We start from the raw sequence: 60,948 nt of genomic DNA, 5'->3' as shown, positions 1-60,948 counted from the left end.
CTCAAAGGACACACAAGAGAAGCCTGAAGAGGCAGGCGATCGGGGCTGTCTGGTTCCTCTAGCCAGGCAGTCCCTTAGCCCTCTCTTTCACTGCGAACCTGCGTAAGGGTAATCATTCACCTGTTGCTCAGGGTCTGCTGGGCAGCCCCGGCAAGGCTCTCTTCTGAGCCTCAGTTTCTCTGTCTTCGAGATGTGCTCCAGAATAAGTGAGGTCGTGGACACAGCACCCTGCTCACTCCTCTACCCCCTTGGGAGCTGAGCTAGTGTCCCCTCTGCTCCCAATCTCACAGCCATCCCAGGTCAGGCCAGAGCCTTCGAAGAACTCACAGCCAGCCCCGCTGGCATGGCTCGGCGGTAGAATGTGGATCTATGATCCGGGAGGTCACGGTTCGATGCCTGGTCAGGGCACAGGCTTGAGCTGTGGGCTCGATCCCCAGTGTGGGTGGTGCGGGAGACAGCCGATCAATGATCCTCTCTCATCAGTTATGTTTCTATCTCTCTCCCTCTCCCTTCCTCTCTGAAATCAATAAAAATGTTTTAAAAAAAACACCCCACAACCAAAATACAAAGAGCTCACAGCCAGAAGAGATGTGAGCAGCAGAGGCACATTCAGGTTGCTATGGAAACATGCAGGCTGCGGGCTGGGGCTGGGCCCCAGGTCTCCGCTGAGGTGTTGAAAGCAGATCAGGGGGAAGAGGCGTCGCGGGGACGTGTGCTCTGAATGATGACGAAGCGGCTGGGATACTGCAGAGGGGGCGCCCGGTGCACTCAGGTGCAGACGGCTCTGTAGGAACCTCTCGCAGAACCAACAGCAGGCCTCACGGTGGTCTCCCTGGCGTGGTGTGTGCAGAGGCCCCGCGAATGCCAATTCCTCCGCCGTAAGCACGTGCTCCCACCCCGCGCTCTTGTGACGCTCCAGGCAGACACAGGCCGGTGTGGGCATCCCCGACTGTCAACTAGGCCAGGTGCCAGGGTCCCTCCGGTGGGCACATGAGTTCCCTGCTCGGTCTGCACTCAAGGTCCCCTAATCGAAGTCCCTCCCTGCTCTTCCCAAACGGCAGGTCCCTGGGGAGGGCTCTTTCCTGGCTACAGCTCCGAACTGTGTCCCGAAGCGCCTGGCCTCAGCCTGGCCCTTGGCAAGTGCTGGGAGCAGGTGGCTGTCCTGCCGGGGGGTGGGCACCAATAGAGCTGCGATTGGAACAGGGAGTCGCAGGCGACCACAGGGCCTCAGCCCTGCACAGAGCCCCTCCCGGGAGCGCCTGGGGGTGGAGCCAGCGGCAGCACCGGTTTGGTGCGGGCTGTATGCTGTGGCCCCTCTTTGGAGAGGCAGGCACCGGGCACCTGGTCTGAGGGAGCAGCAGGGAGGGTCCCTTTGTTCTCAGGCTCACTTAGGCAGCCGGTGCTGGCCGGATGTTTGTCCTCTGGGTGCTGCCTCGGACCTCCCCGTTTTCTTCCTTCTCTTTCTGACCCACGCTGGCCATCATTTCTCCCTCCTGCCTGCAAGTGCACGGGGTCCTGGGAGGGCGGGGTTGATATGTGGGGCCTGTGAGCTTGGCCTCCCTGGTGCCCACTTACAGGCCTCTATCCATCCATTACCCCCAGTCATCCAGCCCCCCCCCCCCATACACATTTTCTCTTTAAACACATGTGCACAGCCACTGCTAAGAGCCAGGCACTCTGTGAAAAACCCTCATGAACTCACATTTCTGGGGGGGGGTAGGGGGGGTGGGGGGGAGGGAGAGGCCCCTGGGAGACATGCAGTATGATGCCTGAGGTGAAGAGTCCTAGGGAGGGAGAGGAAAGGTGGTGATGGAGCAGAAGTGAGGGGGCTGGAGAAAACACATCTGGAAAGCTGTTATGAGGGAGCCCACTCTTTGCCTGTGTCCCCCCTCAGGGTATTTGGGTTTTAAAGGCTGTGGCTGACCCAGGGAAGAAATGGCAGTGCCATCGGTGGGCCGAAGGTTTGGGCGGGGCGGGAGGGACCGCCTGCCCTGTAGCTGAGGCCTGGGTGGAAGGTGAAAGGACATCACAGAAGCCCCCCTGGTCCTGGTGCTGCTGGCCTCTCTGCTCCCTCCCAGGCCACCTCCCGTGGGCCCCACGCGCTTCCCCCACACTATGACCGGGCGCCCAGCCAAAGCTCCCACCTCTAATTCAAATCCCTGTTTATGTCAGAGCTGTTACCATGGAAATGTCCTTGGGCCAGGGAGAGGGTAGAGGGCAGCAGCAGGGGAGTCCTTCCTGCAGACACTGTCCACTGCAGAGGGGCCAGCATCTGCTGGGGTGCCCGGGGAGGGGTCTTGGAGGTGCTAGCTCCCAGCGCCCTCCCACGGTCACCCTCCCAGGGAGGACATGTCCTGCCACACAGGCCGGAGGCTGGGGGCGGAGGTGCCCACGCCCCAGAGTTGGTCTCACGTGTCTGTGAGCCAGGGCTTCCTGTGCACGCTCTGGCCCAGGGCGGTCCAGCACCCACCCTTGGGCCCCATCGGCGCTAAGTCTGAGGGTTCCGGCGTCAGAGCTGCCTGAAAGTAGTTGTCATAAGTGACAGGTTTAGAGAAAACAGTCCAGGCTGAATAGTCTCTGCAGGTGAGGGCCAGAACCTGGAACTTCAGCAAACTCCCAGGCACCTGGCCAAGTAAGTGTCCATGCTCCCTGGAGCTGCGCTCCCTGTGCCCCTTCCTGCAGAGCCGGGCCCAGCTCGCTATGCACTGCCTCCGCCTGCCTCCAGCCTAAGCCTCCAGGGAGCACGGTGCTGACAGGCCTGCGGGACAAGCTGACACAGGCACAGGGGTGTCCTCACCTCATGGGACCACGAGACAAGCCCCACCGCGCCTCGCCTCCCAGGGCTGCCAGCAGCGATGCCTCTGCCTCACAGGCACCTGACATGCTGGAGCGTGGTTGGCTCTCCCACCAATAAGACTGGGAAGCCACCGTAACCGGTGTGGCTCAGTGGATAGAGCATCGGCCTGTGGACTGAAGGGTCCCAGGTTCGGTTCCGGTCAAGGGCATGTACCTTGGTTGCGAGCACATCCCCAGTAGGGGATGTGCAGGAGGCAGCTGATTGATGTTTCTCTTTCATCAATGTTTCTAACTCTCTATCCTTCTCCCTTACTTTCTGTAAAAAATCAACAGAATATATATATTTTTTTTAAAGTTTGAGAAATTGGCTCTGCAAACTGTCCCATCCAACACTGTCCCTTCGGCTTGTGCTGGGAGAGTGTAGAGGAGGGGACTTCTCCTCAAGACGGAAAAACAAAGGGGCTGTGCACGCGCCCCACTCGGGAGTCACTAGCACCCGCCACCCTCCCTGGTCCACCCCTGGTGTCTGCTGCCATGAGGGGGCGGGAGTGGTCCCGGGCCCTCCTCCTCTCCCCTCCCTAGCACCCAGTCAGGGCCTGTTCACCAGCTCCTGGTCAGTCCAACTCTCTAAGCAGCTTGGAGAACATTCCAGTTCCGGCACAGAGCTGGCTCATGAGGGCGAAGAGATGCCAGAGGAATTCAGGTCTGGCCGTGCAGGGCGGGCCCGGGGCTGAAGAGGAGGAGGACGCTCTATCCACTGAGCCAAACCGGTTAGGGAGGCTGGCCAGCTGCCAGCCGCAGAGGCCAGGGGCAGAGCTGCCTGTGGGGTGGGCAGGTGCCAGGTCAAGTTGCGGGGCTGTGTGGATTGTGCACCCGATGGGGCAGTACCTGCCCTCAAGCTGGTTCAGGAGCCCCCATTACCTTCAGGTCTGGAATGAGGGCTTTGGGGGAATCTTGGACAGGGCTGAGGGGTGTTTATTTTCCAGGTTAGGGGCCACAAGGGTTACTAGGGGGATCCAGCCTTGGAGTGGCTGCTGCTCTGGAGGCCTGGGCTCGGGGTTCCGTCCTGTGGGTGATGGGCACACCGCCTGGGTTGGGGTCCTGAGGCCTTGGTGTGTGGGCTCTGCCCGGCCTGGCAAGGAGGGGCCTCTGAGAGCTACAGATATCCCCAGATGCCCACCCTGCCCTGCCAGGACTGTAACTTAGTAAGGGCTGTGGGGGCCTGGGCCAGGCTACCTGCCTGTGAAATAGGATGAGCACGGCATTACCAACTTGGGCAATGTTTGGGAGGTGGAGAGGCTATGGGGAAGGCAGAAAGGGCCAGCTGGGGCCCCGTTAGCAGGGAGACCCCGTCAGCATGCCCTGTCCTTAGCCATCCTTCTGCCCTCACCATCCTGCCCTCACCGGCCCCCATGGTCCCTGCAGAGTGCCCTTGGCCGGGGCACAGCCAGAGGCAACCCCAGAAGTCTAGGGCTCTTAAACCTGCTAAGGCTGGCGAACAGTTCAAAGTGGTGGCTGGTGGAGGTAGCTGCTGGCTGCCACTCAAGGTTCCGGCCGCACTGCGGCCTGGCCTGCCAGCTCCTTGGGGCTCCCACTCCCCACACCGCCCATCTCCCCATTTTGTCCAGGAGAGTCTGAGGCCAGAGGGAGGAGCACACTAGCTCCGAGACGCCAGGCCACGGCAGCACCAGGCGGGGGGGAGGGGGGGAGGCGGCTCCCGGCTCTTCGCGGCTCTAGGGCTGGCTGAGGCCACGCCTGTGCCCGCACAGGTGCTGAGGGGCGTCTTTGTGGAGGCCTGGCCACGTGGTGGGTGGGAGGGCCTCCTCTGCCTTCCCCCTGGGCTCATGCACTTGCTGCCCGCCTGTGTTGGCCGCAGTGTTCACGTGTGTGAGCTCAGGCCTGCAGAGGACCAGGGACGGTGCTGTCCAGGCCCGGGCTGGCGCTGCATGCTTGGGCTGGGCAGGCAGCTGGAGGGAGGCGGCTGTCACCTGGAAGGTCCTGGGGGTCGGGGATGGGGCCTCCCAGGGGCAGGCCGTCCACCCGGAGGGGAGGGCAGGATTGGCAGCCAGTGGCTCCTGGCTCTGCTTAGGTCACACATACTCCTCACATCCTTTTCTGGGGGGGTCAGCCGAGTGGCCTGTCCCAGGTGGACCTGCAGGAGAGCAGGACCAAGGGCAATGCCTGGGGACATGGTCTCTTCTCCCCAAACCGGCCGACTGGGGCTTGTCCCCTGGAGGAGCAGAGGGAGCACCTAGGCCCGTGCCTTTGGGACACGAGCCGCCCTGACCGCAGTCTGGGCAGTGATGGGCCCAGTGCCCACCAAGGGGCGTTTAGAGGCGGCAGGAGGGCAGGAGCCTGCTCACCTGGGCCCCACAGCAGAGGGGCTGCCCAGCTGTGAAAGCAGTGCATGTTGTCTGGGTGCCCCCTTCCCCACCCCCACCCCCAGCTGGGGTGCCCCCTTCCCCACCCCCACCCCCAGCTGGGGTGCCCCCTTCCCCACCCCCACCCCCAGCTGGGGTGCCCCCTTCCCGACCCCCACCTCCAGCTGGGGTGCCCCCTTCCCCACCCCCACCCCCAGCTGGGGTTCCACCTTCCCCACTCCACCCCCAGCTGGGGTGCCCCCTTCCCCACCCCCACCCCCAGCTGGGGTTCCACCTTCCCCACTCCACCCACAGCTGGGGTGCCCCCTTCCCCACACCCACCCACCCGGGTGGGCCAGCGTCAGCTGCCTATACAGTTGGCCAACCCTTGTCCTCACTTTCCTTCTGGAAAGGTTTGGGGCCCTGTCCCATCTCCCTGAGTGCCTCTGGGCCTCCCCTCCGGCTCGGCTCCTCCGGAGAGAGGCGCTCCTGGCCCGCGCAGCCGGCCTGGCTGTGGGAGCGCGCAGAGCCAGGGAGCCACGGCTGCTGCTGCACCGCCACTTCTCCCTCGTTTCTGCCCCAGGACGAGAAGAACCAGATGATGACGACGAATATGTGGGTGAAGCAGGTGAGTGGGGTGGGGGCGCCACAGCCACTGCCCCATCCCTGCCCGCCCTCTCTGCTGCGTTCTCCCGCACGCAGGAGTGGCAGGACTATAGCTGTGCTGGGAGCCCGGGGACTATGAGAATGTGACTTCCATCCGCATCCCCTCCGAGCTCATCTGGAGCCGGACAGCGTGCTCTACAACCAGGGAGGGGGCTGGGCCAGCCAGAGGCGCGTGTCTGGACCCACCCACAGCAGCTGGGAGAGCGGGGCCTGGGGCCACCTCCTGGCTCCACCTCGGTCTCTCTCGCCAGGAGCAGGGCAAAGGGGCTGGCCGCCATGACTACAGGCCCCAGAGCTTCCCCCAGCCAATCTGGAGTCGTGTTCAGATCCCCTCTCCCCCCGCCCCACACGCTGCTCTTCCTTCCCGAAGTCTAGACGTGCAGGCTTCTCTCCAGGGCCTGCCGGTCCGGCTCTCGGGCCTGGTCCCCCCTTTCCTCTCCGCAGCCCAGGCCCAGGCCCAGGCCGCTCCTCACACTCCCACACGAACAGCCCAGCAAAATCTGGCAAGTGGACGTGTCCTGTGCTGGCGCCAGGGGTCCCAGGCACAGCGGAGGCAGGCACTGGGCTCAGACTGGTCCTCTCCCGGACCTCACCAGGTCCCTGTCCCGGGCAGCCTGCCATCCTCCCACGTCCCCGGCCTCTGCTGTGTCATCGCTGGATCCACGCCTGCAGCCAGGCTCGACAGTGGCTCTCCCGGTCCTGGTGCCACGGCCCTTTAGCACAGCTCCTCGTGTGGTGGTGGCCCCAGCCATCCGTTATTCCACTGCTCTTCAGAACCGGCACTTCGCTTCTGTTATGAATAGCAATGTAAATATCTGTGTTTTCAGAAGGTCTTAGGCTCCACAGCAGCGGTTCTCAACCTGTGGGTTGCACCGCTAGCAGGGTCACCTAAGACCATCGGAAAACACAGGTTTACAGTGCTATTCATAACAGAAGCAAAGTTACGGTTATGAAGTAGCAATGAGAACCACTGGTCTAAGACAAGCACTGAGTTCCCCCTCCCGCTCCCGTGTCCGTTCCTCCCCCCGCTGCCCATCTGAACTGAACCACAGCCCTGCCTCCCCACAGCCCTGCCGCAGCCTCCTGGCGCCGGGCCTGACCTACAAAGGGTCACTCTTTCACTAAGAACGTCACCGCTTGCAGAGACGGCCTGTGGGGCGGCTGGGAGAGGGTTTCGGGATTCATTAGTGAGGTTGGGGAGCGGAGTGGGCGGGCAAGCTCTCTGCTCTCCACAAGCCACTGGTCTGAACCATGATCCGGAGTCCTCCAGCCACCTGGGGTCCATGTTCAACTCCCCAAGACAGCCCCCCCACCCCCAGCCCTCTGATCCCGAGAATACACATCAGCTCAGCGTCCTGGGACCCAGGAGAGTGTCCTAGGACCCAGGAGAGTGTCCTAGGACTCAGGAGAGCATCCTGGGACCCTAGAAACCTCCATGTGCTCTGGGGTCTGTGCACGCCCCCCCAGGCTGCAGCCCAGGAGAGGGGGCTGCCACCCAAACCTTCCCCCCTGTGCTCCCTGCCGGGACCTGAGGGAGGCAGCGGGTGGACACCAGCTTCTCTGTGGGGCTGTGGTCAGTGCTGACTCTGGACATGGCCTGGAGCAAGGAGGGTGAGGAGCTGGTGGGCATGGCCTGGAGCAGGGAGGGTGAGGAGCTGGTGGGCATGGCCTGGAGCAGGAAGGGTGAGGAGCTGGTGGCTGTGGGCAGACGTGCCCGAGCACGGCTGCCTGTCCAGGCTGAGCTGACAGGTGAGGGAGGGCGCCTGTAGGAAGGGGGCACCCAGATGACACGCATTTCTGATGGCGGCGGTGCGTCCCCGGTTTGGAAGCCACGCGGTGAGGCTGCTGTCCACCCGAGGCTTTTCCACAGGGTCCCTTTGGGGCAGAGGCTGTCACGGTCCTGGGGCATCTCGGGGCCCGGAGCAGGAACCTGGACCCGCCAGGACCCCACATAGAAGGGCTTCGGCTGACGGCCGACCCAGTGCCACACCCTGCGGGCTGCGGGTGTGGGAGGGACACACTGCCGGCCGTGCTCACCTCTGCCAGGCACAGAGGAGCCAGCGGGGAGGTACCGGCCTGGCTGCGCGGTCACAGCCTTGCTCCTGCTGCCCTGCGAGGTGGCCCCATGTGCAGGGCGGGACCATGCAGTGCGGGGCTCACCTGCGCTGAGAGCAGCAGAGGCGTGCGGGGTGCATGGGGCCGAGGAGAGAGTTCCTGTGAGCGTTTCCGAGCCGAAGGCGGCAGGTCTGCCGAGGGGCTTGTGGAATGGCTGCAGCCACCTCCTGTCAGTGGGCCGGAATGCTGTGGTCAGAGTGGACAGCCGGGCCTCGTGGAGAAACTGAGGCTGAGAGAGTGGCTCAGGCCCGGGCCTAGACTCACGACCAGGTGTGTGCGTGGTGGGTGCCCTGGGGGGCAGGCGCCAGGGCCCCGTTCCCGGCTCTCACCCCTCTCTTCCTGCCAGCGCGGACGGGGCCTTCTGTCACCCACCTGACGAAGGCCCACCTGCTCCAAGACGGGCGGTGCCGCGGCCGCGGCCGCCGTCTACAGGCGCTCCTGCAGCATCGACGCCACCTCCTCCCCTTGGACCAGCAGAACGGCACCATGAAGTTCGAGTCCTGGACCCACGACAAGGCCAAGGTGGACCTGGTGAGCATGCACGGCCACGTGGACGGACTGGGCTTCCGGGAGAGCGGCGAGTGGGTCATCGTGGACGCCGTGGGCACCTACAGCACCAGGACGTACGAGGGCCGCGCCGAGGCGTACCCCGACACACCTACGCCTTCGTCACCCGGCGCCTGCGCTCCTCCACAGGGTCAGCCTGCTCGTCTCCGGCCTGCTGCTCTCCCGCCTCGTCCTCCTGGTCTTCGGCCTGCCCGCCCAGGGCGGCAGGAAGGTCACGCTCTGCATCTCCGTGCTGCTGGCGCTCACCGTCTTCCTGCTGCTCCTCACCGAGACCGTCCGTCCACCTCGCTGGTCGTCCCGCTCACCGGCGAGTACCTGCTCTTCGCCATGATCTTCGCCACGCTCTCCGTCGTCGTCACCGTCCTCGTGCTCAACGTGCACCACCGCTCCCCGCGCCCACGCCGTGCCCGCCCGGCGCGCCGCGTCTTCCTGGACCCGGTGCCGCGGCTGCTCTTCATGGAGCGGCCGCCCGCGGTCAGGGGCAGCTGCCGGCGGCTCGTCGAGTCCATGCACGACATGGCCGGTGCCCCTCGCTTCTGGCTGGAGCCTGAGGAGGAGCCCAGCTTTGTGAGCAGAGTCCAGAGCCAGGGCTCCCCGCCCACCTTGTCCTTCTGTGCCCCCCTGGACACGCCAGGCAAGCCCCAGCCGGCCTGCACGGGCCCTCAGACTGGGCGCCCGGTCTGCAGCCAGCAGAGGCCGAGAAAGCCAGCCCCTGCCCGTCGCCCAGCCCCTGCCGCCCCACCACCCGGGGGCTCGCCAAAGCCAGTCTCTGAGCGCCCACCTGCGTCCAGCCCCAGCAAGGCCCCGGAGGGCGGCGTCCGGTGCCGGTCTCGAAGCATCCAGTGCTGCGTCCCTCAGGCTCGGCCGCCTCCCAGCCGGTGGCCCGTGGCCAGCTCCCTTCACTCCTTGGCTTCCTGGGCTGAGCGCCCACCCCCAGAGCAGGCCTCTCCCTGCAGATGTAGGTGCAGGCAGCCGTCCAGGGGGTCCTCCAGCACAGCGCTCAGGGCCTCAGGGCCCCAGCGCCGAAGCGCCGCCCCGCGGCCGCCCCTGCCGCGGGCGCTGACCCGGGCCGCTGTGGGAGTCCGCACATCGCGGACCACCTGAGGGCAGTAAGCCCTGCCCTGGCCCAGCGGGATGCTGACGGAGAGAGTGGCTGGTGACAAAATCGAGAAACTGGACCCAACCCGGGCTGCCAGCTTTGGGCAAGCCCCACCCTGGCCTGCCCCCTCTTCCTGAGCCCCCGGACGCCAGGTCCCTGGGGTGGAGCTGGGCAGGCGGCCCAAGCAGCTTTGGAGCAGATCCTGGGACACCCCTCTAGGCTTTGAGACTGAGGCGCCGACGGGAGCACAGGGTGGCGCTGCGGTCCGTGCAGGCGGCTCATCCTCAGGATGGCCCCAGCGGAGAGGCAGGGAGCAGCGTGCCTCGCCACAGCGGCCCGCGGCCTTCCCGTTTGTAAGTGACCCTGCACGCAGGTGCCCGCGGAACAAACAGCCGGTTTAGGTTCGGTGCAAAACCGTCAGTCCACCTGATCATTTTAAAAATCAGAGAAAATGGCCATGAAGAGCCCATTTTTCCTCGACGCTCCACACGGGAGCTGAGCCCTGCCCTCGCCGGCCTGTCTCACCCACGAGGGCCCGATGCCGTGTCCTTCCCAGTCCCTCAGGCGCCGGGGCCTGCTGGGAGGCGAAGCCAGAGGTGGTTAGGCCGGGACCTCAGGGCGGCCGCTCCCCGCACAGCCACTCTGCCTCCGTGTCCCCGTCTGCAGACAAGACGGCGCCGCCCCTTCCCACCGGCCGCTCACGCAGTGCTGTGCTTGGCGTACTTGGCGCTGCTTCCGTGGCAGCCCGCCGGCTCTGCGTTCGGGATTCCCCCTGAGCCCTGGCCCCTCCCTCCTCCTGTGCTCACAGCACGGCTCTGCCCCACCCCGCAGCTTAAGGAACAGCCGAGGGGCCTCGGGCCCCCTGAACAGCTGACTCCTGAGCACCCGCCCAGGAGGGGAGGGCGGTCAGGCCTCAGCTGTCACTCAGACACAGGGCCCCTGTCAGGCCTTGTCCCTCAGGGTGCTCCTGGCCCTTGTCCTGCGGCCAGGGGGTGAAAGTCGCTCTTTCTGGGCTCGATTGGTCCATTAGGAAAATGGGGGTGCGCAGGATGGCCTCCAAGGCACCCCTCAGCTTAGCAAACCTGGAGCAAATTCCACTGTGAGGCAGCCTGGTGCTCCCCCACCCGGCCTCGGGCCCAGGCACCGTCTCCCACAGCAGCTGTGATGTGCCGCTGTGAGGGTGCTGCTCCCTCCGAACCCGGCTGCAGGGGCACGTGGCTCTTCAGCTCCCTCCGCGGCCGCACCCGGCGGCCTCGGGCTGTCAGCAGAGCGCCGGGTTCTGGGGGGTCCTTGCCGCCTGTGAGATGCGTGTCTGCGTTGCAGGGAAGGAGGACTGGCCGTGGTCACCGACCGCATCTTCCTCTGGCTGTTCGTCTTCGTCTGCCTGCTGGGCACCGCCGGCCTCTTCCTGCCGCCCGGCTGGCCGGCACCATCTGGGGCCCCTGCACCCGAGGCCCTCCGCACTGTACCGGGCCACGCACCCACAGACTGTCCCCTTCTGCCTGCTGCCTCCCGGGGAGGCTCAGGCTGGGACTTGCCCAGGAGGCAGCGGCCGGGAAGGCTTGTTCTCACTGACGGTGGCGGCGCTGCCTGAGCCGCAGCCAGGGCCGCTCGCCTCCCAGGTCCCAGCCGCCCAACCCCGGGCCACGCCCTTGGCCTTCTCAGCGCTGCCTCCTCCCTGCGGGATCCCGAGGCCCCTGCTGTCCCCCGGGTGTGGGGACACCACCTGCCCTTGGTCCTTGGGCCTCTCTTTGACCCCACAGAGGCCAGCCACAGCCATGAGAGTCTCTCTTGCCAGGTGGGCCTAAGCAGGGGTTTTATTATCTTATTTTAAAATATATTTATATTGATTTCAGAGAGGAAGGTAGAGGGAGAGAGAGATAGAAACATCAGTGATGAGAGAGAATCATTAACTGCCTGCCTCCTGAACACTCGCATTGGGGATCAAACCTGCAAGCCAGGCATGTGCCCTTGACTGGGATTGAGCCTGGGACCCTTTAGTACGCAGGCCGATGCTTTATCCACTGAGCCACACCAGCTAGGATTCTTTTTATTTAAAAAGAAAAATATGTTTTATTGACTTTTTTACAGAGAGAAAGAGAGAGGGATAGAGAGTTAGAAGCATCAATGAGAGAGAATCATCGATCAGCTGCCTCTTGCACACCCACTACTGGGGATGTGCCCACAACCCAGGTACATGCCCTTGACCGGAATCAAACCTGAGACCTTTCAGTCCACAGGCCGATGCTCTATCCACTGAGTCAAACAGGTTTTGGCTTGACTTGTTTTGATGAATTCATGGAAACCTAAGTTTTGTGCCCAGGGGCCTTGGGAAGTGGAGCTGTTAGACCTGGTCCTGCTTGGAGGAGATTGGGGGGCAGGACCCCAGAGGGAGAGACTTCGGACTTGGCGAGTTCAGATGTTTGCCTTCCCAGGGTCCCGGGGGATCCCGGGCAAGCTCTTTGCAGGGGTCATCGGTCCCCATGGCACTGGAGTTTGTGAGGACCTCAGAGTGTGGCCCAGGGGAACCTCCACAGGCCTCCTGCCCTGCACTCCTCTCTCCAACAGCGGGAGGCCAGCTCCGCCAAAGGGCCTCTCTCCCAGTGCAGAGCCCTCTGGCCAGAGGCGGAGGGGCTGCCCCAGAAGGAAGGTCCTGGGCGCCTAGTCTCACCCCAGGGCAGAGTGCTGGGTGCCACCCCGTGTCCTCCTGACCCTGGCACCAGGGGCTGGGTGCTGTGATGATTTGGAATCCTCAGTCTCCAAGTAGAGGTGGCAAGAACACCGTGCCCCCTCCTGGGTAGCGGCAGGAGGAGGCAGCTGTCCCTGCTGTCCATGGTCCAGTCCCTTCTGCAGGGCAGCCACGGGCAGGGCAGCGGCACCCCGCCTGGCCAGGGCCTGGGTCGCCAGGGCCTTGGGAGCAGTGAGTGAACAATTCAGTGAAGTTTGGAGCCGAGTGGGCCTCGTTGTGGCAGAGGCCAGATTCCCTGGCGGCAGCTGGAGGGGCTGCACCCTCACCCGGCACTGAGACAGGGACCTGACTTGGGCCAGGGGTCCTCTTCCTGAGAGGGGTGCAGACCCCAGAGTCTAAGTCCCGGTGCTCTCTCCTCCCGGCCCTGGGCCCTGCAGGCCCTGCTGCCCGGCTCTGCTCTGCACCTGCTTCCTGGGGCGCCGAGCATCATCCCAGGACCCTGGTCCAGTTCACCCAGCACAAGTGGGCCTGCGCGGCGGGGACACCAGGCCCGGGGCATCAGGGGGTGGATTCAGGTGTGAGCACCTCCGTCTTCACATGAGCAGACTCGGCCGCCAGATGCACGGGCCCAGCACCGCCCTGGCGCCGGGCCCCCTGAAGATGTGCTTTTCTGGGTCTCCAGGGAGACCTCGTACAAAGCTGCTGGAACTGGACAAAGGTGTCAGGAATAATCGAGCGGCATAGTCTCACCACAGCAAACTGGCCAGCCCCGATCTGCCTCGGCGTGTTTCTGTCATGTAGGCTTACACAGGGAAGTGCATGAGCTAAGCCCTCGAGTGGGTGAGTTTTCCTAAAATTTGACACCGAGGACCTAGGGCACCATTCCACACGCAGGACGCCCCCCTCCCCCTGCCCCCCAGCAGTGCCCTCCTGCCCCCAACCTGGGCTTCTTCGCCAGCAAGTTTCTGCTCCTGAACTTGGGTAGGGGCCCTCCTTGCTGCTTCCCTCCTCGTGCTGAGACTCACCTGGCCCTGTCTCGTCCTCAGACAGTCCTGTTCCAGCTGTGAGCAGAGTTCTTCCCCTGAATACACGAACCGCCGTCCGGTCTCCGCTGTCAGACTCGCGCGCTGTCGTCTTCGTGGATTTCCTCTCGGCATCACCATGTTTTTGTGATGTTCTGGCATCTTGGGGCCTTACGGAGCCAGGAGTGGTGGACACTGCCCCATCCAGGGCCCTGCTCCCCCGCCCCTCCCCTCATCTCACTCACACACCAGGCCAGCATTTCCCATCCTTGATCACAGGGATGACAAGGAGGGACGGCCCAGGGCCCGGAGGCCCGCTGGGACTGTCCTAGCTTGTCACTCCTGAGCTGTGTGCCTGGCTGCCTGGCCCTCCCCCCGCCTCCGACCAAGGCCCGAGCTCCCCCACACAGTGCGGCACACCCCTGCTCTCTGGAAATTAAGTAACGGGTTCTCTTCTCACGGCACTGGCCCCTTCGGGACATCCCTCACCACCTTTGGGAGACACGATGGCCCGGCCTGTGTAGCTCAGGTGTTAGAGCGTTGGCCCGCACACCCAAGGTTAGCCGGTTTGGTCTGGTCAAGGGCATGTGCCTCAGCTGCAGGTTCAATCCCTGGCTCCAGTCAGGGTGCATGTGGGAGGCACCCAGTTCATGCGTTTCTCTCACATCCGTGTTTCTCTCTCTCCCCTTCCCTCCCTCCTTCCACTCTCTAAAATCCAAGGAAGAAAAAAGAGAGAGAAGTCGTGATGGGACCCAGAGCACTCACAGGTACACACCTGGGGGTCCCTAGGTCACGGGGTGCGGAGGCCTCCCCAGAAGCGGCTGCCGCTTCGTGGCGGCTGGCAGTTGGCTCGTTGTTCGCGTGTGGCTTTAGCGGGTGTAAGTCCCCTGTGTGCTCTGGGCCCAAGGCCTGTGTGTGTCCCCCGGGGGCGCCTCTCCCTCTGCGTGAGGATATTTTCACCGACTGTGTCTCCAAGGGAAGCTTTAATTCTGAGGGGGCACTGTCATTCTGAGGGGGCACTGTGGCTGTCTTGGGGTGCACCTGCCCTGCCTTCCAGCATCGGGACGTTTACAGCTGTCCCATGTCGTTAGGGTGACCATGCTTTTCTTTTTTCGTTGATCCTCACCCCAAAGATTTTTTTAGAAGAGGGTGGGAGGGCGGGGAGGAGAAGAGAGAGCAATGATGTGAGAGAGACACGTTGATTGGTTGCCTTCCACATGCACCCCGACTGGGGCTAGGGATCAAACCTGCGGCCCAGGTGCATGCCCTTGATTGGGAATCGAACCTGAGACCCTTGCAGGGGGTGCTCTAACCACTGAGCACGCTAGCCAGGGCTCCCATTTTTCTAATTAAGTTTTGTGCCTGGTGTAGACAAGGGCAGGGCCTCAATGTTTCTGGTTCGAACCTCTAGCAGTTTCGAACCATTTGTTGAAAACACGGTCCTTCCCCAGTAAGATGCCTGGCCACGTGACCCCTGATCTGCTTCCTGGTTTCTCGCGTGTTGGGTCCTCTGGCCCGTGGGAGCAGAAGTGCCCCGGTTTCTGACACATTGGAGACACCCTCCCCCCGGTCAGCCGTGCCGGGGCCTCACGCTGCCTGTCCCTCGGCCCTCCCTCGGGCCCAGGCCGCTCCGGGCCTGAGGCGGTGCCTCTGCTGATAGGAGACCCCAACAAGGCCGGTGTGCTGCCGCTCGGCGTGCTGTGGCCCGGAACAATCTAGAATTTCGGGCTGCTGCGGCGCCGGTCTTCGGAGGGCTGGGCTCTTCGGAGCAGCTGTGCTTCCTGCGTGTCGGGTCCCGTGTGACTCCGTCCATCCTTCCTTCCTGCGGAACGCCCCTCGGGCCCCTCCTTGGACTGGGCCTCGTCACGCAGGGAGGGTTTTACGGGGCAAAGTCAGTGCTTTCCTTCAACCCCTCTGCCTCTGCCGTCCGGGGCTGTCATTGTGTGGGGTTTAAAGTCTGTTCCTCTGGCCTACGTCTTGTGTGAATGAATCTACATTTAAAAAACCAACCCCGTTTGGCCTTTTGATCTGAGATCATAAACTTCCTCTAATTCTCAAATCTTAAAAATCTTAAAAAAAAAAAAAAAAAAAAAAAAAAGGACCTTTTCAGCACTCCCACTGGCCTGCGGGCCACCGTCTGGGCTGTGCTCCGTGCTCCGTCTCCGGGCGGCCCTGCTGACCGACAGCCCCCGCTGTGCCTGGTCACTCGGCCACCGGCTGGCTGTTCTCCCGATTTGTGTTCTGCACCTCATTTCCCGGTCTTCATGCCATTGATGCCACCTCGCAGGAGGTCGGGCTGTGAGGACTGTCCTCTCCCGCCCCGCTGTGCTCGCGGTGTTACCCCTTCCCCGGGGACTCCTCTCCCAGGCCTCAGGAGCACTTCGCACCAGGAGGCGTGTGAGAGCATGTGCACACATGTGCGTGTTAGCAGTGGCAGGGTGCATGGGAGGGTGTGCGCATGTGCAGGTTTGTGCTGCGATGGCTTCACGAGGACCCCTGTGCAGCGCCCCCCTCGCCCAGAAGGGGGGGTCCTGGGCCTGGGGCGCAGCAGAGGTCCTATGCCCACTCCAGCCTCGTTCCCAGGATGCTAGCTCCTCTTGGTGACAAGAGGCATCCCAGCCCTGGCCTGTTCCCCAGTGGTTAGAGCATCCGTCCCAGCACCAAAGGGTCTCTGGTTAGATTCCTGGTCAAGGGCATGTATCTGGGTTGCAGGTTTGAATCCCAACCCCAATCCAGGGTGTGAGAGAGGAAACCAACTGATCTCTCTCTCTCTCTCTCTCTCTCTCTCTCCACACACACGCACTCCTTCCCTCTATTCTACTCGCTCTGAAAATCAATGGACAGAATATCCGCAGGTGATTAAATAAAATCAAGGTGCTGCCTCCGTGACCAAACACCCCACTGGCTCAGGGTCTTCTGGCCTCCCTCTCTCTGCACCCACACCCTCCGGCCTCGGGATGCAGTGCTGGGACGAGCCAGGCCACCTTCACCGCCAGGGAAGCCAACCCTCTGGCTTCCACTCGCTTCCCAGATGGCGGACTCACACTCTGCCCGTGAACACCAGACTCACCCGTCTCCTCCCCCACACCTGCTCCTCTCCTCCACCGCTGCTGGAGGCCCGGCCCGGCCTGTTCTTGGGGTACCCCCAACCAGTGGCTTAGCCAGCAGCCAGCCCCAAATCTGCCCCCCCCCCCCCCCGCCAGCTCCTCTCAGTGAGCAGCAGGAGAGTCCCCCAAGCTGGCTCTCAGGCGGGAGCCCGTGGCGCCCAGTGCTCCTCGGGGAACCCCGACTCCCCGAGCCCGGAGGAGCACCCCGCTGACCGATCCTGGCCTGGGCCGGCCTCTGCCGTGCCAGTCCTGCCTGGCTGGCCCAGCCTCCGGCCTCGGGGCTGTGCCCCCGCTGGAGCCTCCTACCATCTCACACCGCGCTGGGGCCTGCCTCTGCCCCACGGTCCCCGTGGAAGCCCGTGGCCTCTGCATGAAGGAACCCCACCCAAATTCTGCCTGGTGTTCAGAAAACCACTGGGTGTGGAGTCACCGCAGCTGGTGAGGGCTCCGGTGAGAGGCGTGCCGGGAGACTTCGGGCTGCTGAGACGCCCGGACAGCCTCCCGGCCGAGCCCCATGGCACATGCCTCTGAGGGCGGCTGGGCATGTTCTGAAGCCCACCCTGCCCGGGGACCCAGCGTGTAGCCCGGCCCGCAGCACTGAGCCTGAGGGAAGGGGGGGCTGCCTGCCTCGAGGGAAGGGGGGCCCCAAGGCGACAGGGAGACCGTGGGGGAAGGTGGGAGTCTGACTCGATTAATGGATGCACACGCTCCCATAAGAGGTTTATGTGGCGGAGGGAACAGCACAGAGAGAAGCCACCTCCTGCCATGCGCCCGCCTCGGCTGCTCCCACTCTCCGGCTCCTCTGAGACTGCAGGGCAGAGGCGAGGTCACTCCAGGCGGCCTGGCACGAGGGGAGAGGAGACCTGCAGGTCTGGGGGCGCAAGGGACAGCTGACCCGGTCAGCCCGCCAGCCCCTGTCCGGTGAGCCCATCTGGCTGTGAGCAGGGCAGAAACGAGGGGAGCCCTCTGCAGGACCCTGCCCTCGGCCAGTGCTCCCCGTCCCCACTGCGCCTGCCTGGCCCAGGTGTCCTCCCGGTGCACACCCGCCCCCTGAGGCGGCCCCCTGGCCCCCCAAGCCCCGCACACCTCCGGTACCTCCTGTCCCCAGGCCGGGCTCCCCTGCTCCTCCCAGGGCTCCTGGAGCCGGGCTCCCCTCTGGCTGAGGGCTGCCCGCCTGAGCCACGGCTGCGGCTGCGGCTGCGGCTGCGCCTGAGGAGGAGGGCGGCTGAGACAGGCCCGCAGGGGCAGTGCGGCCGTCTCTGGACCCTCTGCGACCAGAGGAAGGTGAGCGCCCGGCAAGGCTGGAAGCTGGGCGGGTCCCTGCGTCCCAGCAGCTCAATCGTGGGCTCAGTGGCTGAGGTTTAGGGTGAGTTGGGGCCGGAGGGGGAGGCGGGGTGGGGTCTTCATGAGAGCGCCTGCCAGCCTGGTCTGGGCCCTGGTGGGCAGAACCCCCTCCCCTCCCCCTTCCCCCCAACCCTCCCCATGGAGGCCCCGGGCTCCTGACCCTCAGTCCCTCAATCAGCCCCTCCACTCAGTGCCCAAGCCAGCAGGCTCCGCAGCCCCAGCGGACGGGAGGGGGTGGGAGGTGCGGGAGAGGCGGAGAGGGGACGGAAGGGCAACGGTGGCCTGAGCTTGGACTTCCTGGGAGAATTGGGGAGGGGCCACTTTGAGGCAGGCCCTGTGTCTCCCCGCCCAGCCAGCCCCAGGACACCAGGGTGGGGGAGCCAGTACCTCTGTCTTCAGGGTGGAAGCCACCAGTCCCCGCTTCTCGGGGGGGCTGGGCCTCCCTGGGGGTGACCAGGGGCCCAGGGGCCTCCAGGACTGGCATGGCGGGCCTGGAACTCTTGTGGAGGGAGGAGTCACACTTCAGCACGTGCGCTGCGGGGGGCAGGGAGTGAGGGGCTGTGGAGTGGGGAGTCCCCCGCCGCCCAGGGCTTCCCGGTGCCGTCCAGAGAGTGGCCAGGTAGGGCTGGCTGCGGAGATGGGGTGCGGACTGCTGGGCGTGGGGCAGGGACACGGGGCACTGAAGGCTCGGGGTCCTCACTCTGGATGGCGGACTCGCAGGCGTGGCTCACAAGCTGGTAGATGGCGGCCAAGGACGGCGGCTCGCCCTGAGGAAGAGCCACAGCGGTGACCGGGCTGCGGCCAGGGCACGGCGCTGCTGTCTCCATGCACAGGCAGCGCCTGGGCCGACCCCGCTCACTTACCTTCTCTCCTCGCTCCCCCTTGGGCCCAGGCAGGCCCTGGGTGCGAGGAAAAGGAGAGAAGTAAGCAGGGAGGAGCTGGACCGGCCTCCCGCCCTCAGGCTGTGGGGAGGGAGACCGGGCATTCAGGCCCGCGCAGGGGGGTCAGAGGCGAAAATCCCCCGTGGGCAAGAGACCTGCTTCTCGGATGGGTTCCGTGCCCACTGCTGGGACCCACCCCAAGGAGGACAGCCAGGCCTGCACGCAGCACATCCCTGTCCCCGCCGCCTGCTTCCCCTGCCCCATCTTCCTGGCTCCCAGGAAACTGCTGGAACCCCATCCCTCCCGGCCCCCTGGAGCCCACAGGCCCAGGACCTGCCCCCACCTGTCTGACTTGGGCCTGGCAGGGTTACCCCACTTTCCTTGCTGCAGACCAGCCCCAGCATCCCTGCCTGCACAGGCCTCACTTCGCACAGGTGTGGGTGCAGGCCCCTGAGCATCAGCGACACTGAGTGTGCACCCCCCCACACACACACACACGCGCGCGCGCGCGCACACTGTTGAGCTGTCCAGGTGTGGAGAGGACTTACCGTGGGCCCCACAGTCCCTGGGGCTCCTCGCTCCCCACTGGTGCCCCTGGCTCCCGCCATGCCTGGGTAGCCCTGCCGAGATGCAGAGGTCCAGACTGCAGCCCAGCAAGTCTGGCCCCTCCTCCCTCTAGCCCGGGCCTGGCCATTCGGGCCCCCACAGTCCTGCACCCAGACCAGACCCCGTGGTTTGTCCCGGTCCACAGGCGTGGCCCTGCGGGCTGTGCCTCACGCCCGCCTCAGCTGGACAGCTCGGCACACAGCCCAGGACCCTGGGGCCGCATCCCCAGCCAGGCCCTCTGGGGGCGCTGGCGTCTCCCTGCCATGTGGAATTGGGGTGCAGGCATGGCTGGGGCTGCCCAGTGGGGTGAGAAAGCCCCTCCAGCAGCCCTCCAGGGCACAGGTCACTGCACGCCCAGCAGGGCCCAGGGAGGGCTGGCCCCGCAGAGCGAGGACCCCCAGGTCACCTCCTGGCGGTGCCCACGCTCAGTTCAGCCAAGGAACCGGGGGTGTGGGTAGGGATGGGCAGTGTTGGGCTCATGGGGGAGGTGGTGCCTACCCTGGGCCCAGGGGGTCCGGGCAGGCCAGCGGTGCCCTCCAGGCCTCTCATGCCCTGATGGCAAAGGAAGGGCGGGTTGGAGGGGGACTCGGACCCCACACATCCCTCCCACGGCAGCCCACACCTGAGAAGGGCTGCATGCTTGTGCCTCCCTTTGAGAGCAGTGAGCTGGCCAAGGTCCGGCCTGAGCCCACCCTGCATGGTTGGCGTTCCCTCCCCACGGCCAGGCCCTGGGTGCGGCAGGATGGACGGGAGTGGTGAGAGAGGGGACCCCCCCCCCCCCAGCATCCACCTCAGGAGCCTCCCCACGGGCTTCTCTCCCACCTTTGGACCCTGGAGGCCAGCCTCCCCGGGGTCGCCCTGGCGGCCGGGGTGACCCTGGAAGAGAGCAAAGGTGCTGGCAAGGCGGGGCCAAGGCTGACCCAGAGCAGGCCCTGTCCCCAAGACCCTCCCACCCACTACCTGCAGGCCCGGGAGTCCACGGTCCCCCTTCTCTCCTTTGACCCCTGGCGGACCCTGGAGGGGAGATATAGACAGAGCCCAGGCAGAGGCTGAGGGGCCTGCGGGCAGTGCGGTGAGGCCGTGGAGAAGGGTAGGGAGGCAGCACCTACCACAGGTCCCTGGACAGTTCGGCCCTGGGTCCCTGGTGACCCCTGCTGACCTCCAGGACCTTCGGGTCCGGTCTGTCCAGGTGGCCCGGGCTCTCCCTGGAGACACAGGTGAGAGGGCTCCAGGCTGTGCCTGCAGCTCCCCTGGTCCCGGGTCTGCAGCACCCTGCCTCTAGCCGGCCGTGGCAGCCAGACCAGGTCCCCCTGCCTCTAGCCGGCTGTGGCAGCCAGACCAGGTCCCCCTGCCTCTAGCCGGCCGTGGCAGCCAGACCAGGTCCACAGAGGTCTTCAACCACGGCCACTCCTGGGGTTCCTGCTGCAACCCCATTCCACAGCCGAGAATGGCCTGGGCCACTTCTTCAGGGCCCAGAGATGGGGAGCAAAGCGCCCCCAAACACCAGGACACCTCACTACAATGTAAGCCTGACCTCTAAGGGGCAGACACCCACACTCTTTAAACTGAGAATGCATGGGGAAATGCTTTTAAATCATTTTTTGTGAATTAAGCATATCAATGCACCAAACTCCATACAGAAGAAAACAATCTTCTCCGAGTGTAAGTGTGAAAATCAGCGACCCTGGGACACGCCGTCTCCGCGGGCTGCCACTCCCAAGCCGCGCAGAGCGGACCCCTTCCCTCACGCTGGCAGCCGGGACCCGGTGACAGGCACTGCGCGTGGCCCTGAGGGGGAGCCCGCCTGGGGGGCACCTCGCTCCTGGGTGGAGCCCTTCGGCTGGTGTCGGACCAGTGAGCTCCCTCCTGAGCTGTGCAGGTGTTGGGGTCCCCCCCGGAAGGTAGGATCCAGGCTCCCCGGGACTCCCGGCCACTTACCCTGGGCCCGGGGAAGCCCTGCTGTCCTGAGGCTCCATTCCTGCCAGGGGGGCCCTGCAGGGGCACAGGCAGGGCTGAGCCAGCGTGGCCCTGGGTTCCAGTCCCGCCCGCGGGAAAGGGAGGGGCTTCCATGCCACTGGCCACAGTGCAGCCTCGGGCAGGCGGCCTCTCTGGGGAGGGCTGCACCGAGGGCACAGCCAGCGCTCACACACCTGCCTTCCCACTGCAGGGCGCAGGGGGCCGGGCCTGCCCCAGGTGGGGGTCACGGCCCTGCTGCAGGCCGGGTGGTCCTGGGACTCACCCCAGTCCAGGAAGATGGGCGTGCTGGGTCGCACACAGAGGAGCGGAGGCTGGCTGGGCAGGGGGCAGGGCAGGAAGGAGCTGGCCAGAGGGTGACAGGCAGCAGGGAGCCGTGTTCAGTGCACCCAGTGCAGCAGGCCTGGGGAAGACTGCTGGGTCCAGGCTCCCAGCTTCGGGGTGTGGAAGGAGCCACCACCTGCCAGTGGCAGCGCTTCCAGGGAGGGGCTGCTGGACTCACTGGAGGCCCTTGGGGTCCCGGAGGCCCAGGTGTCTGCGAGGAGCAGGAGCAGGAGCAGGCGGGAGGGAAGGCAGGGCAGGCCTCTCCATCCTTCTGGAAGAAAGGAGCCCATCGGTAAAGGGACCCTCTCCCGGCTCTTGTCTGACACCTGGAGGCGGGGGTGAGGGTGGGGACCTGATCCTGGGGGCTGAGCCCCGGCTGCCCAGCACACGCCTCACGGCCACGCAGGCCCAGCACGGCCAAGCCGGCAGGGCGCCCAGGGGCGTCACAGAAGAGGGGAGTGGTCCTGAGGGCTGGGTTTCCACCACCCTACACCTGGGACCTTCCTGGCCAGCTCCAGCCTGCTTTGTCACCAGGGCCTCCAAGATGCTCCCCAGAAGCCGCCTCCTTCAGGAAGCCTGCCCAGATCTCTCCCAGCACCTTGATGACCCGAACAGCCAGCCTACCCCAGGCTGTGGCGCTTGCCCACCTACCAACGCAGGGAGCTCGCAGCACCTGTCCTCCTCTGCCCAGGTGTCACCGCACACGATCTGCAGCAGCTGCAGCTGGAGCTAAATCAGGGCAGAGCTCGGTTGGCCAGATGTGGCCCAGGGCGGGAGGGGCTGGGGATCTGCTGGCCCCTGAGTGGCCAGCAGGACGAAGCCAAGGCTCACCGCAGCCGAGCTGCTCCGGGGGCCCCGGGCCAGGGCCAGCCTCCCCAGCGTGACGAAGCCGGCGGCAGGAGGGCTGCCCACCGCTCCGATGGGCCTCTCGGCCACCTTCCTGCAGTCCACATAGAGCCGGACCCTGGAGCGTCCCACGGCCACGTGCACCTGCGAGACACCACGGAGGTTCTCACTGGGCCCGCCTCCCCCGAGGCCCTGGGCCCCACCCACTGCGGGCCTGAGCCCCCTCTGGGGGCGGATGAAGCGCACCCGCTCGGGCCCTGCTAGGACTTGCAGGAGCGGAGAAAAAGGCTGGGTGCTCTCCAACCAAATGAAGGGTGGGCTACAGGGTGTTGGGGCGAGGGCCGAGGCGGCTCCCCAGCAAGGATGGGGGCGCGTCCTGAGGGCCCGGGGGAGTTGCTCCAGAACTTGGGGTGGGGTGCATTGGAGGTTCTTGGGCGGCAGAGGCACAGGCTTTGTCTGCCTGGAACCTTCCAGGACCTTGTGGAAGCTCCCGAAGAATATCCTCCTCACTTCGGGCAGGTCAAAGGTCACCTCCTGCAAGGCCGCCCCGGGGTCGTGGCTGAAGTAGGTCAGGGACTTTCTGCCTGCTGCGGGGCAGGTAGGAGCGTGTGAGACCCCACCCACCACGCAGGGGCGGTGGCCCAGGCCAGCGCGGGGAGCAGCCCCCTCCTGATGGTCGGGAGGACCTCGCTCAGGTCCGCAGCCCGGGCCCCGCCGCCCTCTCGACTGACCGTCCAGCAGGACCCCGAGGACAGGGCGGAAGTCCTCAGCTGTCATCTGCCACAGCGCGAAGGCCTCACGGGGCGTGTCGGGGAGGAGGCGCAGGAGGAAGACGACGGTGTGCTCGGGCGGGAGGGCCGGGTGGATGTCGCTGTGGGGGCACCACAGGCCTGAGAGGGCTGGGGCCTGGAGGGACCACGCTGTTCCCCGGGGCCCAGACCCACGGGACCAAGATCTCTCCTGACTCAGTTTCCCCATGCGTAACAGGGTGTGAGGAACAGAACTCCCTCCCGGGCCGTTGGGAGATTCAACCAGAGGCGCCCTGAGGGCGAGGCACCGCCCTCTGCCCTGCCCAGGCCGAAGGCCGCTCCATCCCAGCCAGCATCGTGGTGCCATGCCACACCCAGGCCACACACCGCCTGCTCGCCCACCTGGCTCGGCGTGTCAGCTGAGCGTCTCTGAAGAGCGTGAAGGTCCTGGTGGAGCCAAATGCAGAGGGCTCCATGGCCACCCCGCGGATGGAGGCGTACTCCCTCTCCACCAGCCCGAAGGCCACCATGAGGTCAAAGCCTGGGGCCACGGGAGGCGCGGACGGGCAGGCGGGACGGAGAAAGAATAGCAGGTGTCAGGTGCAGGGCAGGGGAGCCAAGAGGACACCCAAGGCCAAGAGCTCAGCGCCGAGAGGGGGTGTGCCCACCTGCCTCCTGCTGCCATCCCGGCCTCCCGGGCGCTGTCCGGCCCGCCCACAGCCACGGGGGCCCAGCAGAGTCTCACCACCCACCAGCTCCGGCCACTCCTCCACTGCTGAGCGCACCAAGTGGGGGGGACGCCCACCCACTGGGTGCTCAGAGCCTGGCGGGAGCACAGGAGTGACCGGCCCACCTGCCCCACTTCCGGCCACAGGCGGGCCTGCCTGCTTCGGGTGTGAGCGGCACAGCCTCGCTGCTCACTCTCAAGAGACCAGAGCCCAGCTGACAGCCACGGGCCAGCTGTGGAGGCCTCCCCGCCGGGGGCGGGGCAGCTCCTCTCCCCCCAGAGCTTGTCTGCAGCGGCTCAGGGGCGGCTCAGGGCCCAGGGCACTGTGAACCCTCTGTGATAGTGTGAGCCTGATGCATGGTGCCCTCCACGGTCCCCAGCCCTTTCCTAGGGGGCCCGAGAGGAGGGGGGACAGCTGGAGGTGGAGAGCTGGAGCGCCTGTCTCAGGGCAGGACCCACCTGCAAGGGAGCCATCTGGGTGGAGGGCTGGGCAGGCTGCGGAGAGGTGACAGGGAGTCAGGGTCAGTGGGGCGGGGCCCCAGGCAGTGGGCCTGCCCTGCGGCCTGGAGCCCAACTGCTGCCCCTCCTCTCGCAGGCCCGTGGTGGGCCTGTCCCGCGCCTCAGGGAAGGGAGGGACGGGGTACTTCCACCCCGAAGGCAGCACTCCCCATGGTGCTCCCACCGACAGCATCAGCCACCCCGATGTCCCCAGTGACAGGGCCAGGGAGACGCCTGGTGGGCGGACACGCCCACCGGGGTGCTCGCCGTCCAGGCGGCGCAGGTGCTGTCCACGGCCAGGTGCTCGGAGTGTTCTGGGGCGTCACGGGTGCTGAGTGCAGCAGCTGTCCACTGAGCAGTGAGCCCCCGACCCGAGAGACAGTCAAGCCAAAACTAGAGGAGCCATGGAGGACACAGGGAAGCTGAGGGACCAGGCTGGCCTGCGGGCCTGGCCTGCAGGGTGGGCCCGGGAACACTGGCACTGCGTCCAGGAGCTGGTGCCCCTCCAGCCATCTGCCACAGCCTGTGCGCCTGCCCGCCCGCCCACCCGCCCACCTGTCTGCGAGTGGCCCTGTGGGCAGATGGCTGGCCTGACCTCAGGACAGATACGGGCAAGGACACGGTCCCCACTCTGGGCCTTGTGGATGAGGGGCCGGCCAACCAGCCGGAGCTCTGCAGCGAAGAAGTCTTCCCGCAAAAACCCGATTCCCGTCTGCTGTGGCAGCGGCCCCGCAGTTCTGGGCGCTGAGGGCTGCCCGGACCTGAGGTTGCGTGCCCACTCACCCGTGCGGCCTGTAGCAGTCACTGCCACACTCTCCCCTGCTCCGTACACCGCGGAGACCAGGACCCTGTACTCGGTAGCTGCCAGCAGGTCAGGGAGCGTCACATGGCTCCTGGGTCCTGGAACAGAGACCTGGGGGCACAGCCCCTGAGCCACCTGCCACCCGGGCACCTCAGCTCCTTGGCTGTGTCTCGCCACGGAAGCACGCCTCCCCCTGCCACCAGGCCCCAGGCTCCCGGCTCCACCAAGACTCACTGATTTCTCTGGTCCAGAGCCCGAGGCCAGCGTGTACGTGAGCCGGTAGTGGAGGACGTGGCCAGTGGGGGGCGTCCAGCTGACCAGTAGGCTGTTTGGTGACTCAGAAGTCAGGGTCAGGTTGGAGGGTGGGCTCCAGCTGACTGAAGGGCAATGGGGGTTCACAAGGGCTGGACCAAAAGGCTCCCACACGCTTTGTGGCATGACCTCCCACACCCCCCACGCCTCCCTACTGCCCCATAGCCCCATCCCTCACCTCCCCACCTCCCTACTGCCCATAGCCCCACCCTCTCCCCTCCCCATCACCCCACCCCCACCTCCCTACTGCCCATAGCCCCTCTCACCTCCCCTACATCCCACCTCCCCACCTCCCTACTGCCCATAGCCCCACCCCCGCCCCTCCCCATCACCCCACCCCTCACCTCCCCACCTCCCTACTGCCCATAGCCCCACCCCCGCCCCTCCCCATCACCCCACCCCCCACCTCCCTACTGCCCATAGCCCCCCTCACCTCCCCTTTACCCCACCCCCTACCTCCCTACTGCCCATAGTCCCCCTCACCTCCCCATCACCCCATCCCCCACCTCCCTACTGCCCCATAGCCCCCCTCACCTCCCCTACATCCCACCCTTCACCTCCCTACTGCCCATAGCCCCCCTCACCTACCCTACATCCCACCCCCCACCTCCCTACTGCCCATAGCCCCTCTCACCTCCCCATCACTCCACCCCCACCTCCCTACTGCCCATAGCCCCACCCCCTCACTTCCCCTACATCCCACCCCCCACCTCCCTACTGTCCATACCCCACCCCCCTCACTTCCCCTACATCCCACCCCCCACCTCCCTACTGCCCCATAGCCCTACCCCCTCACTTCCCATCACCCCACCCCCCACCTCCCTACTGCCCATAGCCCCCTCATCTCCCCTACATCCCACTCCCCACCTCCCTACTGCCCATAGCCCCACCCTTTCACCTCCCCATCACTCCACCCCCCACCTCCCTACTGCCCCATAGCCCCACCCCCTCACTTCCCATCACCCCCCCAATGGCCTCCATTGCCCCACCACACCCTCCACACCAGCACCACACCCGCTGCCCTGCGACCCGGGGCAGACAGGGCCACAGGTCAGCTCTGAGAACACGCGAGCACTGTGCCCACCAGGTGATTTGGACCCTCGGCCACCCTGGACACCTGCCTGGAAGGCCGGGGCCTGGGGGACTGCCTGGGGGTGATTCTGGGAGTGTGGGGCCTGGGGCGGTGGGGCTGAGGCAGTCAGGGTCCCTGAGGCTGCCCTGCCCCTTAGCTGAGGGGCACCTACGGGGGCTGTAGTGGACGGACACGGGGTCGCTGCGGGCCCCGTCCCTGTAGTAGGCCAGGAGGGTGATCTCGTGCTCCAGGTGCCCCCCGAGGCCGGGCAGGACGGCCGTGCGCAGGCTCCCGGGGACGGAGACCTGTGGGGAGGAGGGCAGTGTCTGCCTGGCTGGGCAGGCAGGTCCCGCGATGCCACGCTGGGTGGGAGCCCAGGAGCTGGGGGTGGGCAGGGTCTTCTCTCCCACGTACCTCATGGGCCTTCCCATCCCCCAGAGGTGTCCACTTGATCTGGTAGCGCAGCACGCCGGACGCCGCTGCGGCCGCCCACGCCAGCTGGACCTCCCCGCCAGGGAGCTGTGTCACGGCCAGCCGGCCGGGGCTGGGGACTTTCCCTGGGAGAGGGCAGGGAGAAGGGCTGGACGGCAGGGCCTGCCCTCCTCTCGGCTGACTCATCAGAGGGGCCCTCATTGCCGTTAAGGAGGTGTCGCTGGCTTGAGTCACGCTTGGGGGCCAAGGGGACCCCCATTCTGCACGTGGAGGCGGTGCCCACATTCCCACCCTCCGGGGACTCACGTGTGGTCAGGCGGCCGGCCATGGTGGTGGAGCCGCCCCCGGGGGAGAGGCGGGTGACTCGGACGGTGTAGGTGGTGGAGGAGGAGAGAGGGCCCAGAGTGACTGAGGTGGCATTGCCGGGAGCCTCCATCTGCGAGGGGCACAGGGGCAGGGCCTCCTGTGGCTTCCCCGCCCCCAAACAGCACACAGCTGAATTTTCACCCCTCACAGCGCCCGCCCCACGCCTCCTCAGGCTGCCATTCACAGCCATTCCTTGCTTCACACGTGTCCCCCCCCTGCCAGGTTGGGGCTCCCAAGGGCGGGCACGGTGTCAGTGCTCTGCGAGTACAGGGGCCCTGGACACCAGGTCCCCCAGTGACCCCACAGTGCACAGCCTGCTCTCACCTGCCCCGAGTGGCCGCCCTTGCTGGACAAGTAGCTGACCCTGAACAGCTGCACCGGCCTCAGGGTGCCCCTCCAGGACACACGGGCCGAGTCATGGCTCACGTCTGAGAAGGTCAGGGGTCTGGGGGGAGCCAGGGGAGCTGTGGACACAGCAAGGCTTCAGGGACCAGCCGCATCCCTCGCCCCCCGCCCCCCCAGTGAATGGGGGGAGCATGGGCAATGGCCAGGCCAGTGGGACCACCAGTCAGGGACCCCACCCCGTGGAAGGCCTCTGCCCACTGGTGGGTGGCAGACTGGGGAGGTGGGCACTCACGGGTCCTGGCGTGGATGCCCCGAGCCTCGCTGGCCTGTGCACCTTGCAGGCTCTGCACCCGGATGTCGTAGTCCCTGCCCGGCTCCAGGCCACCCAGCAGCACCTCCGGCTGCACAACCCGCACCTGGGGGACACTCCATTGGCCCCGTCCACCTCTCCCCGCCCATCGGCCCCAGCTGCCTTCTCCACCCTCTGCCACGCACCTCTCTGCCCTTCTCCTCGCCCTTGGGGGAAACCAGAGAGTACCGCACCAGGTACTGGGTGGCCCCCGCTGAGGGTTGCCAGGTGAGGCGGATGGTCCTGGGAGTCACTGTGGCCAGGGCGAGTGCCTGGGGCGGAGGCAGAGGCACTGGAAGAGGGGGCACCACAGGAGACATCATACCACAGATCGGGGACACGGGCTGGAGGACAGCCCTGCGGGCACACACAGACGACTCCCGTCTCTGTCCCCAAACTCCACCGGGCCACGCGGCCAGCTCCCAGCTCTGGGAGAGCGCGGGGGGGCTGCTGTTGGGTGGGAGAGCCATGGCCCCCGGAGCAGACAGCCCACGAGGAAGCCGGAGCACTGGCCACAGGCTGCGGCCGGAATGGCGGGAGGGAGCGGAGGGCGGGGTCCGTTATAGAGCTGACAGTGGGGTCAGTGCATGACTCTGTGGACACCTCTGTGCACACTTCCAGGGCGGAGCTGCAGGTGCCTCCCGGCGTGGGGAAGGCTCAGGGCAGGCCCCCGGCTGTGGCCGGCAGGGCGGGGGGCTCCAGAAACAGGTGAGCAGTGACAGTACCGTCTGGCTGTGGTGAAGTACAAATGACATCACTGGTAAAGGGTCAGGGAGGCCCAGTGACTGCCTCTGTCACACGGCAAGGTGGGAGTGGTGCCCCCACCCTGGATTAAGACTAAGACCCATACCAACCAGCTGCCCGCCCACCTGTGGTCACCAGGCCCTGCAGGCCCGCCCCCGCCCCCGCCTCGTACACGGGGAGCACGGACAGCAGGTACTCCGTGCCGGAGGTCAGGCCATGCAGCTCCACGGACGTGCGGGGCCCGTCCACCTCCACCTGCAACGGGAGGAGCCTGGCTGGAGCCGGCTGAGTGGGCACGGGCAGGCGGGTCAGTCCTGGCTTCCTGCCAGCTCCGCCCCCGGCTCCCGGAGCAGAGCAGCTCCTGGCACCACTGGCCACCTGAGTGCCCTGAGGGCTCAGCCCGGCAGGGCCGCCTGCACGCTGCCCTTGCCCCACACTTACTCCTCCCGGTCTGCATTCCAGGCCCCGCTTTGCTTTGCAGGGACAGGAGGAGGCACTCTCACCTCCCGGGGGGGCCCGCCCCTAGAAGGCCGCCACACCACCAGGTACTTGAGCGGCGGCTGCAGGGCTGGAGTCCAGGACAGGTGGGCGCTGGAGGAGGTCACCTGGGTCAGGACGAGGCTGGTGGGAGCGGAGAGGGGGTCCAGGGCTGGAGTGGCTGCTGCCGGTTGAACTGAGGGAAGCAGGGCAGATGGTCAGCGTCCCTGCGGCAGCTGGCATTACAGGCTCTCTCTGCTCCCCCCAGTGGCCACTTCCAGAAAGAGCAGTGTTCCCCTGGCAGGAGCTGCAGACCCACACGGGGGGGGGGGGGGGGGGGGGGGGGGGGGGGGAGTTTGGGGGAGTCCTTCCACGGAAGGGCAGGCTGCAAGCATAGGTGACCTGCCCTGGAGTCCCACCTGACAGCTCACCTGGGCCTGGACGTGGGCTCCTGCCCTGGACCTGCTGGCAAACGAGGCGGCTGAGCAGGCCGGCCAGTGTGCTGAGCTGGGGGAAGTCCTGCACGCTGTGGACGGTGATGTCCAGCGGCGGGGACGCCAGGAGCCTCAGCTCAGCCTCATCAGCATTCTTCACGCCTGCCCACGGCCAGAGAATGGGAAGGCCCCGTGGAGCCACTGCCACAGCTGACCGTCAGTCACCCAGCGGCTGGGAGGCCGTCCTGGTACCCACGACTCCACAGGCCCCGGGACTGGGCCACCTAACAGGGCCCCAGGGGATGGCAGCTGGGGCTGGTGCAGAGGTGAGGTGAGCGGGGATATGTTTACAGACATGCCAACTGGTTCATGCCCCTCTGCTGTGACTGCAGCCTCCCTGCAGGTGCCCGCGGCACTTAGAGCCCAGCGTGGGCACTCTCACAGCCCCCAGAGCAGGGATGGGTCTGCCCATTTTGCAGACTCAGGGCTAAGGCTCAGAGAGGCCAGGGGACTCCAGCCCAGAGGAAGCGGGCAGGTGTGCAAGCTCCCACCTGCACGCTGTGAGAACTCTGCCGAGACCGGCTGCTCACCCACAGCAAAGATGTCAACATCCAGGCTCCTGAGGGTGCGGCCAGCAGCAGGAGCATCGTCCTGGGACTTGCCATCCGTCACTAGAATCACCACCTTGGCCGCCTCTGGACGGGGACCTGCTGCAGGCTTCAGGTTCTGCTCTAGCACGTGGGTCAGGGCCAGGCCTGGGAGCAATGAGGAGAAAGTGTGGGGCCTCCACCACCAGCTCACCCTTCTCGCCAAACAGCTCCTCCAGCCCCATGCTCTGCCGCCATGTCAGTCCTGGACCCTCCAGGCTGGGGCATCTGCAGGGCAGGGACACCTCCTCCCCTACCCTCAAAGGCAGGGAGACTTTCAGTGTGGGGACAGGGAGGAGACTGTGCTGTGGAGACAGCCCCAGGAGTTGCTTCCGGCAAGGCCATGACCACACCCACTGGCAGCCCCTTCCAGAAGCTTCTGTCTACCAGGGGAGCCACTCACTTTCAGCAAGACCGCCCACCAGAAACCACATTCTGGCCAGAAAGAAATGAGGTTGAGCATGGCCTGTGTGGCTCAGTAGTTGAGCATCAACCTATGAACCAGGAGGCCATGGTTCAATTCCCGATCAAAGTTCATGCCTGGCTTTCAGGTTCCATCCCCAGTAGGGGGCATGCAAAGACAGCTCATTGATGATTTCCCCTCATCATAGATGTTTCTATTTTCCTCTCCCTTCCTCTCTCTGAAGTTAAAAAAAAAAAACTTTAAAAAATAAATGAGGGTAATTTGCCATTACAAAGGTGAGAGAGGGGTCAGCTCCACCCAGCACTGGGCTTGTCACCTGCACAAATCTGCAAGACTGGGAGGGGCGTAGAGGGAGGTGGGTGTGCAGGGCAGCATGCGAGAGGGCCTCAGGGGAGACCTGTGAACGTGTTTCCCCCTCTGTAGTGGAGGCTGTGCACGGCAGCCAGCACCTCCTCCTTGGTGCTGAAGGTGTTCAGGTCCCACTCGGTCTTGGGGTCTCCGCTGTACTGAGTCAGGCCTGAAAAGACAGGTGCCAGGCGTGGCTGCTGGAGAACCGGGCGGAGGCGGGTGCACACAGCCTGGCTGCCCGGGGTCACTAGGGAGGGCACATGCTTGAAAAACCCTTGTTTCTACACAGGATTTGCCAGAGTGTCCCCCTAGGAGCCAGCTGTCCATCAGCTGGGGCCCCCAGCTGGCTGGTGCTGCAGGCCACACCAGCCAGCAAAAAGCTCTCCTCCAGCCCCTGGCTCGCTTCACGCCTGCGCTGGGATCTAGGAGCCTGAGGGTCACCAGGGTGGGGCTTCGGGGCATGGGGCCAGAACTTACCCACTTGGACTTTATCCGGCCCAATCTCAAAGGGCTCGATGATGCTGGCCAGGAAGTCTTTGACCTGCTGGAAGTGACTGTGGCCAATACTCCAAGACCCGTCCACCAGGAAGATCATGTCGGCGGGTGTGGGGGGCGTGCAATGGAACTGGAGGCCAGCTGGTGGGCAAGGAGGGAGAGGTGTAGGCCAAGCCCACCGCCACTGCAGGCCGCCAAGCTGCTCTGAGCCTGGCTCCAGCCACTCAGGCTGTCCTTCTCTGGGGTTAGTGGAGGGGCTGGGCCCCAGGGCTTCGGCCTCTGGCTGAGTCTTGGGGGCAGGGACTCCAGAGGTGTTTGGATCTCACCAGACTCGGGATCCTGCGAGTGAACCTTGGGCCATGGGGTCAGCTCCTCCAAGCCCGTCAGAGAAGGCTAGTGAAGCCCGGGAGCTCTGGCCTCTGCCCTCCAGAAGCCTTGGCAGGGCTGGCCACTGTGTGCTGTCCATGTGAGGGCTGCTATTGAAGATCAGCCCTCCACCACACACACACACACACACACACACACACACACACACACACACGCTGACACCCAAGCCCAGTGGGCAGACATATTCAAGGTGGACTGACTGACTGGATGGGTGTGGTCAGCACCACGGACAGCTCCATTAGCCTGCTCTGGGCTGAGGCTCACCCCTGACCTAAGGGCTTGTCCTGAGGACCCAGGAGCTCTGGAGACAAAGCCCAAAGCCCTGTGACCCCTGCCTGGGGTCTGGGGCACCCTGAGTTTTGCAGAGACAGCACCTCCAGGCTGAGCCCAGAGTCAGGGCCGGACGCCATGTGGAGGCTCCTGAGAAGGCAAGTGTGGTGAGACCATCTGAGGAGGGAGGTAAGACCGTGTGCAGAAGGCGGCACACCTGCCCTGCGAGCCACAGCAGCGGCGTCCTGGCTGCTTTACCTGGCTTCTCTCTGTTTCCCGCAGACATCCTGGGGCGGCCGGGCCTTCCTGGGCTGAGCTGAGCGGGGGCCGTTCCCGCGGGGCCTCTGGGGGAGCGTTGATCCTTGCCAGGAAATCCTGGGGAAGGTCATACCTGTCACTTCTCACCTGCCACACTCAGGCTGGGAGGTACCTGGAGGGTCGGGAGGATGGGACCAGGCACTGGGGCCCTGAGGACACCCCAGCGAATGACCTGACCTGTGGGTTTGAGTGAGCCCCAGAGAGTGGCTAGAGAGCGTGAGGTCAAATATCAGGAAGAAAGTTCTGGCCACATACAGAGAAAACATGAGATGCTGGATTCCCGTCCCCCAGTGACTTACCCTCATCCCACCTGGACCCACCCAGAGTGGGCGGGTCTTGGCTTGGGGCCAAGATGACTCGGGGGTCAGGGTCTAGACTCCCGATGTGGGTAGGTGTGGGCTCTAGAGCTGCCCCCAGCGGTCTCCAGCTGCTTCCGCTCACAGAGTGACTCCTCAAATCCTTGACTGCAGAGATGCAAGGGGCTGTCAGGACCCTACCAAGGAGCAGAGGCCTCGGGGGGCTGAGGGCCTGCCCACACAACCCTCCCTGCAAGGGCAGATCCCAGGCTCCATGGGACCCCAGCCCCATGGGAGAGTTATAATTGAGGCTCCTGGGTGGCCTCATGGGGAGCAGAGCTCAAACACAGGCCTAGGCTGCCAGCCAGAAGCATTGCCAAGGCTCACCTGCAACCTCCTTGCCACACACTCACCCCCAGAGACAGGAACCTGCAGGGGGGGGCCTGGTGGACTTACTCACAAACTCCCTCTGAGCCAGCAGGACGTTCCCTGAGCTGATGAGCTCAAAGATCTGCAAGGTGTACCTCTTGGAGGGGCTCAGGCCCCCCACTGTGGCCTTGGGGGTCTTGGTGGTCAGCATCACCTCCTGCTCCACGTCCCCTGGGATGGGGTTTGGAAGAACTGTTGAGGGCAGCAAAGTGCGTGTATATGTGTGTGCCCACATGGGTATCCCGTGTGTGTATGTATGTGTCCAAATGGGTATCCCGTGTGTGTGTGTGTGTGTGTGTGTGCGTGCGTGTGTGTGTGTGTCCAAATGGGTATCCCGTGTGTGTGTATGTGTGTGTCCAGGCTCCTCCTTGTTCCGCACACACATTGCCCTGCTCAGGCGCCCACACCACACCTGGCCTCGGGGACGCCGGGTTCCTGGTGTGTTAGTATCAGCTGTTCTCACACGCACCCTGTCCTGGAGGCCTGTCATTCTTCCAGTCCCCCCCCCCCCCCCCCCGTCTCCCAGCTGCACCCACCTACTACATGCTAGATGCAGACTTCACTGAGCCTTGGACCTGAGAACAAGGTCCACTCCCATGTGCCCACACTCTTTCAGAAGCTGAGCACCTTTCCCAGGGAGAGCATGACACAGATCCCACGCGGGCGGCATTCACACATGAGCCCACAAGCACTGCCTTTGCCCACGGCCCCACACCAGCTTGGGCTGCATGCCAGGCAGTGCCAGGCCTCAGCTCAGCAGGCACCCCTCCTGCTGAGCTACAAAGCCTGACAGGCTGTGAAGAGTGGGAAGAAAGGACAGGGAAAAGGTGGAACAAGTATAACAAGAGTAGGAAGATGATTTAAACCCAAATCTGAAGGTCATTCAATGTCATGGAAATAGGAAAAACGCTTCATCCAAAAAGCCAACTCTGTCTCACTGTACAAAAGCAACACCAGCTCTATGTTTCTTGGAAGATGCACCTAAAATAAGTGAATAAAAGATCTCCCCTGCCCTGATCCATTTGGCTCAGTGGATAGAGAGTCGGCCTGCGGACTGAAGGGTCCCAGGTTCAATTCCGGTCAAGGGCATGTACCTGGGTTGTGGGCACATCCCCAGTAGGAGGTGTGCAGGAGGCAGCTGATCGATGACTCTCTCATCGATGTTTCTATCCCTCTCCCTTCCATATATTTAACAACAAAAAAAGATCTCCCTGGGCCGACACTCGGCACAAAAGGTAGCGCCACCAGAGAGCACGAGGAGCCTCCGCAGGTGCTGGAAACCAAATCAGTTTCACTGAAAAAGAGATGTTGACAGGAAGCCAGGAAGGCTGGTCAACAACCTTAATTGCTCTAACTTTTAGTTGAGATATTGTTAGCTGAAGCAGAATCTACCTTGTCCGTGAAAGTTTGTTATTTCCTGCCTCAGGGCTACATGTAAATTTCTGTTTATGTTGCTTAAGATGTTTTCCCCAAAGCCTCAATAAAAGGGGATGGCAGGGCCAGAGCAGGAGTAGTTCTCCCACTAGAGTTGGACTACCGCCTGGCCCCCCAAATTGCCAAATTGAATTTCTTCAAGTCTCTTCATTTGTGTGCGGCCCTTCTCCAGAAGCTGAACCCTGAATTGGAACTCTTTCTACGCGGGCCGTGAAAGAGAGTCCTATATCTGGCGCCTTCAACGCGGGACTTCTGGAGGAGAAGGTATTTTTCGCCTAAGAGCGAAGGAGGAAAAATACACCGAGAAAAGGTGTGGAAAATTCACCAGAAAAAGGTGTGGAAGATTCACCAGAAAAAAGGTGAGGGAAATTCACCGCACTCAAAGCCCACGGCCAGCTGCAGCGTCGCGAACTGTAAGCAGGGTGGGAACGTCTTTTTTCAGCCAGGCTAATGGGGAAGAATTAGGTTATAAATTTAAAGTAAACTTTATTATAGATTTTTGGTTTGTAAACTTAAAGAATGTGGTTTCTTGTTCAAATTAAAATCTTAGTCTGTATTTGGAATTTAAAATCTGTAATAAGAAATGAGACTCCACTGCTGAAACCGCCTCTGGTGCGGAGAAATTCAAAGGTGGCAGGAGAGGGCAAAGCTATCTGCTCTCCTGCAATGAGATTACTTAAAGTTTTCTTTAAAAATTATAAAAGAATTCGCAGGGAAATGCTGATCTTGGCCAAATTGGGTGCTAGTTATTACTTCAGAAAGCAAAAAAGAAAGAAAAAATTTAAGACCTGTCTTTATCATTTAAGCATGAAAAAATGTGTGGCCAGATCTGTTGAAACTTCTCCCAAAGTAAGCTTGATGTGGGGGAAGGAAAGAGACACAAGGCAATCCTATAAGGAAGACCACTCACTCAATAAGCTAAGGAATGTGGTAACTTGCATTTGAATGGCTACAAACTTCCTCCAAATTCCTGTGGCAAAATTTTTGTGGAAGTTTGCTTAATTATAAAAATAAAAAAATAAAGTTTAAATTTGCCTCATAAAAAAATCTAGAGAACAGAATTGAAGCTCTTAATTGATTATGTCTTGTATTTTTCTTAGAAATGTAAAGTGTCAATCTAGGTCATACAATATATATTTGATTTGGCAGCTTTAAAAGTTCAAAGTGCAAATTAAATTGGGAGAAATTATATAGTTGTAATTAAAATACCTAAAGTATAACTTGTTTTTGAGAAAATAAAAAGTGTGTTTTCTCTAATAATTAGGAATTCAAAATAAGTTGCTTATTATTGGTCTAATTAAAAAAGAGGATTAATTCTGTGATCTCAACCAAATATTTTCTATGCAAAAACTAGTCTAAATTTAATTGATATCTTAAGATAATAATAAAAGGTATTATAATATTTAAATCATATATGGATATAGATATTTGTTTGATGGTTTTTTCCATGTTAAAATTTCAAGGCCTTAACAGAGATGATTCTTGGAAAGCTCCAAGGGCCCGGAGAAATACAAGAAATTTATTCTCTTCTTAAATGATTTAAAACAGATTTAATAAACTTGAAATTGCATGGAAAGCCTTATCAAATAAAAATAAATAAATATAAATATTTTAGAAGGTTTATAGGCATGTATTGTTACTGGCAAAGGAAAGCAGTTAACTTTCCTGGCTCATGGTAAAGAAGACGTATAGACGCCTGACACCTGAGAATGTCTTTCTTGCCATGTTAGCAGTAATCATCTGTACGGTAATATTACCTGGGACAAATGTGGAAGTGTTTAGGACATGTTCCTGGCCCTTCATGGGTAAAAGCCCTTATGTGGGCTGATCCCTTGCCAATGTAGTCACCAATAATACTAAACACCTTGGTCATCCAGGAAGAAAATGGGTGGGGCAAGGAAGTATAATTACACAGGTGTTGCCACCCAGCTTCCCTTTTTGTATGACACAAAATCAAACCACTGCTCCTTTGTGTGTAAAATTAAAGAGAGGTTTCTGGCTTGCACCAAAGTAGAGGAATATCACTACTTGCTCCTGGGAGAGGTGCAGAGAATGTAACTAAGACCTTGTCTATACAAAAAGAAATTGACAGCCAGTTTGAATTTGAATTGCCATTGGCTTAGAACAAAGAATATCCTTGCATGGTATTATTCTACAATGTCATTTATAATTTTTGATATTTTACAACAGCATATTGTACAGTTATTCCAAACAAAATTAAAAATCTAATTTTCAAATGTTTGGCAGCAATTCAAAAGGACATGAAAGGATTTAATCCCTTCCACTGTGTGGAGGGCCTCACTGGGAAGGCACTTGAGCATTCTATATTGGCCTTTCTTGCCTTATTTGCGAAGAGGGACCCTCTTGTCACAATCCAATTGCCCACAGCTGTTGCCAGAGTTTTCAATTCATGCTGAGGTTAAAGCCTCGTGGTGGCTGGTACCATGAATCTGTCTCTCACACAATGGCGTGAGCTGGGACCTCCCTGGAGAAGAAACCTGGGTTCCCCAAGATATGTGATATGTGATCAATGCCGGGGCCCTGCCAGCAGGTGAGGGGATCCCAGGCAGGTACTGGGCATGGAGGCCATAGGGGCATAGGCTACAAGGAGACAGAACTGAACCTCACATCACACTGCTTGGCCCTGGAGGATGGCTGGTTAGCCAATGACGGGTAAGATTCCTCAAGGGAGGGACAACCTAAGACAGGCACAGCCGCAGAGGGCCATCAGGAGAGGACTTGGGGGCCAACAGAGGTGGGGCACAGATCCTCACACCCCCAACGCTGTAGGGGCTTGAACACTCGCCCTTTTGAGGGATGTCTCCTGCCCCATGGCTGCTTCACGCTTCCCATACCCAGCTCAGATTGGGACCCAGCTACAAACAGATTTGGTCCAGCTCAGATTGAGACCCAGCTACAAACAAGAGACTTGGCACCACTCTTATTGAGACCCAAGCAACAGAGAAATGGCTGATGGCGACTGTCCTACATCTAAATCCAGCCTAAATCTACGAGTGCTCAGGGCTTTCTCAAGGATGCATATAATCTTTTCCATTAATATTTACAGAGTAAACTAAAGTTGTTAAAGTACTAATTTGACAGTAAAATAGTCAAGTTTTCAGATTAATTTAAATTGGCTAAATGAAATGAGTTAATATTCAAGAAAATTTAATTGTACAACAGGCTGTTCCTAAAGTATTAACCAAAATTTCTATTGGTAGTCCATTTCATGGTAAAATTGTTTAACATACAATAAACCCTAAAGCAGTCATAGTTTTTGTACAAAAAAATTAAAATTTAAAAGTTATCAAAACTGCATTATAAAAAATTTTTTCAAAAGCCTCCTAATAATTAAATAGAAAAAAGGGGGATAGTGGAAAATACCATGTAGGAAAAAAAATGTCCTGTAAGTAAATTACATCTAGAAAAATTTTTCTTCTTTTGAAAACCAATTTTCATTTGTAATGATAACAGTAAGACAGCCATGAAAAACACACATAGTACCAAAATAAATCAAAGAAAAATTGTTTGGGCAAAAAATTAAAAGTATCCCAAGTAAAATTTATAGAAAAGATTCCTTTATTAATTTTGGTCGAGATACGTTTGTATATTTTCAGAAAACAACCCCAAGACCATGTGGATTCCTGCAACAGAGAAGAATTGACAGGAATACTCCAGCCATAAAGACAAGAGGAAAAACAGACCAGAGATGGAAGATGCTGACGACGCCTTGCCATACTAGCAGTCAGCAGATGTGCGTCGCTGCAGGTTGTCCAGGACCAAACCAGAGGTCGGACCTGCATTGCCACCATTTTTCCACCATCCGGATATCATTGCTGACATGGACTCAGAACTGTTGGACATTAAAATTTGGACTCAAAAAACTGTTTGACATTGAATCTGGGATTCAAAAACTGTTGGCCCAGAAAGAAACTTACTGCAGACTGATTTCATTTGACTCTCAGCATTGCTTGTTTCATTTTTTGTTTATTTCTAGTCTACAAATGCAAAAATTTTTAAGGAAAGAAAACGGGGGAGATGCTGGAAACCAAATCAGTTTCACTGAAAAAGAGATGTTGACAGGAAGCCAGGAAGGCTGGTCAACAACCTTAATTGCTCTAACTTTTAGTTGAGATATTGTTAGCTGAAGCAGAATCTACCTTGTCCGTGAAAGTTTGTTATTTCCTGCCTAAGGGCTACATGTAAATTTCTGTTTATGTTGCTTAAGATGTTTTCCCCAAAGCCTCAATAAAAGGGGATGGCAGGGCCAGAGCAGGAGTAGTTCTCCCACTAGAGTTGGACTACCGCCTGGCCCCCCATATCGCCAAATTGAATTTCTTCAAGTCTCTTCATTTGTGTGCGGCCCTTCTCCAGAAGCTGAACCCTGAATTGGAACTCTTTCTACGCGGGCCATGAAAGAGAGTCCTATACGCAGGGAAGGGCAGTCCGCCAGGAGGACATGATTTAAATGGCGCCCCTTACAACAGCCTCAACATAGAAAGCACGGGTTGTGAGGCAAGCAGAGACGCCTCTACAGCACAGCGGGGTAGAGGATGGGTGGACTAAAAATCAGTAAAGATATGAAAGAAATCATCAAGAGATGTAAAAAAACCTGCCGAACAGGGAAAATATTTGCAAATCATATATCTGCTAAGGGGCTAGTGTCGAAAATATATAAAGAACTCATACAAATCAACAGCAAAAATTCTAAGTCATCCAACTTAAAAATGGACAAAAACCTGAACATTTTTCCAAAGGTACATATGGGCACATGAAAAGATGCTCAGCATCACTGATGATCAGAGATGCAAATTAAAACCACAGTGAGGTACCACCTGTCGGGATGGCTACCAACAACCAATCAACATGTGCCCACACTCTTTTAACCATGCTGGCGAGGACTTGGAGGAAAGAGAACCCTGGGCACTGCTGGTGGGGATGCAGACTGTGAAAAACAGTGTGGAAGTTCATAAAAAAAAAAAAAAAAGAAGAAAGAAAAAAAAGTAAAAACGGCCAGGCCGGTATGGCTCCACGGGTGAGCGTCGACCTATGAACCAGGAGGTCACAGTTTGACTCCTGGTCAGGGCACACGCACAGGCTGCAGACTCGATCCCCAGTGTGGGGCATGAGGGGGCCAAGGATGATGTTTTTCATCAGTGTTTCCATCTCTCTTTCCCTCTCCCTTCCTCTCTCTCCCCAAACATATTTAAAAATAAACACTTAAAATAGAACTGGTTTGAACCAGAGCAACAGAGGCCAGGCCCGAAGCAGCCAGGCCCGAAACAGCTCGCTTCTCGCCTGCCCCTGCCCCTCAGACATGGCTGGAAACTTTTGCGGGAACTTGAGGGTCTGCTGAATCAAGTGATGAAGGCTTAGATCTGGATGTGTTGAGTTAGTATAGGGCTGGGGTGTTGATCTGTGAGTGCCTTGGGTGGGGCCTGGATGAGGCTGGTTGACCTATTTGGAAATGTCTTTTGTGTGAAATGTATCATTGGGCATGTGGTGGTATTATTGATATGAGAAAATGCTAAGTAACTGATTTACTATCTGAAAAGGGATTTACTATCGGGGAAAGGGAGGGAGGAAGAGACTGAACATAAACTGTGCACCTATAAGTGAGGATAATGGGGGATGGGGAGGGGGCGGAGGGTGGGGCGGGAACCAGGTGGAGGGGGGAAGAAATGAGGAACCTTTGTAACAATATGAACAATAAAGATTGATTTAAAAAAAAAATGGAACTGGTTTGGTTCAGTGACTACAGTGTCATAGATTTGGTTCCAGTCAAGGGCGCGTGCAGAAGGCAACCAATCAATGTATCTCTCTCACATTGTGGTTTCTCTCTCCTCTGTCTCTCCCCTCCCTACTCTCTCTCTAACAATCAATGGGAAAATATCCTCGGGTGTGGATTAGCAAAAATAAAAATAGACAGAATCTACAGGACAAACTGATTTGTAACATAAAATACAGTAAAATGGACTGCTTTAGGCCCGTCAGTCCCAGTCGGAGTATCCGTGCGAAGGAAACCAGACCCCTGTCTCCGGCGGCTGCAGCACCACGTTCGGGGAGCGCTGCTCACACAGCGGGGCGGTGGCTGTGCGAGTGCGGTAGCACACTGGGCATTACAAGACATTACACAGAAATGAGGGACGTCTACCATTTTGGGAACATGGATGGACCATGGAAGGATTATGCTAAGAAAAATAAGTCCAAGACAAATACTGTGCAATCTCGGTGCGGCATCTAGAAACTCACGGAGGAGGAGATGGGACTGGCTGCCAGAGGTGGAGGCTCGGGAGGGGCCTGAGGAGGGTCAGGCACAGATCCCAGGCGCAGGCAGGCGAGGGATGGGATGTAAAGGCTGTGGCTGAAGCTGGTCCAGGGCACACAGGGGAGGGTTCAGAGTGAAGCCTCCGTCTTCATCACAAGGAGAAAGGCTCTCCTTCGCTGTGTCTTGGAGGGAGGACACTGTGAGGCAGCTATGTGTCCTCGCACAGCACACGTAAACGAGCCACCATGTGGCCGCACTGCTATGCTCATGTATGTCCATTACTTCTCACTAAAACTGGGAAAGGTATTTAAGATTTGAAAAATGAGGTAGATGAATTTGACTTCATGAAAATATTAGAAAACTACACCCAAGTCAAGGGGTTATTCCTGGGGTCAGAGGGCAGGTGGGACGGGGTGGGACTGCGGGGCCTGAGCTCGCCTCACTTCCTGCCTGTGCCTGCGATGACACCTTTGTCCGTGGGCATCCCTTCAGTCACGTCTGTGGAGCTCTGTGACCGGCCTGTGCCGCCTCCCAGCACCCTCGCCTCCCTCCTGCCCCGGAGGCCCTCGCAGCCACTGACACGCAGAATCCTGAGGGGTTCTAGCTGAGCAGGGACCACTGTTTCTTCAAAAGCCGGTAGCTGGGCGCCTTCTGCATGTGCCAGGCATGGGGTCAGGTGGGAAACGTAAGATTCTCCCACTACACACCCTGCCCCAGCAAGGAGGGCAGTCACACCACTGCGAGGTGCCGCAGGGGAGGTGAGGGCCATACCTGCCACGGGCTTCACCTGCACCAGGTAGCCGAGGCCATGCCCCTCCGACTCTGCCCACTGTATCTGCAGCTGGTCCTCGGGCAGCACAGCGAGCTGCAGGTGGCCGTTTGCTGGGGAGACAGGACAGCGTGGTCAGGACTGACACCCAGGAGCCACCCAACGGCCGTGGGGGGGCGGGACCTGTGTGGAAGGTGTGAGGCGGCCTTGGCCCCACTGCGGGGACCTTGGGAAAATGAAGCCACTGGCTCTGAGGGGTGTCCCCTGCCCGGGCTGGCGTCCCGGAGATGCCATACTGCCCCGCGGGCAACAGCAGGCACTGAGCCAACCAGGCAGCTCTGCCTCCTGGATTTCCCCGCCACGTCCGGTGGGAGAGGCAGCTGTGTGGCTGCTGCAGACCCCCAGCTGCTGAGGTTACAGCGAGGTTCAAGGCCCATGGGGTGGGCGCCCTGAATGTGAGGGTGCCGTGAGGGTGCCTCTTGGAGGCCGGGAGCAGTGGCGGCCTGAGCCCGGCACGTCCTGACCTCCCAGGCAGGCTTCCGGAGCCCCCCGGCGGGAGCAGCTGTTTGTGGAAAGTGCAGACAGAGAGGGGCTTCTTCTGGGCCTGAGAGCCGGGTGCGCAGGGAGTGGGCAGGGCGGGGGGCACCTTGCAGACACAATGACGCTTCAGAGCAGAAGCAGCTGAGCCTGCCTGAGGGGGGGTGGGGCACTGCTCCCTGCAGCTCCGGGCGGAAAGACAGGAATGTCTGGGCTTTGAAAAGCCACTTGTGAGCAGGGCCCCAGCTCTGGCTCATGAAGAGCCTCTGTGTCCCAGCGCCTCTGACGAGCTCAGGGAGGCACCCTGTGCTGCCTCGGGTCCCGACTAGGGGGTCTACGCAGGATGCTGTGCAGACAGCGCCCCCTCCACAGGCACCCTCAGGGAAGGGCTGCCCAGCACCAGAGTCCTGAACTCAGTTGTCACAGAGTCACCTGGGCTGGTCCCGTCGAAGAAGCCATGCTGCGGACTGAGGGACCCACCAGGCGGCAGTCACCAACCTGGCAAGACCCAATGGGAGTCCTGCCACAGAACAGAAAGCAGGCCGGCTCCCGATGGCCTGGCTGCGCCACACCCTGAGCAGAGCAGCCTAAGGCGGCAGCAGCCCTCGCCGTGACCCACAGGTGAGCTCGGGCAGTGGGAGAGCCCTGCTCTCACGCCCAGGGACTGCGCCTGGCCAAGCTGGCTCCTGTCAGACCAGAGCCTCAGTCCTGGATGCAGAGGCCATCCCAGCGCCCACTAGCCCAGCTCTCCTGGGACCAACTCAGTCAAGATGTGACCCTTTTGGGGTGTCACCCACAGTCCTGCAATGGATGTGTACTCCCCAAAGGGAAGTGGAATAAATGTCCTATAAGATGAGGTCAGATTGGGGTCTCCACACGAGAAGGGCTGAGGGAGAGGCTGCATGACTGTAACTCGCCATGTGCCTAGCGAGCAGGGAGGTGCTAGAAGCAACATCCCGTGCTGTGGGTCACTGTTCTGCAGGGTTGTACTGTTTGGAAAGAAGTCTTCATGGAATAACAGAACATTAATATGAGAGAATTAACTGCAAAGTATTAATACTTGTTTTTTAAAAATGAACCAGAGCCCTAACCGGTCTGGCTCAGTGGATAGAGCATCGGCCTGGGGACTCAAGGGTCCCGGGTTCGATTCCGGTCCAGGGCATGTACCGTGGTTGCAGGCACATCCCCAGTAGGAGGCATGCAGGAGGCAGCTGATTGATGTTTCTAACTCTCTATCCCTCCACCTTCCTCTCTGTAAAAAATCAATAAAATATATATATTTTTAAAAAGGAGCCAGAAAACAGAAGCCTCTCCAAGGCAAGGAGAAAGGTCACAAGGCCAAAGGTCAAGCTGCCAGCTGGAGCCTAGGCTTGGCAGAGGAGCACAGATGACCCCTTAGACAGCCACCCCTGGGGCCCAGGGCAGCGGGGGCTCAGTCCCCAGAAAGACCCCATCTTTGTCCTTACCTTGTTCTGGACCAAGTCCCAGGGGGACACCCAGCCACAGCCAGAGGCAGACCCCTAGGTGGGGGTGCGCCTGGGTGCCCATGGTGCTCAGCCTTCTGTCCAGCTGTCCCCTCCTGACGGCAAAGCCAGAGCTTCTCCAGCCACAGCGGGACTGCGCCCAATGCAGGCGCCCCTGGACACTGCGCTCAGCCACTCGCCCCTCCCAGAGGGCGCATCTGCAGGTCCCACAGGAGCTTCCTGAGCGAGAGGTCCGCTGTCCCTCTGCCAGCCACTCCACCCCCGACTGGCTCAGCCACAGCCGGGCCCTCATCCCGTCCTCAGGACTTCCCCCGGCCAGCTGGTCAGCTGGGCCCTGACCCGTGGCTGCACTCACTCGCCACTAGACCAGGCTGGGATGGCTGTCAGGGCCGAGGGGCCCAGGGAGGAACGGGCAGCTGGGGTAGGACCCAAGTAGAACCTCTGGAGAGAGCAGGCCTCTCGGTGGGGAGGGGAGGCCTAGGGAGGTGGGGCTGAGGTCATGGGGGAGCACTCTGGGGGCACCCCTCCCTCCCAAGATGCCTCTGAACCTCTGCTGACAGTGCAGAGAGGACACTTGGGCCCTTGGCCACCCTCGCCCAGCCTCACCCAGGGCAGGGGTAGCCGAGCTCTTGGGCTCCCCAGAAACCTGGTCTGACTCAGCCGGACCCCTTCCACGGGCAGAGCCCTCCACCCACCTCTGGAGCGCAGCTCCCCCCAGCTTTTCTGAACGGTTGAGGCCATCCTCAGACCGAAGCCCCGGGAGGACCCGCTGGGACGCTCCTCACTCACCCAGCCCAGTGCCTCAGGCCACCGGTCCTGCTGCAGCCACAGCGAGGCCAGGGCTTATGAAGGCCTTCCTCCTCCGTCACTGCCCCGCCGCCCTCAGCCTCCTCCCACCCTGGCTCTCCACCCTCCCAGCTGCTGCCCAGACCTTCCTCCAAGTGGGACAGAGATCCAGGGTAAAGGACCCCATCTCCTGGTGGGGACCCCACGGATTGTGGGGCACAGCACTGACCCAACACCTTTTCCCCTCACTCCACATGGTCTGCCCCAGAGGGCTCAAGAACAAAGGCCACCCAGATGGCCCTGGACACCAAGATGTGGGGGATGGGCATTGGGGGTCCTCTGGCAGCCTGGAGTAGCACCGGACCCCAAAGGCGCACCAACAGCCTTCCCCAGTCCTCCAGGGTCAGGACCCCACTGGGTCTGTGCTGTGGTCCTAGTGCCCAGGCCCACACCCCCCCTCCCGGGGAGCCCTCTGCACAGGCCACATCTCTGGCAGTCTGCAGCCTCAGCCATGCTCGGCCCCTCCGTGCCTACCTCGATGGTCCCACAGCCGGGCAGACCTGGTCCCAGAAATCAGTGCCTAGATTGAGTACCCACCCCAGCCCTCATCCCGCCCCTGCCCAGGTAGAGATGGACAGGCCTGACCTCGGGGTGCTCTCAGGCCCCTCTGGGCTCAGCTTTCGCAGGCACAGGAAGCCCAGGCCCTCAGGTTAGAAGTGAGACTTGCTGGAGGCTTGCGCAGATGGGGGTGATGGGAGCTAAGCGCAGGGCTTACCCTCCCCAGAGCCCTGCCTCGCCCAAGGTCCCAGGACACAGAAGCCTCAAGGCACAGGCAAGGTTGTCAGACACACGGGAGGCAGACGGGCATCGCATTCGTGCCCAACCCCTGGGACAAGCCAGTCTGCAGCAGCTCGGAGAGCAGCTCCGGGCGGAGGGAGAGCCGGTCAACAGTGCAAGGAGACAAGTGGCGCCAAATGCCACAGGACAGTGTGGGGACCGGCCAGACACGCCCACGCCTCCGCTCCAGCTGCCAGAAGGCCTGGCCATCAGGCACAATGGTCACTGGTCGCCCAGGCGAGGCGCCATTCTCTCCTGGCCTGGTGGGATGGGCCCGGGCTCGGGGCACTGGCCTGCCTTCCTCCCTGACCGTGCTCTAATGGCCACTACTGAGTTGTCTAGGGCCGTGGTCGGCAAACTGTGGCTCGCAAGCCACATGCAGCTCTTTGGCCCCTTGAGTATGGCTCTTCCACAAAATACCATGGCCTGGGTGAATCTATTTTGAAGAAGTGGTGTTAGAAGTTTAAAAAATTCGGCTCTCTCTGCCGAAACTGGTTTGGCTCAATGGATAGAGCGTCGGCTTGGGGACTGAAAGGTCCCGGGTTCAATTCCGGTCAAGGGCATGTACCTTGGTTGTGGACATATCCCCAATAGGGGGAGTGCATGAGGCAGCTGATCGATGATGACTCTCTCTCATCGATGTTTCTAACTCTCTATCTCTCTCCCTTCCTCTCTGTACAAAATCAATAAAATAAAATAAGAATAAAATAAAAAAATTCAGCTCTCTCTCTTGACGAAACCAGTTTGGCTCAATGGTAGAGCGTCGGTCTGCGGACTGAAAGGTCCCAGGTTCGATTCCGGTCAAGGGCATGTACCTTGGTTGCAGCTGGTCGATGTTTCTCTCTCATCGACGTTTCTGGCTCTCTGTCCCTCTCCCTTCCTCTCTAAGAAATCAATAAAATATATATATTTTTTTAAAATTCACCTCTCAAAAGAAACTTCAGTCGTTATCCTGTTGATATCTGGCTCTGTTGACTAACGAGTTTGCCGACCACTGGTCTAGGGTGTCCTGGGTGGGGCCACCACGGCTCAGAGGGCCAGATGGGCTCAAGCGCTGACAGGGTCCAGGGGTGGGGTTGTGTAGGGGGCAGACGGCCACAGGAGCGCTGTCTCTCAGACTGGGCATTCTCTTCAGAGAACTGCAGCGGCGCAGGCAGGACCCAGACACGCAGCACTCACACCACGCAGCCCTCGGAGGCTTTATTCGTGCATGTGGCGGCCCCACCGCAGCAGCTCCTGCCCCATGGCACCCGGGATGCAGAGGGGGAGAGGGGGAGCCGGAGCAGGACAGCCACCGGCCTCCAACCCCTGCAGCCGTGGAGAGCGAGCCCGTGCTCAGAGTCCCCGAGTGCCGCCCAAGGCCGTGCCCATGCTGCGGCCGGGTTTCCGCTCACGTAGAAGGTGCTGGAGAGGGCCAAGTGCAGGCACAGTGGCCGTCAGCAGTCGGCCGGGCCCAGCACGCCTACCAGTTGTTGTCCCAGCCCTCGTCCACCTGGGCAGCCTTCCTGGTGATCCTGGGCCGGCCCTCCCCGCCACCGCCCCAGGCCTCCCCGCCATCGCTGTTGTCACTGTTCTTATGGTTGGATGGGGAGCCCGAGCCCCACACGTCCCAGCTGTCCGAGCTCCGCTTCTCGGCCGAGGCGTCGGCGCACGTCCAGCTGTCGCTGCTTGGGGACCTGTGGGCCGCGGCGGGGTCCGTGCTCCCGAAGGTCTCCCAGAAGCTCTGGGGGAGGGTGCTGTTCTGGGAGTTGTCCCCTCCGCTGTTCTGGTAGCTCTGGTCCTCCAGAGGCCTTGGAAAGAGGGGGCCCTGAGCAGCTGTTTCTCAAGCGCCTGGCCTTCCGCTGGCACCCCCTCTGAGAACGGGGACCCAGGGAAACCCAGGCTCAGGGCTCCGGCTCGGCGCTGGCTGGAGGGACAGACAGGCCTCCCGCTGGAGCCGAGGGGCCTTGAGGGAATGGGAATGAAATCCCAGAGAGCGGAGGCCCGCCCTGTCCGGACGGCTGCCCCCCGCCCTGTGCCCCGTCCCCCGTGCCCCGTGCCCCGTCCCCCGTACACCGATGGGAACACCACAGCACACGGGCAGCAAAGCAGTGGCTTCCTGCCCGGGGCATGGGAGGCGCATCCCTGCGGGGTGGACTGGCACTGTCCACCAGGCCCTGCACAGCCACCTCCCCACCAGCTCCTCAGGGTCCTCCCAAGGGTCAGAGGAAGAGAAGGGCGGCACCCTGGGCTCTAGCAGGAGGCCCACCCCCCAGCGCTGGGCAGCAGCTGTTCAAGGTCAAGGGGAGAACGTCAGAGCGAGGGGTGAGGGGCACCACCCAGCCACTGCACCTCTGGGCCTCCTGCACGGGGGCCCTCAGCACCCTGGACCAAGGGGTGCCAACTGCTCCGAGGCCCAGGAGGAAAAGCCCACATCAGGACCGGGGCCTGGCATACCTGTCCGAGAGGTCCTCTGCTCGCCCAGAAAAGAAGGTGGTCACGTCCCGCCACCCCTTGCTGCCAACGCCCTGGACCTGGCAGGGGAGGGGACGCAGGTCAGACACGGAGCCCACCAACGGCCTTCTGCCCCGAACGCAGACACAAAGCCGCCCCGTGTCCCCACCGCTCGCCCGGCCGCTGGGGACAGTGAGGCTGGGCCTCAGGAGCAGGGAAACTCGCTGCAGGCAGAGGAGCCGGGCTGCACCCACACGCACTCTACCCCCGCGGCGAGGTGGAGACAGGCGGGTCCACACTCACCAGGGGACGGTCAGCGCAGCAAGAGGATGGAAGGAAAAGCAGCGACAGGTTAGCGCCTGTGCCGCGCACCGAGCTGTCTCCACATTCCTCCGGCCGGCACGGAGCCAGCTGCAGGCAGCAGCGGCAGGACCCACGGCGCCTGTGCCAGCGCTCGGAATGTGGAGACCGGCTCCAGCTGTGCCCGCATGTGGGCGGGCCCCTACCTTGGACGCCAGCTGAGACACCCCACTGGACACATCATCAAAAATCTTTCCCTCCTTCACCTGCGTGGGCCAACAGCGTCGTTAACGGGAGCTAGGGAACCGGGGAGCCCAGCACCATTCCTAAAAGGACGGCAGCTGACCCCACCCCCACTCTGGGCTAACACTGCAGCATCTCCCACCACCACCTGGGGGCGGCACTGCCCTGACCCCAGCCCACTGGAAGCTTCTCTTGCAGTCTGAGCCTCCTCTGTGCCTCCAGCCCCTCGGGAGGGGGCCTCTCTGAAGCTGGGGACACGCGGAGAGGCGGGGAGCACACAGGGAAACACAGGAAGTGCACGGGGAGAACATGGAGAGCACACAGGGACTCGGGGGACACGAGGAACACAGCCTGTCCACTGCGCCAGCCGCCCTGGGGACAAGGCCCACGGGGCACAGGAGCATGGCATGCGGAGGGGGTGTTACCTTCTCCTGGGCAGGTTTGAGGACATTCTCGTTCAGACTGTGGCCCAGCTCTGATGCCTGCATGAAGGACAGACGCCGTGAGAGGGAAGTCGGGGAGCTCCCAGGTGTTATGCTCACCCCAGGAGGAGGGTCAGGACAGCAGCCGCCCAATTTGCAGGAAGAGACACCGAGCAGCCCACTGGCACACAGGACCCACGGCAGCTGTGCAGCTGTGGCCCCGAGCACCCTGACCACAGAGGCCAGACACGCTGCCCCCTCTACGCAGTCTTACGTACGGGAAGGGGCCAGGGACGACACAAGCCCTGGGGCCCGCCCTGCCCAGCCTTCACCCCCAGGGTCTCCCCTCAGAGCCCAGTGGGTCCTGTCCGGGGAAGGCAGCCGGCACAGCAGGTCCTCACATGCTCCCGGGGGTAGGGGCGCAGCCTCAGCAGCCCAGCGCGAGCCCCGCGCAGCATGGACGGAGCAGCAGGGGCTGGCTGGGGGAGGGACAGAGCTGGAAGACGATGAAGTGGGGCAGGAGTGGGATGACGGGGCCGCGAGCAAGGCCTCAGGATGGGTGTCAGGACCTCACTCCTGGGATAAGACACCTGGCAATTACTCCATGCAAGTCCTGCCAAGTAGCTCCAGTGGATCCCAGGCCATCAGTGCCCACTGCATTCTGGTCCCCAAGCAGAAGCCCATGAGGCCAGTGCGAAGCTCGGAGCGTGAGCACACGTAAGCACAGACAGGACAGGCCACAGCAGGTGAGAGCAGAACCCAGCACAGGCCCAGCAGAGACGAGGGCATGCTGAGGGCGACACATGGGGCCTTACCAGCTCCGGTGGCTGCCTGGAACCCCAGAACTTTACCCAGCAGCACAGAGGTGGAGTGGGGAGAGAGGAGAGAGCAAGGCAGTAGAGCAGTATGGGCACCCCCAAAGGCAACTCAAGTCATGTCACTACATCACCCTGCCGGGGCCCCAGAGTGACACTGGAGCCCCTTTCACTGCCGCTGAACCACGTGAGTGAGGGGTTCTGGGGCTGAGCAGGGCCCCCGCGGCAGGGGAGAAGCCACCCCTCCCTCACTCGGGGCCTAGGGCAGCCCTGTGGCCGCGGCCTCCTGAGTGCTGACCTGCGGCCCTGGGAGGACAAGCAGCCCAGAGGCCTGGCACCCCGGGCACTGCAGGGACCACTAACCAGGATTTGAAAAAGAAAAGGCTGCAACCGAGACCCTGCCTACAGGAAGAGGAGGCACTGGCCAGGGACACGGGACAGGAGCCAGCCCCAGGGCCCGAGGAGGCTGGCTCAGACCCAGCCCAGCCTCAGTGCCGGAGCCTCCTCCTGCCCGGTGGAGCCGCCTGCTCCTTCTGGATAAGGGGCTCTGCCGGTGGCCTCGCGGCTGCCCAGCACCCAGGCTGCAATGGACAGGGTGAGTTTTCAGCCCCGTGGGCCTCAGCAGGAGCAGCCTCTCACCCTGCCTGCCAAACCCTCTCACCCTGCCTGCCAAACCCACGGGCCCCTGAAGTAGTGCCCGCAGACCCGAGCTCGGGGGACATCCACACCCACAGGCCAGTCAGTGCCCGGCTGCACACAGCACTGCCCCCTCCCGGAGCGCGGGGCCCAAGGGCACACCCGGGCGTGCAGACCCCGCCGGAGTAGGAGGGTGACAGAGCCTTCCTGTTACCTTCTGAGTTGCCTGCGATCCAAACTTTGTAGCCTGGAGAGGAAACAGAAGGGCGGACACACATTCTGCTGGGCTCACAGCGCTGTCCCAGGCCTGCCATGCCCCTGGGCACAGTGGTCCCCTGCAGTGGCTCCAAGGGCCCAGCCCACCAGCCCCCGCTGGAGGGCGGCTGAAGGGGGGTGGGGCACCCATACAGTCACTGGTCCAACTGGCCTCTGGGATGTGGGGCCCCCACTGGTGCCACCCCAATCCCACCTTCATGTGCCTTTCCCAGCCCAGCCGGCGCCACCCCCTCGATGCCCAGTTCCCTAATTACTATTCTAACAGGAGAGCAGAAAGCCTGGCCACACACGTTCGGCTGAAAGGCGCTCGGACCTCCCAGGCCGCAGCCCTCCTGAGCCAGCTGGACCACATGGCCAAGTGGGGGTGCCACAGGGGCTTCTCTCAGGGCCTCCCCAGCCCATTCAGTGACCCTCCCCTGCAGCCAGCCAGACGGTGCGGGCTGGCCGGGGACTCGGGACGCACTTACGCCCTCTTTAGCTGCTGAGGCGAACCTGCTGGCTCCGGTGGTGAGGCTGCTCCAGCCCTGGAGGGAAGCAGAGGCCACGTCAGGCCACACACGCTGCCCAGCTCGCACCGCACCATCTACTTCCGAAGGAGGCCTGACCATCTCAGAGTGATGTTACTGGCGGAAGAGCCCGGCTGGACCACGGATGGCCCCACGGGCCCACCCAAGCCCGCGCCTTAAGTCCCTCCTACAGCTCTCGATGCCCCACTGCTCTCTGAGGGGCGAGCCCAGGGCCCGGCAGACAGACCAGTCCTGGGGCGGGTGGGGCACTACACCTCTTCTCTTTTGACTCAGGTTTCCTCCTAAGCCTCCAAACCAACTCAAACTATTTAGAAAAATAGACATCTGACTTAAACCCGCCACAGCCTTCCGCTCCCGACGAAACACAGGGGGCTTGTGCGCAGGCGGCACACTCATTGGACAAGACCAACGCCCGCGGGTGCCGGGACGACGAAGACACAAAACCGGCGTTCTGGAGGGCGGGCATCTTTCTCCAAAGAAACGGCTGGCACCACAGGCCTGCTTCCCGCCCCGAGACCAGCTGAGCCTGGCGACAGGTGGTTTTAAACCACTTGCTGAGCAGCTCATTCCTTTGTGAGTACTGTGCTGGTCAGGGGGTGTCAAGGGGCAGAGCGAGCCTCCTGCCACGCCCGAGCCAGGACCCGGAAGCTCCCTGCGGCCGCTGCACACACACGGCACCACGGCCTGTGGTCGCCTGCCCACATCCCCTGTGCTTCCTCCGCTTGGCCCCCTAAGACCCTGTCCCACCAGCAGCAGAGCCCTCTCCTCCCAGCAAGGCCCTCAGGTGTGTGCAAGTATTCCTATCACATCGATGCTTTGATGGAGCAACTCCAATTTTTTAAAACAGTGACTATTTCTTTGGAATACAATAGTTCGACCAGAAGCAGCCTAGGCAGGTAGGAACCATGCTTGGCTGAGAGCCATCCCCGGCTTAGAGACTCTGCCACCAAACCTCATCTTTACTAGACTGGCCGGGAAAGCAGCATGAGGACCAACATGGGCTGGCCGGGCAGTGCCAGCACTTGCCCGGGAGAGACGGCCCGGCCCGTCAGATCCACCTTGTTAACTTGAAATGTATGTTTGCTGTCAAAGTGAGTGAGTGAGGACTTCTGGGATCTGGTGAGGGAGGGGGAGGGACCAGCACAGGCCGCCTGGGCAGGCGCCCCCTCCCGCCGGGCGCACTCACCGAGTACAGGGACGACATGGCGCTGTTGAGGAAATCGTCCTCCTTCTTCGGAGGTGGCACGGTGTTCCCAAACCCCACGTAGCGACTCTCCGGGGCCCTGGCAGGGAAACACAGCAGCCACCGCCCACTGGAGCCCCTGCTGCTGTGTCCAGCTGAGGAGCCCCACACGGAAAGGCCACGCCACAACCCAGGGCGCAGGAGCCATCCAACACGGCAAGGTGATGGCTCCAGGACCACCGCGATGGCCAGGCAGAGCCCACACAGACACGTTCTCCCTGAAGCATTAGAGCCCGCCCGCTCCAGACCCCATTCCGAGCGGGCTGGCCGGCCTCCTGAGCGGCCGCACCTCCAGCTCCCCACGCCTGGGCCTCACCCTTGGTAGGAGCTGAGGTCCTCATTCAGCCAGTCCTCAAAGGCCTTGTCCGAGGAGGCGGTCGAGCTCGGTGGCTGGCCAGAGGCCCTGAAATGGAGCCTACAGTTGGTGGGCCACCAGAGGGCAGCAGATGCCCGCTGGCACCACACGGGCCTCTGGGAGGTGCCGTCAGGACCACCTGGCCGCACCTGGGCTCCTCTACGAACAGCCAGGGAGGCCGAGGTGGACTCCAGCTCTATCCAGAAGTTAGCTCATGCAGCAGGGGAGCCAGTGCGGCCTTATGGACGACCTAACGATAGGGCAGCAGGTGGGAGGACCCTGGCACCCCGGGGTGAGTGGGGAGGCTTCTGAGACCAGTCACAACCAACACCAGCCTCTGATGTCTGAGATGCAAGGTGAGCACCTGCAGTCTGGAGGGTGGGCGACCCTCACAAAGGACAGGAGACATGTGTCCTACAGAACTGCATGCATGTCACGGGCACATTCTAGAAGGATCTGCACTGGGCTAGTGCCTGAAAAGTGTGCAGAGGGCAGGCTTTCTTTCAGACACATCTTCCCTGGTTGACAACAAAAGCTTGTACTGCTTTACTCCCGGAGAGCTGGTTTCCCACTGCTCTGGAACAGCGCACACTGTGCCGTCACCAGGACAGCACAAGGACCCTGAGCTAAGGTCAGGGACGGCAGAGAGCAGCGGCTACCGGTAGGCAGTGGATGGCAGTGTCTTGGACTGCGGCGGGGTCCAGTTCTGCGCAGGCGATGACTCCAAAGACCATTCTCTGCCTTCGGCCAGAGCTGCCACCTGCCGAGGGAACAGGGCTTAGAGCACAGGCCTAGGCCTGTGAGGGCCACTGCGGGCGGTGCTGTCCTCGTGGGCTCAGTGGCCATGGCAGGATCTCTGCCTGTGTGAACACTGAGGCCGGCCTCCCTCTGCAGTGGTGTGGGGAGTTCTTGGTCACCTCTGTCCCCCACAGGCTCCCCTGTCCTCAGGAGCATCTTCACAAAGATGGACAGAGGTGTGGGGGCCAGTTTCCCAGGGGTGGCAAGGAAGGCTCCTCCTTCACCCCTGCTAACCACACGCCACCTGCCTCCCTGGGTGGGGGGATACAGGGCGGACGTGGTCCAGACAGGGCCACACGCCCTCTGCACATGGACTGGAGTCACCAAAGTCTAATGGGAGCAGCCTGGGCACCACTCGTGGCCTCACCTTGTCCCTGAAGAGGGCGGCTGCTTTGCTGTTGTACTTGTCCTGCAGGGACCAGCAGGGGTCATAGTCCTCTTGAGACTCCAGGAATTGTTTGAACTTTGCATTCCCACCAGCTTTCATCTTCTCGAGCTCAATGTCCTTCCACTTATCCATAGTGACAGAGCGCACGAAGCTACAGGCCGAGGATCAAACTAGTTACCGAGTGCTTGGCGGTGAAGAGCCCCCCAAACTGTGGATCAGACACGTGTGCTTCCGTGACAGACGCGTCAGCCACGGAGCTACCGAGTGCGGTGCTGCGCCCTCGGGGCGCTGAGCGGCAGCGGGCAGGCACTGACCTGAGGTGCACTCCGAGCCCGCGGTGCTTCCCCGAGCACTCCAAGCAGATCCAGATCCCGTAGGTCACACTCACCCACTGAGGGTTGAACGCACCACACTCAAAACACACCTGTGGAGAGGGTCATGGGCAACTTGCCCAGGTGGCTCAGGGCGACCCCAGAGCCCAGGGACCCCAGAGACCCAATGGGTGGCCCCAAGAGGGAGCAGAGGAGAGCTGACTGGGAAGCCGACAGAGACAGGGAGGGCAAGCTCGGAGGCTGCAAGCCACTCCTAGGAGGTTCAAGAGCCCTGAACCAAAGCATCAGAAACAGACACTCACGTTGTTCCCATCCTGCACCCTGACTTCCTTAAGAGCCTTCCTGGTCCTTGGGCTGGCCATGATGCTGCGAAGAAGGAAAACGAACTTTTAATACTTACAAATAGGTCACAAAAAATCCACAGTCCGTGCAAAACGTTATAAAACACAGCTTCGGAGGAATTCCTCTAAGCCTCTCAGAAGCGACAGGATGAGACCTCTGCTCCTGCAGGCAGATGGCGCCACTCCAGAGCTGTCTCCACTCTAAGAAAGGCCAGGAACAGCTCGACTGCCTGGCCAAGGCAATGCAAGATTGGAAACAACACGGGCTTGCCCTCTGCTTAACCACCAGGTGCCACACTGGGTACGTTATGTGGAGTCCTGAACTGCTCACTAAAACCGACATACCAGACTGTGCTGACAGCCTTCAGACAGGGGGCCGCATGCTCTCCCCACCAGCCCCACGGGGGGCAGGGAGGCCCTGACTGATGCCAGGAGGCTGGCTTGCAGGAGGGTCTCAAGGTAGGTCTCTGTGGGGCCATCGTGAGGGATCAAGGTGACAGCATGGCCACAGTAGGGCAACCAGTCACCACATCTCACAAGGACACTGCTGGGGAACAACAGCCACACACTTGACTAGAAAGCCATTTCTTTTCTTTATTCTTTTAATCTTTATTGTTGAAAGGTATTCCAGATGTCCCCTTCTCCCCTCACTGGCCCTCTCCATCTCACCCCACCCTTTTTCTCTTTTTAAGTTTTTTAAAATTGATTTTTTAGAGAGAAGGGACAGGGAGAAATACAGGTGTGAGAGCAAGACATCTATTGGCTGCTTCCTACATACCCACTGCTGGGATCAAGCCTGCAACCCAGGCATGCGCCCAGACAGGGATTGTGCAGGCAGCCTTCTGGTGCAAAGGATGATGCCCAACCCACTGAGCTACACCGGCCAGGGCCAACCATTTGTTTCTTTGTAGCCCTTCTAGCTTTGGCAAAGTTCAGCCTCCACTGGTGGCCCACTGACTTCATGAGCAGGAAAATCAAAATGATAAAAAGATTCAAGCTGGAGGCATGAGGTGGGGGTCACGCACAGCTTTGGACATTAGTGATCCCCACAGGTCCTGTGTCCACCACCTGGGGTTGGGCCTGGATTCCAGGTCATCTCCACCGCCACCAGCCCCCTCTGAGTGTGTGGCCTCTCCGAAGATGGCCTTCTCTGGACTGGGAGTGGAACCTGTGAGCTGCCCAACTCACAAGGCAGCACACACTGCGAGAGAACACCCGAGGGTGTCCGTGTGAGCAGTGTGCTAGCCACGCTGCTCTGCGGGGGACGCTTCCACACCTCCAGCTCTCTGCCCTCACTGCTGCCAGCTCTCCGGGGAACAGCGCCGTGAAGCTTCAGTGGAGGCGCAGGGAAAAGCAAGAACAGAGGAAGCTCCATCCAAATTCCATCTTTACCCTGAACTACTCAAGGAGGGGAACCCTGTTCTCACACAGCCAAACCTAAGCCTGGAGACCAGGACTCTCATGTTCCTGAGTCCACTTCTAGGCCAGATAAAGTGAAGAAATAGAGATCTGTCTTCTGTAATTGATGGAAACAAACCAGACTTCACCCAGTTCTCTGTGCTGCTGTGCTGGTCCCTAGAAATGAGCAGATCTGAGGGCAAACACACCAAAGCACAGTCCTGCCCAGGACCGGCCCCCAGACTGAATCCTCCTGGGTGACAGGCAGTGGTGACAGGCAGAAACGGGCTGAGACTCCTGGAGAGAGGTGCTGGTGGGTCTGAATTTACAAAGCCCTTTGCAGACCCTCATCTCCCAGCAACCACAGGAGAGCCCGTGTGGTGTGGTGGGCAGAGCAGACCGCACACCTGCCGACACAGGTCCCCACACAACTCCAGTCTGGTCCACAGAATATGGGCAACAGAAGTCAGAACTGGGGGGAGCCTGCTCTGAATTCTCACTGTGTCAAATAAAGTGAAGTGAACATTTGCACAATCACTAAAGGGAAATTATGTGAAAAGGAAATTACTTAGCTTCAATTTAAAAGGAATCCCCCCAGTGGCAACTGATTTGAGATGTGAGAATCCTGATTTCTCTGAAATGCTAAGGTATTGTTGTTGTTTTTTGTTAATTCTCACTGGAGATTTCCCCATTGATTTTTAGATGCAGTGGAAGGGAGAAAGGGAGCGAGAAAGAGAGAAACATCGATGTGAGAGACATAAATTGATTGGTTGCCGCCCACATCCACCCAGACTAGGGCCGAGGATTGAACCTGCAACCCAGGTACATGCTATTGAGAAGGAATCAAACCCACAACCCTTGGGTGTGCAAACCAACGCTCTAACCACTGAATCACACAGGCCAACCTGAAATGCTGTTTAACATAAACACCTCCTCCCTTTTAAAACCTTAACTATGGCCTGGCTGGTGTGGCTCAGATGTGGCTCATCTTCCTCTTAACCAGGAGGTCTCAGTTAGATTCTGGTCTGGGCTGCAGGCTCCATCCCCAGTAGAGGGTATGCAGGAGACAACCATTAGTGATTCTCATCCCTGATGTTTCTCTCCCCCACTCCCTTCCTCCCTCTGAAATCAATAAAAACACGTTTAAAAGAAAAACTTTATTATTTATGATCCAAGAACTCCCATTTTTTACACTTGAAACCGGGATGGTCCAATGGACCTCTTTCTGCAACTGAATGTAAGCTGAACGCAGTGAGGACCCGGTTTCCTAGTTCATTAGGCAGTCAGACTGCAGAACGTTTGGTCTTATATTAGGACTTTCTCAACATCTGAGATCCCCAGGGATGACGAAAGGACACTGGTTGGCCCTCACGTCCGTGAGGGCTGTTACCCAGGTGACAGGTAGAAAGCACCCAAAGCGGCTCCATCTAAGAACAGCCCTTTCTCATTCCAATAGGCTTATTTCTCGGAAAGAGACGCCAAAACCAACCCAAGAGCCGGTTCTCGCGCCCATTAGGCACCATCAGCAGCAGGGCAGAAATATCAGGCCTGCACTAAACGAACACAATTGTGTCTCAGAGTTGGTGGTTTACAATGAGGTTACCAGGCCATCAGACAAGAAGCACAGTTCTCCATAAATCCACGTAAACCGGGGAATTAGAGTCCTCTCCTGGTCCCCGCCCCCAGACGATCGCCCACCGCAAAGGGCAAGAGAAGGGAACGAAAGTGCTCAGGCCGCCCTCCGGACTAGCCAGGCCCCCGACACCCCCTGGGAGACTCCGATTTAATGGACGTCCTGTAGAGGCCAGGTCCTGGGTCCGAGAGAGGGAGCTGGGGCCGGCCGGCGGGCTCAGGGTGGGAATGAAGGGCGGGGGCCTGGGGGCGGCTGCAGAAGAGGGGATGGCGGCCGGGGGCGTCGCGGAGCCGGGCTGGTGGGCGGGTGCGGGGGCTCGGGCTGCGCGCTTACCAGGCGGGTTCGATCCTGAGCACCGGGATCCGGCGGGGGTCGGCGGGGTCCGGCCGCAGTCAGGCGGCGAGCTGCACCGAGGACTCTCGCCCGCAGCCTACCCCGCCGCCACCAGCTTCCGGCTACGTTGCTCCTCGCAGAGCACCACGGGAAACCGGGGGCTGCTGGCAGGGGCGGGACTTCCGCCTCTACCCGCCAGGCCGGAAGCGCCTCCCAGGCTCCGTCGCCTTGGGGACGCGTCGCGGAAGTGAGCTGGAGACCCGCGCTGGCAGCGCCCAGTGCGCCCCGCAGACCCCGACGCCGCCGCGCCGCGCCGGGCAGGGCGGGGCGGGGCCAGCGGCCTGTGTCTGAAAGGATGGTCCTGCGGGCTTGGGTCCGCCTGCCATCCGTACCGCGGACACGGAAATGCTTGCGCGCGCACGATCAGATGCCGGCTCAAATTAGGGTGATCTGAGGATGGCTTATTTACGAAAGGACTAATTAGAAAGGTGTGGACGGGTTTAGGGGAACCTCAGGAATTGTGCAGGAAGCCTGGCCGGTGACGTCTGTAGGAAACGGGGACGTAGAGGTTCCCACACTCTGGAAGGAGTTTTCAGGACCGCTGTCACCTCATTGCCAGCGCAAAGTGACCAGCAGGAGAAGCTCGAAGAATAAATACCTGGCCTCTCTGACCTCTCGCCCTCTGATCTGATTTTGCCTCCCGTTGGCCGAGCCCATTGCTGTAGGGGAAGGTGGAGAGGGTAGCAGGGGGTGTGGAGCAACTGGAGAGAGGCAGAGACTGGAAGGGAGGGAGAGACAAAGCAGGCACATCTGACACAGACATTGTGAGCCAGCTGCAAAGCAGTGTGAATAGTGGGTCCCAAGTACCTTAGCATGTGACTGTGGAAAGGGAACTGTTCAGATTGATGATTTGGGGGGCGGGGAGGATAATTGCAAGTGATTTGTTTTGCTTTGACGTTATGCTGTCCTGTGCATTCCACATATTTTCACTCATCTATGTAACTTTTGGAGTGATCAAGTGTAAACATTATTACTGAGGCACAATTTATATTCAATAAAATGTACAGTTCAGTCATGGCTGGTAGGGCTCAGCTGGTTAGAGCATCATCCATGTTTCTTACATCAGTATTTGTTTGTTTTTCTTTCTCCCTTCCTCTTGCTCTAAAATCAATAAAAAGTTTTAAAAAAGATTTTAAAAAATAAAATGTTCAGTAAGTTTTGACAAATGCATATCCCATTGTAACCTCCACCAGAGGCAACCACCGTGCTCAGTTCTCAGACCTTAGTTTTGTCTGTTTGAGAACTTCGTGTAAATGGAATCACACAATAAGTGGCCTTTTGTGTGGCTCTTTTGCTGAGCATCATGTATTCAAGGCTCATCTATGTTGTAACATGAAACAGGGCCCTTCATTCCTTTTTATTGGTGAGTAAATGAATAGACCACTTTATCTATTTACATAATGGATACTGGAGTCATTTCTAAGTTTGGTGATAATGAATAGCTGCCCTGAAACTCATGCACAAGTCTTTTTGTGGGGCATATGTTTATTTCTCTTGTTTAATTACTTAGGAGTAAAATTGCTGGGCAATGGAGTAGGTATATGTTGAACCTTACAAGAAATTGACAGTTTTCCACCACAAAGATGATCACATTACTATAACAGAAAATTAATGGATTGCTGGCAGTAGACAAAAACACATTATCTACACTTCCCCCAAAGGTCTGAGAGTTCCAGTTGCTCCACATATTTGTCAGCAGTCAATGTTGTCAGTCTTTTTATTGAAGCCACAAAGTGGCATCTCATTGCAGTTTAATTTGCTTTTACCTGTGGGGTTAGTGATGCCCTAAGCGCTTGTCTGGACTCCCGGGCATTTCCAGCCTGCCCTGTTCCAGCTGAGCATGAGCCGCCCTCCTTCTGTGGGAGCTACCTTCAGGGAAGAGTCGCCAGTTCCTGCAGTAAGAAGCCACTGGCATTCCCAGCAATGATGAGCTGAGGCGATGGGGGTGAGGCACCAACGAGGTCTGTACAGGTGGGAATATGAGACTGTAGATTTCAGATCCAGTAGTTTGGCCTGTGTAGACTCCATGAGTTGAGAGAGTCAGATGTGAGTGCTGGGTCAATTACAGTGGGCTTCCTGGAGGAGGCAGGCTGTGGAGAGTGAGACATGGCAGAGGAAGAGAGAAAAAGGGAAGGAGTTCCTGGAACGAGCACAGCTATAGCCAGCATTTTACACTGACAAGACAAAACAACCAGTGGAGGCTGAATTTTCCGTTTTCCGATCATAAAGCAAAGTTAACCTTGCACTCCACGCCGGGATTATGGGAGGTTTGGGGCCACATTCACCCACTCAGAGCGAGGCCCACGTCTCCAGAGCCAGAAGGGGGTCCTTCCAAATACAAAGCAAGCCGTCACCTCCAGCCTCTGCCTCTCTCTGTGACCCTCTGATGTATGATGACTGTGTCACAGAGGATGTGACACGCTCTGACAAAGGCAGAGTCTGGCAATAAAGTGAGAGCAGTGCAGCAGAGTATGCATCTGCAAACTGGAAGCATTTTATTACTCCATCTACAATATGGAGATAATGTCTAAGAACTGCCAGCAATTCATTAATTTTCTGCTATAGTGATGTGGTCATCTTTGTGGTTCCTCCCTGGGCTCTGGAAGTTCTCGATGCGAAGGAAATTCATGGGAGGGGAAAGGAAAGCCTCAGGGTCACTGGCTGTGCAGAGCTGGAGAGCTCCTGACACCAGAGGGCCACAGCCAGGTGGCAGCTGCGATTGGCAAAGTCGCTATGGGATTGGTGAAAATCTTCCCTATCTGTGAAAAGAGGTATCCATTCCTCTTTCAGGCGGGGAGCCCACACTCCTGAGCACCTGCCATAAGTCAGGCCTTTGGCTCGATAAAGATGATCTCATTTAAACCGCACGCCAGCCCTGCGCACTCTGAGAGGAAACCACTGCTCATGTGAAGAGACCTCGGCCCACAGCAATGAAGTAATTTGCCCAAGGTCAAAGGGTCATCAGTAGCGGAGCTGAGGTTTG

General features: G+C 60.6%; 3 protein-coding genes across 22 annotated transcripts; 1 reads left to right on the top strand and 2 right to left on the bottom strand.

Annotated features, from left to right (window-relative positions):
* Positions 1 to 7,541: 7,541 nt before the first annotated feature.
* On the top strand, positions 7,542 to 9,608 carry CHRNA4 (cholinergic receptor nicotinic alpha 4 subunit). The gene is given in 7 exon segments (XM_045577269.1): positions 7,542 to 7,571; positions 8,284 to 8,589; positions 8,592 to 8,618; positions 8,621 to 8,776; positions 8,779 to 9,156; positions 9,159 to 9,274; positions 9,276 to 9,608. Coding segments are annotated over 6 exon segments (1,176 nt in total). The 5' UTR covers positions 7,542 to 7,571; positions 8,284 to 8,423.
* A 7,412-nt stretch (positions 9,609 to 17,020) lies between these two features.
* On the bottom strand, positions 17,021 to 44,620 carry COL20A1 (collagen type XX alpha 1 chain). Its single transcript, XM_045577262.1, has 35 exons — positions 43,792 to 44,620; positions 41,791 to 41,901; positions 33,345 to 33,488; positions 32,892 to 33,056; positions 32,533 to 32,649; positions 31,600 to 31,758; positions 31,172 to 31,291; positions 30,294 to 30,458; positions 29,701 to 29,865; positions 29,296 to 29,465; positions 28,918 to 29,047; positions 28,195 to 28,340; positions 27,992 to 28,115; positions 27,679 to 27,818; positions 27,295 to 27,424; positions 26,971 to 27,113; positions 26,729 to 26,861; positions 25,407 to 25,549; positions 25,154 to 25,283; positions 24,332 to 24,367; positions 23,548 to 23,686; positions 23,128 to 23,267; positions 22,874 to 22,983; positions 22,382 to 22,540; positions 22,202 to 22,279; positions 21,729 to 21,821; positions 21,191 to 21,244; positions 20,362 to 20,457; positions 20,213 to 20,266; positions 20,075 to 20,128; positions 19,751 to 19,804; positions 19,195 to 19,266; positions 18,629 to 18,664; positions 18,466 to 18,532; positions 17,021 to 17,618 (listed from the first exon to the last, which is right to left on the bottom strand). Exons 1-35 carry the CDS (start codon positions 44,099 to 44,101, stop codon positions 17,143 to 17,145), a joined length of 4,563 nt encoding a protein of 1,520 aa, XP_045433218.1. The 5' UTR covers positions 44,102 to 44,620; the 3' UTR covers positions 17,021 to 17,142.
* A 1,987-nt stretch (positions 44,621 to 46,607) lies between these two features.
* ARFGAP1 (ADP ribosylation factor GTPase activating protein 1) lies at positions 46,608 to 58,063 on the bottom strand. 20 transcript variants are annotated; one of them, XM_036425945.2, is made up of 15 exons: positions 57,906 to 58,063; positions 54,503 to 54,566; positions 54,183 to 54,292; positions 53,848 to 54,019; positions 53,547 to 53,636; positions 53,342 to 53,442; positions 52,644 to 52,730; positions 52,271 to 52,367; positions 51,025 to 51,081; positions 50,496 to 50,528; positions 49,646 to 49,675; positions 48,834 to 48,890; positions 48,372 to 48,431; positions 47,869 to 47,945; positions 46,608 to 47,222 (listed from the first exon to the last, which is right to left on the bottom strand). In XM_036425945.2, the coding sequence occupies exons 2-15, from the start codon at positions 54,560 to 54,562 to the stop codon at positions 46,895 to 46,897; spliced, it is 1,359 nt and encodes a 452-aa protein (XP_036281838.1). In that variant the 5' UTR covers positions 54,563 to 54,566; positions 57,906 to 58,063; the 3' UTR covers positions 46,608 to 46,894. The 20 variants fall into 20 exon arrangements, with proteins under 20 accessions (XP_036281838.1, XP_045433209.1, XP_045433210.1 ...); XM_045577253.1 differs by having other exon boundaries at positions 47,869 to 47,939; XM_045577254.1 differs by lacking the exon at positions 48,372 to 48,431.
* Between the last annotated feature and the right edge of the window lie 2,885 nt (positions 58,064 to 60,948).

Source organism: Pipistrellus kuhlii, unplaced genomic scaffold (assembly GCF_014108245.1).
Source record: "Pipistrellus kuhlii isolate mPipKuh1 unplaced genomic scaffold, mPipKuh1.p scaffold_m20_p_87, whole genome shotgun sequence".
Classification (NCBI taxonomy): Eukaryota; Metazoa; Chordata; class Mammalia; order Chiroptera; family Vespertilionidae; genus Pipistrellus; species Pipistrellus kuhlii.
The sequence above is the reverse complement of the archived record's forward strand: the minus strand, read 5'-3'. Positions and strand labels throughout refer to the sequence as shown.

Coding starts and splice junctions, on each gene's coding strand:
- ARFGAP1 (XM_036425945.2), bottom strand. CDS start 54,562: ATGGCCAGCCCAAGGACCAGGAAGGCTCTTAAGGAAGTCAGGGTGCAG. Junction 51,082..52,270: donor CCATGTCGTCCCTGTACTCG/GTGAGTGCGCCC, acceptor GCTTCCCTCCAG/GGCTGGAGCAGCCTCACCAC. Junction 50,529..51,024: donor CCTCAGCAGCTAAAGAGGGC/GTAAGTGCGTCC, acceptor TTTCCTCTCCAG/GCTACAAAGTTTGGATCGCA.
- COL20A1 (XM_045577262.1), bottom strand. CDS start 44,101: ATGAGGGCCCGGCTGTGGCTGAGCCAGTCGGGGGTGGAGTGGCTGGCA. Junction 41,902..43,791: donor GGGACTTGGTCCAGAACAAG/GTAAGGACAAAG, acceptor CTGTCTCCCCAG/CAAACGGCCACCTGCAGCTC. Junction 19,267..19,750: donor CCGGACCCCCTGGGCCCAGG/GTAGGCACCACC, acceptor GCATCTCGGCAG/GGCTACCCAGGCATGGCGGG.